Source organism: Sus scrofa, chromosome 1 (assembly GCF_054392235.1).
Source record: "Sus scrofa isolate SSC_HxYL_T2T_F1_AM1 chromosome 1, Sscrofa_HxYL_maternal_Yorkshire_Landrace_v2.0, whole genome shotgun sequence".
NCBI lineage: Eukaryota > Metazoa > Chordata > Mammalia > Artiodactyla > Suidae > Sus > Sus scrofa.
Window position 1 is genome coordinate 30840273 of NC_139383.1, and position 72089 is coordinate 30912361.

The 72089-nt window shown below is 37.7% G+C and overlaps 1 long non-coding RNA gene across 1 annotated transcript; it reads right to left on the minus strand.

Annotated features, from left to right (window-relative positions):
- Positions 1 to 10535: 10535 nt before the first annotated feature.
- On the minus strand, positions 10536 to 24238 carry LOC102166614 (uncharacterized). Its single transcript, XR_014839574.1, has 6 exons — positions 24077 to 24238; positions 20956 to 21110; positions 15530 to 15616; positions 13761 to 13893; positions 12403 to 12514; positions 10536 to 11675 (listed from the first exon to the last, which is right to left on the minus strand). It is a non-coding gene; the product is annotated as an uncharacterized LOC102166614 (long non-coding RNA).
- Between the last annotated feature and the right edge of the window lie 47851 nt (positions 24239 to 72089).

Genomic DNA, 72089 nt, shown 5'->3' on the forward strand with positions numbered 1-72089 from the left:
GCAAGGTTCCCTACCCCATGGCCCTGTCCTGGAGCAGTGGGACACAGGAAGAGAGACAGAAAACACAAGTCACTAGTCCCAAGCCACTAAGGCAAGACCACCTTGACTTTGTAGATCTTGAGAGTCAGAAGGTCTACATAGTTTTTCACTGATGGAAGGAACTATCAAGGCTACCAATAAAATAAATACAATTTCCCTGCTTTCCTTTGCTTATGGCAAAGTAAGAACTTTCAATTACTTGGACCAAAATATTTCTGATTGCCTTTGATGGGCAACATCTTTATTATTCTGTGACTTTTAATTCAGAAGCACAACTTGTTTAAAATGATTTTAAGGCCAAAACAATGCAGCAGTCACAGCCCCTCTGACATACACTGTCTCTAACCAGAAAAATCAGCAAAGCCAGAAGCTTTCTGCTGTGAGCACTTTTGTTTCTCCTCTTTTGTTTTATTAACCTCTCCACAGCTGGTGCAGTTGAAAACACTCTTTCATCACATGCTTAGCAGAAGTTCAAGTATAGCTGAGAATGCAGCCAAGAATCTGTCTGCTGGATTCACTGTCAGAATGTCATGTTTCACTTCTAACCTAACTCCTATCTGATACAGCTGACGGAAACAGGCAAAGAAAATCCGCAGCAGGAAAATCTCTCCCTGGACCCTCTCAAACTGATTACTCCCGAGGAATCGAGGACAAGTTAAGTCTAGCAGAGTAGTAATACTTTCACATTCATATATGAATTCAGGATTCACAGGATTTTTTTTCTCCTTCACCCTTTTATTGATGTTGTAAATAAAAAGTCTACAAATCATGGAGCTGCTGCTTGATTATGAAGTAATAATGCATTCTTATCTGATATTACTTAGAATTTACAAAACAAAATAAAAATTTAAGTGGAATAAAATTTTTTTTCCAGATTTCCTTTTTTAAACTTTTTTTTTGAATTTGAGTTGCCTTTTTTTTTCATTTTTTAAAGTTTTATTGGTTTGCAATGTTGGGATCATTTCTGCTGTACAACAAAGTGATTCAGTTAGTCACATACACACATCCGTTCTCTTTCAGATTCTTCTCCCACAAAGATTATCACAGAATATTGGGTAGAGTTCTCCTGCTTTATTTTAATAACGTACTTGATATTTCTAATCTTTATCCCTCAATATCCCTTTTTTTATAGTCTAGGGAGTATTCATGATGATTGGGTAATATTTAGGTAAATACATTTATTGCTGCAAGGTGATTATATTGGCTGCCAAAATGTTTTTAATAAAGTGAGATGAATATTCCAGTTCCTTTTCTTGGAGAAAGGATACATTTTCAGAAGCATTTCCTAAACTGCATGGCTCAGGTTAAAAAAAAAAAAAAAAAAGGCTTTATTATAAGAAAAGTATTTTACTTTCTCTAATCTATTTATAATTTTTAAACACTTCAGTTTTAGTGAATTGTTGATGGGATCATCTCCCAAATGTAGGTACTTAGACTTCTTCTATTGAGATATTCATAAGTACACTGACGGAAATTAAATATCTCCTAATGCTTAAGAAATGGTGATACCAATGTGAAGTGTTATAACACTCTGGCTTACCTGCTAAAAAATAAAATAAAATAAAATAACACTCTGGCGTACGATGCATATCTGGTTTATTCATTTAGTCAAAAAATAAATATTTATTCTGCAGCTCCAATTCAACCTCTAGCCTGGGAACCTCCATATGCTGTGGGTGTGGCCCTAAAAAAAAGACCAAAAAAAAAAAAAAAAAAGATAAATATTTATTAAGGGCCTACAATGTGCTCAACACGGTTCTAAGTGCTATCTTTGGGATACTATCATTATGAAGGGGAAAAACTGCAGGGCTCTACTTATTTTAAATGGGGAGAGTAACAAAGAAACTAAGACAACAAACAGAGTTGATGGCAAGGAGTTCCAGGCAGAGAATTAAAAGAGAGTGGTGAGGAGTTCCCGTCGTGGCGCAGTGGTTAACGAATCCGACTAGGAACCATGAGGTTGCGGGTTCAGTCCCTGCCTTTGCTCTGTGGGTAAAGGATCCGGCGTTGCCGTGAGCTGTGGTGTAGGTTGCAGACGCGGCTCGGATCCCGCATTGCTGTGGCTCTGGCGTAGGCCGGTGGCTACAGCTCCGATTCAACCCCTAGCCTGGGAACCTCCATATGCCGTAGGAGCGGCCCAAGAAATAGCAACAATAACAACAACAACAACAACAACAACAACAACAAAAAGACAAAAAAAAAAGAGAGTGGTGAGATTGAGAATGACTGGCCAGGTTCCTTAATGTTGGGTGGTCAAAAGAGTTGTCTTCTGAAGGGGTGTGACTAAAGCTCAGCTGTTTCCCAAGATAAGAAAAAGGGCAGCCACGTGAGAATTCAAGGAGAAATATCAAATTCAAAGACTTTGAGTTGAGGAAGCCAAAAAGATCCAAAAGGATGGAAAAGTTTGGGTTTTATTATAAAGGTAATGGGAAGCCATTTGGGGCATTCCAAACAGGGGAATAACATAATTATTGTATTTAAGTCATCACTCTAGAAAGTAGGTGGATAGGAGCTAAGAGAAATTAGGAGCTAAGAGACCCTGGAAGCAATGATGGTGGCTTAGACTAAGTGGGAGCTGATATTTAACTGTCACACATAGATAAAGCCACAACATGAAGTTTGGTTGTTAAGATATGGAACTACTTCCCTGTATGGTGATAAGTAGCCCTTGTCCTAAGTCCTCTGAACGCAGCTACCTTCCTGTACCAGCCTATCCTCTCTTGGAACTTCCAGTCGCTTCATGAAACAGTAGAGGAAGAATGAAGTTTTGGCATAGCAGGACTTCAGTCTTCCTGCCAATGGTCCAGACTCCTGCCCTATATCTCATTAAATATTTTGAATATCGCTGCTTGTGTAGGGATGGAAATACTCATTTACAAGTTTTTTTTGAGCACCTTGACATAACAGATACATTTCTAGGTCCTGGGAATGCTAGCCCTAAATGATATAACCAAAACGCTCGACCTGTAAAGAAGACAACAGATTCCAGTTATGTTTTAGAAGTCAGGTCATCGGGACTTGCCACTGGATTTGATGTGGGGATAAGGAAAAGAGAGAAAGTCTCCCAGGTTTGTGACTTAAGCAACTAGTAGTTTAGATGGGGGAAAGTGCTGCTTGTTTAGATGGGGGAAAGTGAGAAGGAACAGGCTTAAGAAGAAAAACCTTCTCTCATACTTCAGAGCAGACCTAAATTCACAGGAACCTATACGGAGAGGCCAGTGAAAAATCTTGGAAAAGAACATTGAGTCACTTATCCAGCTATGTGCCAATTCCTCATCTCTAAAACTGGAACATGAACATCTACCACACACACTCTCTCTCTCACACACACACACACACACACACACGCACACGCACAGGGCAGAGGGTTGTGATAAAGATCCAATGTGATAAAAGACATAAAGTCTTTTGCTTTCTCTAGCCATCTGTGGATCCCTATCACCAAAATATCTTTAAGAGCTTCACTCAGATTTCTGAGAACCACCACTCTTGGTTTTCCCATTCTCTCCCCCGACCGGAATGTAAAAGGCAGAAGCCTCCAAGAATGGGCATAGAAGAGCTGGAGCGCTGGTAGACAAGACCAGCAATTAAAAGCACCTAAAAGTGAGACTGCATAGAAGTGACCTGTATATCCGCTTTTATCACCTCAGGTATGAATGGTTTCTCAATGAATCATTTTCTTAGCATTGATAAAGATTGTGCCAATTTCGATATCATATTACATTAGATAAATAGTATCCATTGAAATTAAACTATCTTATCTAAATTATGAAAAAGCCAGAGAAGGAGGGAAAAAAAAGTAATTCACATGCCTTATTCGTCCTTTTTATATTTCAGACCAGCATCTATAAGACATGGATCATCTATGCACTTCTTACTGCCCGGGAGTTATGGAAAGAATCAAAAGAAATCGTGCATGTGAACATTCTCTTCAAATGTTTGTTGTTATTAGACCAACAGAACATATAGTATATAGTGGAAAAACTATTTGCAGGCTGCAAAGAGTTGGTTATTTGTTTTATATCTTCTTACCTCACCCCATGGAAACCACAGCATCTTGTATTTATTCCAAAGCATTTACCATCCTTCACTGGATTAAATGAATTATTATTGAAGACAGCAGATGACAAGAGTATCATGTGTCTAATTTACTGTACCTAGAGGCTTAAGTTCAAAGCTTTGGCACAATTCCTACGGTACTTTGCACCCTCCACACCAAACCAAACAACCCTTAAAAATTTCAGTAGTTCAGAGTCTCTGCCAGTATTTCTCAGCTGCTTCTTTTTTCCCCCTCTCTTAAGACATGAATAATTTAACTTTCTGAAGCCTAGTAAATATTAGACAATACGGTATAGCAGTGGTTAAAAAACACAAGAACTGGAGTCAGGCTAGTGGAGGTTGGAAACCTAGTTATTTGACTGATCTTGGATGAATTATTTAAGCAGCTTTGTGCCCATGCAAGTCAGGAAAGTTGATAATACTCAGCTTTAGATTTGTCATGAGGAATACGTAAGTTGTTAGAGGCAAAATGCTTACAACAGTATTGGCCATGGTATGAATTCGACGAATGTTAGATAATATTACATCCTCAGAATATGAAATGGCATCTACAATAGCAAAAGAGGAAAAACAGAAAGAAATTGGAGTACAAATATTCACGTGATGTCTTAATTCTAGTGTGTAGAAAAACACTATAAAGAATCTTTGTCATGAAATCAATCAAGATCTAGAGCATGATTAGAAAGGTGCCATATGCAATTCATTGATGAAACAAACATTTGTGAGATGCATACTGTGTACTAGGGACTGTGATCACACAGGGAATATAAACGCAAATGTAGGCAAACCCTTCCTCGAGTAATTCACACTGCAGTGGGATCTGCGGTGTAATGTTCTCCCAACTTAGGATTTTGGCCACCTTGCAGTGAGAAGATCAGATCAGAACTGAGTGAGGACATCATTTGCTTATACTCGCCTAGTCCCAAACATCTGTATATAGCAACACAATACGAAAGGTGCCAGAGCAGAGGGATGTGCAGAGCACCGTACTGTGGAATAGTGAGCAGGTTACATGCCGTGGGGGGGAGCCTTTTTACGGGGCCCTGAAAAGAGGAGGGTATTGAAACTGACCTGTGACAGCAGACCAAATGGATCAGAGAGCACTTCTACAAAGATATGATGCTAGATCTGAGTCCTTTTTTTAAAATTTAATTTTATTGGAGTATAGTTGATTTACAATATTGTATTAGTTTCAGGTGTAAAACAAAGTGAATCAATCATACCTATAAATGCATGCCTTTTTTTTTTTTTGCCCCATATAGGTTATTACAAACTATTGAGTAGGTTTCCCTGTGCTATACTGTAGGCTCCATTTAGTCATCTGTTTTATACAGTAATGTGGGTTTTATTCCCACCTTCCCAGAGATCTGAGTCTTAAAGGATAAGAACAAGCTAAGTAGGTAGACAGAATTGGGGAGGAAGATACAGGTATCATCAGGTAGATTCATGGAAGCATCAGAGAGACCAGACCTAATCTGAGGATGTGTGTCATTAAAAAAGGTCAAAATGAAGAATGGGACTGGAGGCATCTAAGGAGTTGAGAACGGAGGCTTTGTCAAGGGTTAAACCATAAACCATACAGGGTGGGACATATCAGGCTGGGAAGCCTGATCTTGGTGCTGAAAGTAATGGTATGGCTTTGGGGGTTGAGCAGAGAAACATTGAAGTGTTTTCAAAATCTCTAACTGAAAACATCCCCATCCCACTCGCAGCGTTCCTATTCCTTTTTCCCTAGTCAATTTCCCCCAAGGCATTTATCGCCACCTGACATGTTATTTGATTTGTGGGTTGTCAGTCTCCCTCCACCATAACATAAGCTCCATAAGGACAGATAGAGAAGTACCTTAAATATTCATTAAATAAATGGCAGATGGAACAAATTTCATACAACTTCTCACTTTCAGACTCATGCATTTATTCGGTTCCTTTCTTCTGGGGGCAACCTCTTCTGGTAGAGTAGCCAACATCTAATTAAGTTGAGGATTAAAATTTTAATAAAGATTCTCCTGGAGTTCCCACTGTGGCTCAGCAGAAACAAATCTGACAAGCATCCATGAGGATGCAGCTTTGATCCCTGGCCTCCTTCAGTAGGTTAAGGAGCCATCATTGCCGTGAGCCATGGTGTAGTTCACAGACATGGCTCAGATCTGGCATTGCTGTGGCTGTGGTGCAGGCCAATGGCTACAGCTCCGATTCGAGCCCCAGCCTGGGAACCTAAAAAGAAAAAAAAAAAAAAAAAAAACCTCCTGGTGAGTTCTTTCAATTGGCATTAAGGAAAGCCACTTAAACACCAGGGACCCATTCTGATTTCTTTCTTAAAAAAAGAGGTTTAGCATCTGGAATTATACAAAATAGATGTCAAAGTCCACGTGTCAAATAAATAGCTTTATTTGACATTTATTTACCCCCCAAAATAATATTTATGACAGTTTATTATTTCTTTGCATTTTTTTTTTACTTTAGTAAGTTTGGGAAGAAATGTAACTCAATGAATGCTGCATTAGCACATCTCACAATAAGAGTGTATGAACAGTCTATAGCTTTAGTTCCATAAATTTATATTAATCTTGAAATAGATGACATTTTGCATATTCAAATAATTAATTATACTTGGTAAAGTTTTAACCAAGGCAATTCAGGGGGTTCAACTGAGACCCAACAAGTTTTCCAGAATTAGGCATTCCCTCACTCATTTCATCATGTTTCCTTATCAGTTGGGAAACAATTCAGCTGGGTTTCACTGTTCAGTCTACATCGTGGATCCGAACTGCATTGGGACCTCTATTTACTTCCTGCCTTTGATCACCACACTTCTCCCCTGACTTATTTTGAGGAGGAAAGTTCCATGCTTGATTCTGTCAACCCACATCCTGGCGTCCTGAAAGCACAGGATGTAATTTTCCCTTGCCATCTCCAGAGCATTTTATTCTGCTCATGTCTCGACCCTTTGATGACTTCCAAGACCCCCTCTTTAGTTGCATCATTTGAAAGAAGCCAGCTGGGCCCTCCCTGACCTGCCACGTTGACTGACCTTGGTGTCTGCTGTGACTGTACTTACCAGGTTTCATTTACCAGGTCTAAATTTGGTAAACCACAGTGAACTGCTCTCCATCATCAGTTCAAAGCAGTCCCCTAGTAATTATTGCTGTCATGTACTTAATATTTAGGGAGGTACCTGGGCTTCTACTCCTTGGGAAATATCTGGGCTGAGAGGTGATCTTCAGAATTTAAACTTCAATCTGTTGCTTACTGTGACTCAGAAGCAATTACTATTCCCACCCAAAAGAAAACTCTTCTGAAATAACTATCCTTTAAAAAAAAAAAAATGTAGGGAATGTCATCATATTTAAAAGCCAAACATTTAAATATTATTACTGAAAGACTTTAAAACATATTATGTGTCTTAAGTGTTGAATGAGATAATTAAGTCTTTAAATTCAATCCAGAAAACTAAAAGCCATAAAAGAAAAAAGAAAGACAGAAAAGAAAAAAAAGGAAAAAGAAAAGATTAGGGGCAAAAGTATAATTTCTAAAGATGAATGAATAGTGTTTTGTATTTTAAATGATATTAAATAGTTGTGCTGATGTAGCCTTTTGAAATGTCAGGAATTGTGAAAGTCTGAGATGCTTACTCATAAGTTAACAAGTTAGCTGCCCAAAGTTTCATAAGTTTCAGAAGACACGAGATTCCTGGGTCAGAGACAAAAGACTTTATTACTCAGAGCACAGAAGGTGGCATGGACTTCATGTTCCTGTTATGCCCCAAGTCCCATGGGAGTTATGTGGGTGGGTCTAGCTGAGTGTTGTGTGCACAGTTAGTCCATGTCCTAGCCGAGAAATTCCAAGCTTAGGAAAAACCTCGATCTGATAAGGAGTTGTTAACAAATCTACCCATCCTTTATCAGAGGGAGGTGCCGAGACCAGCTCAGCAGGATGGGGCTGAAGAACGGGTGCTATGGAACTTAAGGAAAAAAAAAAGTTAACATAAAACAAGACACAGAGATGTTTATCTTAAGTAAAGGTGGGAACCAGGGGACTCAAGGTCTCAGGGATGGACCAAGAGCCCTGCCTCAAGAAACCACACTGCTTTTATTGTGCTCTTGAGGATTAGTCAAGCGAAAAGGGGGTTGTAGGTGCAGGATATAGGTTTTTTTTTATTATTTTAAAAGTCACTTAGCTGGTAAATGGTTAAACTTTTTACTCTAAACTATAGGAATTTAAGAATCATTAGCATTTGAGTTAGCTATCTATGCATAGCATTTCAGAGAATCCTCACTGTGCTTCTGCAAATTGTGGCAACCCTGTGTGCCTAGGTTCGCACCTTGGTTCTCTTTTCTAATGCATATGACCGCTCATAAACCACTTGGTCATGAGGTTCCTCTTTCTCTTATTCTTTAGAGGACATATCATGCTTGTGCAAATGGTGTGCCAATCTGCACAGGTCCAGCTTGTGCAAATGGCGTGCCAATCTGCACAGGTCCAGCGTGCCTAGACCATTGTATTATGTCCTCATTCAGCTGACCCTGCGAATAACCCATGCCCTTAGGTCTTTGTTCTTAAGCTTAAGTCATTTACCATCACTGTGACTCTTTCTCAAGCAGGAAGACGGGACAAAGTAAGGAAAGATAAGATGGAGTTTTCAGCAAAGAGGCTAAGAAAATATTATAAAAACATGTCTTGCAACAGGGAGGTATTAGCTTTGTTTTCCTAGTAAGAAAGCAAATCTGCCCTCTATTCCAAAAGGATCTCTCTTTGTTCATGGCAAACAAACTTGAAAAGATAGTATGGAATGAAAGCTGTCATAAGACCTGCAGAAATGCCATGGACAATTGACCTGAACTATTATCTATCCCTTCATGTAGTCTTTAAAAATATGAAAAAAAATTGTTGAAATTTTGTAAGAACTCTCACTCAAACCTACAAAAACATTACTGCACAGTTCAGTAACAAACATAACTACTGTTAATTCAACAAATATTTTGAACCTCAAACCTAGCATATATTCATTATCAGCAATAAAAAGTTTGACATATTAAACACCATTTTACATGTGGCACAATGTAAATTTGTTCCACAAAACAGGATGTTCAAGTGGTCTATATGATCTTACATTAAGGTCAAATACTCCTATGGTCAGATATAAAGTAAATTAATAATAATGACAATAGTTTACAATTATGTAAATCTCTGGGAGTCAGTGCTTTTTAATCTTTATATAGGAAATCAAAGGAAAAAACCATGGCATTACATGTAAAATGTAATGGAATATGTAATAACTATCTTATATTTCTCTTTTCTCCTTATAACTCAAATACCATCTGCTTGCTCCTCATTCTTAGCTAACTGTTCTCTTCTTTCACTGAGAAAATACAACCAATTAGAAGAAAATTACTTCATTTTTGCACCAAATTTACCAGTCTACCTATTCATGACGTTACTTTTGTCTTTCCTCCTGTTAAACTGAATTAACTCCTCCATTTTTCTTCTAAGATTATTTTCACCCCAGATTTTATCCCTTTCTGGCTTCTTTAGAGACTTTATTATTATTATTTTTATATTATATTTACTATATTATAAATATTATATTATTGTTTTGTTGTATTATTATTATTATCCCCCTTTTCTTTCAACTGCCTACATCATCAATACTCTTCTTATTCTGGGTTTCTTTTTTTTTTTTTTTTTTTTTTTTTTTTTTGGTCTTTTTTTGCCATTTCTTGGGCCGCTCCCGCAGCATATGGAGGTTCCCAGGCTAGGGACCGAATCGGAGCTGTAGCCACCAGCCTACGCCAGAGCCACAGCAACGCGGGATCTGAGCCGTGTCTGCAACCTACACCACAGCTCATGGCAACGCTGGATCCTTTACCCACTGAGCAAGGGCAGGGATCGAACCTGCAACCTCATGGTTCCTAGTCGGATTCGTTAACCACTGCGCCACAACGGGAACTCCCCGGGCTTATTCTTATCAGCATGTGAACGTGCTTACAAAAACTCTTAAGAAAAACCTCCCTGGACCTCAAGTCCTCCTTGGGTTGACTTTCTTTTCTCCCACTTCCTCAAAAGAGGTTTCTAAGTAGTCACTGTCTCCACTTCCTCACCTTCCTGTCCCCTCAGCCCTCCTAAACCAATCATACTTTCCTCCTCACCACTCCACTGAGACTGCTATTATCTAGGTCAACATTTGTAGGAACCATGTAGATACAATTTCAATTCATGAAATTAGCATCATGAATATGATGCTAATTAATATTCAGTAGACAAAATTCTACTTAAAAGCACAACAATCACCTAATTTGTGAAATGCAAACAATATCTGACTTCTCTACATCACAGGGTGGCTGTGAACCAAATGACATAAAGCAAGTGAGTATTTCTGTAAGCCACAATGCATCACACAGTGTAAGCATTATGATTTTCTAGGACATGACTCAAAGACATGGATTTTTGTAGTTTTATATAGCCCTGCTGAAACACAAAGAAATAGAACATATTAGATTGCCCACAGTAATTTGTTCAACAAACAAATGCATGAAGAAATGAATGAATGAAATGCTTGGTTGGGTGGAGACTCAGGCTGGAATGAGTGGAAGCACCCAGATTCCTTTTTCTGGTGCTAAAGAACAAGAGCAGGGTCTAGAAAATACAAGCAGAAAAATCAGTTCTTCCACAAGAACATGTAGAACTTCACCCCCTACCAAAATTATCTAACATGTTGAATAACAATGAAGCCTTCATTTTGTTCAAGAAATTATCTGAGCTTTCAAAGAATTCTTCTTATCTACATTTCTATTTAACTGAGGAACTATCTCATATAGCCACACACAAATAAAAACAAATATAGAAGTTTCCTGGTGGCTCAACAGGAAGGATCCGGAGTTGTCACTTTTGTAGCTCAGTCGCTGCTGTGACGTGGGTTCAATCCCTGGCCTGGGAAATTCCAAATGCCTCAGGTGTAGTCAAAAAAGAAAAAGAAAAAAAGAAAGAAAATAAATATACACATGTAAGACATGCCTTTTCTGCTTAGCCAAGACTCAAACATCAAAACTAATCAACACCAACAACTAAATTTGAAAATGTGACAAACAATAAAAACATTTATTTTTTTAGCATCTGGTAGGCCATTGCTTTAGGATACAGTTAAAATAAGCTAATGAAGACATTGAGACCCTGAGCTAGATAAACAGCCAACTTTGCAAAGTAACACAAATTAGGATGGTCTCCCTTCTATAAAATGTTTAAATTTTAGTGACCCAGGTTATGCTGTTCTCCAGACTTTGAAAACTTTTCCACACAGTCTAATGAGGGACTTGGAGGCGTGATTCATCAATATTAGCTCAAAAATAAATGTACTGTTTACAGATATTTCCTTCGGCCAACATCAGTCTACCCTGTAACAGTCTATGGGGGAAAGCAAGAAAGCTTGACTTAACTCACAGCGCTGCTGCCAGAGTAAACAGTGCCCCAAACCAAGGAAATTTAAAGCACATGCCTTATTGTCAGGTTTAACTTGTTTTACAAACCCACATAGCCATCCAGCTTTTAAAAATTCATTTCCAGTGTGGGTAACTCACATTGAACTATAAAGAAAAAAAATAATGCAGGTATGCATGTAAATACATGATAATTATAATTTTGCCAAAGAACTCAGCTCTCCAATGTACTATATGGGAAATCATTAGTGGAAGTATTGATAATGACAGAGAACCATCACAGAGAATTGTTAGCAAAGCAGTATCTGTAATGACCTAAAAAACATTCTACCTTCTAGACTAGAGATACACCCATAAGAACCTGAAATACAAGGTCCTATTGTTTTGTCAATGTATTCTTTCTTTTTACCTATCTTATAAACTTCCCTCCTAAGTTGCTCTAGACAAATCTTTAGCTGAATGCAGGCTTGGAGCCTCAAGGAGACTTGGATGTAAATCTTAAATCTTCCACTTGCTCAGTGGCATGTCCCCTCCCAGGAAAGTTTTAAAGAGGGAATCTGGCATTGTTGGGAACTCCTGCCACCCAGTCACTTGGCTCTGACTTCATCCTATCAGGATGCTATCAAGTTAAATGGCTGCTGCTGGTGTGACAATTTTTGGCCATTAGACTGCAAGCTGTGTGTGGGCAGGAAGCCTGTCTATCTTGTGCAGCACCATATCCTCAACATCTGTACCATCCCTGGCTCTTTCTAGACACTTATTTGTTGAATGCGTTAATGAATGAATGAGTGATGCGCAGCATTGCTTCTCAGCCTTTCCATTCCTTTCAAAGTTTACTTAAAATCATATTTACTTGATTTTTTCCCATACTTACATTTCTATTGTACTTTACTGTCCGAATTACTTGAGGCTCATTATTGGACTATCGACATGGTCCTATTCATGTTAGCCATCCTACTTGAGTAGGAAAATCAGTTTCCTGTTGACTTTGAAAATAAGGGGCAAAGCACTTAAAATAACAGGCCAAAAAAAAAAAAAAATCATTTCACTAGCAAGCCAGGAAAATAAACAAACAAACAAACAAAAGATAGTATTTCGCTCCCAGACATTTTCAGAGGTCTTCTTTTCAAACTAACGTCAATCTCTAATGTTGCTGAGGGTGTGAAGAAATAACACCTTTGTCCATCCTGGAGGGAGTCTATGAGCATGATAATTAGGGTGAACAACTCTTCAATCTCTATTAAAAGCCTTGCAAATGTTCACCCTCTTTATCCAGCGATTTCACAGCTTTGACTTATCCTGAGAAAATAATGCACACACAGCTTTCTGCAAATACATTCCCCACACACACACACACACCACATAAGAGTGTTTGTTAATTGAAAATAAAGTCGGAGTGTAATAACATAGAGGGGTTTGACTTAGGACAATGGAATACCAGGCAGATATCAAAATTCATATGAGAGGGATAATGACACCTGAAAATTATCAAAGAAAAAAATCACAAGCAAACATGTTAAGTGAAAACTACTCCAATTATAAACACATCTATATTTGTATAGAAATGTACATATTGTAAATGATGTATTTATATTTTATTCATTACATATGCATATATAAACATGAAAAGTCTAGCATAAAATATACTGTAAATTAGATTTTCGGCGGTTATGCTGCAGTACAAATAATCCTAAAATGTAGCGGCATAACAATAAAAGTTAAACTCTTGCTCATTTCATGTCAGCTGAGAGGCAGCTGTGGCTCTCCTTTGTGTATCCTCTTTGTCCTACTATTTATTCCTAAATAACAGCCCTTCTTGTGTATTTTGTCTTTCTCATGGCAGAGAGAAAAGAGCCAAGGAGAAACCATGTTTAAAGACTGTAGCACATCATTTTCACTCATATTTCATCAGCGAAAGCAAGTCCTATAGACAAGATGGACTTCACTGGGTCCAGAGGAATAATCTCTTTCAGAGAAGACTAGAACAGTGAACATTAGAAAAATCATATCATTTACTCCAATAACCATTGTCTCCTGGTGGTAGTATTAGGGCTAATTGTTGTTTTCTTCTTCATAACTCGTATATGTGTTGCATTTTTTTTTTTTTTTTTGTAATGGGCATGTGTTACATTTAAAGACAGAAAATAAAGTCACAGACAGAATGAAATCTGTTATCTCTTATGACATGGTTCACCCCCACTTAACTTCCTCCTGGTTGAGTTACATACTTACATACTGTCATCTGAGGTCAAGTGAGTTCTGATGTGCCATGGACTATAGGAGTTGATCTGGTTAGTCTGCTGTTCTTTCTCAATGAGTCATGTGTAGGCTTCCTTTCAAAATGTTATGGCCCTGTAAAATAGATCTACAAAGAATATCACTTACATTACTGAAGAGTGGATATTGGTCTGGTATGTAACCCAGTGGTTCTCAGCTGGGAACCGTTCTGCCCCCCCCAGAGGTTATTTGATAATGTCAGGAGACATTTTGGCTTGGCACATCTTAGTGGGAGAAAGGAAGGCAGGGTGCTTCTGGCATCCAGTGGGTAGAGGCCAGGGATGCTACAAAAGGAAGTCCCCACAACCCTCCCCCCCAAAAATTATCTGGCTCAAATTAATAAGTACCAAGCCTGAGAAACCATGTGGTCTCATGGTAGTAAAATTCATACTTGAAAGAAGTGGAACCTTGCAAGAGCTTTGACATTTAAGTCTTCCAGCTCAGTCTCAGACATGGACAGTGGTTTCTCATGGGTTGACAATCACATCGAAGTAACCCGATTGAAGACAGGGCTGTGAACCAGGTTTGTTGACCAATCGACCTACACATTCCTGTATCTCGCCCTCAGAGTTTATGGTCTAAATTAATATCTAATAATTTAGCAATGATGTCTGGGTGATGTCTGTGAGACTGAGTCTTGGGGGAAGTTCTGGTATTTTGCACAGGAAATTTTTTTTGCATAGGAAATTTTTTTTTTTTTTTTGTCTTTTTGCTATTTCTTGGGCCGCTCCCTCGGCATATGGAGGTTCCCAGACTAGGGGTCCAATGGGAGCCGTAGCCACCAGCCTACTCCAGAGCCACAGCAGTGCGGGATCCAAGCCTACACCATAGCTCGCGGCAACGCCAGATCCTTAACCCACTGAGCAAGGGGAGAGATCGAACCCGCAACCTCATGGTTCCTAGTCGGATTCGTTAACCACTGTGCCACGATGGGAACTCCCTTTTTTTTTTTTTGCACAGGGAATTTTTGCTGACATGAGGAGTATTGGAGAAAAAAAAAACAAACAAGGAATGTTGTGACAGTTTGTCAGTCATGAGTGACTTCAAATCCTCCAGTTATTGCCATCATTGGCGTACATGTCTGTCACTTTCCCTTCATCTGTTACGTATTTGGGAAATGAAGGCGAACAAGAGTGATATCACCACGGTATTCAGAAATCTCTTGTAACATTTGTCTTACACATGCTGTTGTCCAGGGTTATTAATTAACTACAATCTTGATTCCTAAATTTAAAACAAATGTTAGAGGAATGCCTCAATTTAGGAGATTACTTTATAAAAGCTTTCACTTATAAAATTATTTTTATTTTTATTTTCCCCCTATGCATCTGTGGCATATGAAAGTTCCCAGGCTAGGGGGTCAAATGGAAGCTGCAGCTGAGGCCTATACCACAGCCCCAGCAACACCAGTTCCGAGCCACATCTGCAACCTACGTCACAGTTTGCGGCAACACCAGATCCTTAACCCACTGAGCAAGGCCAGGGATCCAATTTGCATCCTCACAGACACTATGTCGGGTTCTTAACCTGATGAGCCACAACAGGAACTCCTAAGATTATTTCTAAATAATTAAGATATGACCTGTGCTAGCTTTACTTCATCTTGCACATCTTTCTCTATGCCTTATCTTGGAAATGTCATCCCACCAAACCCAGAGCCCTCTTATTGCTATCTGCTCCTGGCTGGGCTTCCATATGCTCACCAAATAGTCACTGCTTCTCACCTGGTATGTGAATCAGCGGTGCTGTCCCTCCAACACTTCCATCGCATCACAGTGTTTAAGCCTGTCTTTCAGCTAAACTACGGACTTCTTAAAAAAGAGAGAGAGAGACAATTTATAATTATCCTTGTAACCCTGGGATTTACATAACATCCAGCTCATGGCAGGTGTCAATCAATGATAGCGAGTTAATGAATTCCCTCAGTGACCAGGTTTAATTACAGAGAGGGAAGAATATTTTAGAGATTACTTTTTTGTCTTTTCAGGACCTCACCAGAGGCATATGGAAGTTCCCAGGCTAGGAATCAAATTGGAGCTGGAGCTGCCGGCCACAGCCACAGCCACAGCAACCTGGGATCTGACTTGCATCTGCCACCTACACAGCAGCTCATGGCAATGCCGGATCCCCAACCCACTGAACAAGGCCAAGGATAGAACCCACATCTTCATGCTTACTAATCAGGTTGGTTACTGCTAAGCCACAATGGGAACTCCCAAGATACTTTTTATATTAGGAGGTGAATGGCTGGCTTTTCAAAAGAGCACATACGCTGACTCAAAGGAAGGAATATCTAGTGGTGAGATTTTGCTCGTGAGACAGTAGAGTAGGAAAGCTATGTTGAGACGAGAGAGGCTTCCTAGGTTCCTCTGTTCATCACTCAAAAGCAGGGTCTACTCCAACATGATCCAGGCCCTCCTCTGCTCTAAAGAAGTAAAGCTGTGTCTGGGACACTGTCCTTGACTATGCGAGTTCTTCAAACTGAAAAATATTTTTCTTAAAATTACTGCAGATGAAATTCTAGCACATGTTGCCATCACACATGAAAAAAATATTTGACCACATGTTAACAATACCAGTTTGACTTAAGAAATTATTATTGATATTTTTAACACACACTTGTAGCTATAGAACCTAAATACCAAACATATGGTGAGAATTCTTCTAAATTGCACAGTTTATTAGGTTATGTTTTTTCAAATACTATATAAATTGTCCCTTTTATTTTTTTCAGGGTTCAGCTTTCATTTAATGCTCTAAAAATATATACTCTGGCAAGGATTGCTATCTTTTTTCCCTTGTTGCTCTTAGATCTTTACACGCAGAGTTATACTTTATACTTGGAGGTTTTGGTGGTATTTGATTTAGTATTTTGTTATGTGCTTTCTTCTATTGATCACTAATACTTTCTTATATGTGTCATATCTCCCAATTGAAAATTCCTTGAAAGAGGTGTTAAGTTGCAGACAGATCTTCCTAACTTACAGATGTGTTGTATTTTCAAAGTTATAAATGTTTTCAACATATATTTATTGATCACCTATCCCAACTCTTTGTTAAATGTTGGGAATAAACACAGCCTACTTAATTGGAAGTTGTATTTTTTAAATTTAGAATGCATTATCACTGCATAGAAGTGGAGCTTTTAAAGGTTATGTTTCCAGATGATCCCCACAAATCAACTTATATATCATATAATTCTATTGCATTCGTTCTTTGTTCCCAGTTCTCAACCCTATAAGGTGAAATTGCTAACTTCTCAGTACTAATTTCACTTTCTCCAATTAGAATAGATTTTAAATTGTGGCGCATAAAATGTTTTTCACAAATGGTAGCAAGCAAATAGTATTTCAATACTGCAATGAACAAAAAAGATGCTGAGGCTCAGCCTCATTCCTAGGGTGGGTCTCAACCCCTACGCATCACAGGGCACTCAGCATGTTCCTACGGGGTCAACTGTGGAATCAAACTAAAGGGAAGGCCCCTTATCTGGCTTGAAGAAGAGGATTTTTGTCTCTCTGTCATTGGAGGTGGCCCAGGAAGAAATAGCCCTGCCTGGTCCTGGCTGTTCTCACACTCCCGGAAGAGGAAACTCGTTGGATAGTCCCAGGCAGAGTATGGCAGAGACAAAGACCTCTTTCCCCAGTGCTGTCTCCAAGTTATTAAATGAACCCCACCTGAAGACTTACCTCTAGGATTGCGAGGGTGTAACTGTATAATCCTCCTTTATCTGAAACCAGTTTATGTCAGGCTTGTGTTACTTGCTGCCAGAACAATTCTAAACCACCCACTAGCAAACATTTGGCAGGAGAGAACACTGTCATCTTCCTCTTATTCTAATCCCAGAAATATTGCCCATCTCTAATTTGCTAGATCTAGTTGTTATGAGGTACAATGGAAGGATATCTCTTACTTATAGAGAAACAATTTTTGAATCCTTGGTGCCTCACTTTTCTCCCAAGACAGAAAAAAAGTCTCCAGATACCAAAGTAAGAAAATGGCATGAAGCCCTCAAACAAGCTATTTTTCTTCTTCCACTTCAAATGATGCTCAAATCTCAACCAGTTTCTTTTCAACTGTTCACCACCACATTTAAAAATCTAAGCATGTGCTGCATTGGTAGCTGCCCTGAATTCCAAATTACCCTGAACACCCGTTCCTAATCACGGAGATCTTGATTGGAATGAAATTTGTTCTCTGTGCAGAAATCACTCATGTTCCAAGAGCAGTTTCTCCTCTGGTCAAATTAGCTGTGTAAATATTACAAATAAAAATATATGTAGGGGCAAGTGGATTACAAAAAGGCATTTCCTTATAAATGATCCCTGCGACCCCAAATTAGAATATGTCTTAAAAATAAGGAGAGCCTGGGAAAGATTAGTAGACCAAAACAAACAATACCCATAAACCACCCCAGACTTGTAAACCAAATTCCCAACAGTGTAAAGCTTGAAGAAAAAAAAATCAGAAGAAATATGGGAAAGAAGGGGAGAGGGAGGTTTTAGGTATAATATTTTTAAATCCTAACATACAAGCTGGATTTCAAAAAACAAGGGGGAGGTAGATTGGTAGATTGGGAAGAATTCATAGATTGAGACTTTCTTTGACTGTTTCCAAATTTCTGCCTCTAATGTTGTTTCCATCCTATTGGAAACAATTTAATTCACCCTTTCAGAATTTTTTAAACAAATTGCATACTTACATTTGCACAGTACTTAGAAGAGGAATAAACAAAACACATCCAACATCTTTTATTATTATGGAAAAGCCTAGAAAGTTTCTTTAGTCTTCTCTTATGAAGATAATCAACCACATTATAAAAAGACTTAAAAGGGAGTTCCTGTTCTAGCCCAGTGGAAACAAACCCAACTAGTATCCATGAGGATGTGGGTTCAATCCTTGGCCTCGGTCAGCGGGTTGGGGATCTGGAGTTGCTGTGAGCTGTAGTGTAGGTCACAGACACGGCTCAGATCCTGATTTGCTGCGGCAGTGGTGTAGGCTGGCAGCTGTAGCTCAGATTGGACCCCTAGCCTGGGAACTTCCATATGCTGAGGGCACTGCCTTAAAAAAAGCAAAAGAAAATAAAAAGGCTTAAGGGCATAAAAATATGCATTTGTAAAACCATGACATTCTGCTGCTTTCCTTGGGAAAATCTTATTTATCCTATGCATGAATCAGGACCATGAGACAAACTGTGAAATCTGGGACATCACATCTCAATACATGGGGAAAGGTCAGCAAAGGAATACTGCTGCTCATTTTCCCTCATCTCCTTCTACTGTAACATTCACTTGGACTTTGTTCATTTGATCTTTGACTCAGAAGCAGAAGTAAACAAATCTTGCTAACTGTTCAGTCTGTTTCAAAACCAGCTAACACTCTGCTTATCCAGTGAGGGACTCTCAGGCAACAATGACTATACCTTGATGCCCTAATATTCAGTGAATCCTGTGGGCCAAAGGGAAAAAAAGAAAAAAATATACGTATATATAGTTAGAGAAAGTTTCTTCTTGGAAAATTACACTAATGTATACTTTATTCCATGTATGTATTCTTTTTTGTTTTTTGTTGTGTTTTTGTTTTTGTTTGTATTGTCTTTTCAGGGCCGCATGTGCAGCACATGGAGTTTCCCAGGCTAGGGGGTTGAATTGGAGCTGTAGCCTCCAGCCTACACCAGAGCCATAGCAACATAGGATCCAAGCCACGTCTGCAGCCTACACCGCAGCTCACGGCAATGCCGGATCCTTAACCCACTAAGCAAGGCCAGGGATTGAACCGAAACCTCATGGTTCCTAGTCGGATTCGTTAACCACTGAGCCACGACGGGAACTCCTCATGTATGTATTATTAAAATAAAGCTATTACCATGAACAGTGCTTGCTAATGGGTGACAAGTAGTGAAATGGCTGTGGTTCAGAATGAACCCTCTTATTAGAAAAATCATAGATACAAATTATACTTCAACATATACCCAAAATAGTTTCTAAATGCATACATCTGTTCCTCTGAATTTAACTGTTAGGCGAATCAATACTTGAGTGTGTAGATTATCACAAAAAATCATGCAAGTTCAAATTTAGATATTAATTATTAAAATATCCATCCCACAAAATTAGATATTATTAAAAATAACTCAATGAAACTGTTTGAAAAGGGTGGGGGGTGTGTTTGCTTTTCAAAAAGATGAGGTATCTCTTAGATAAATGTGAAAAGGAAAGATGTTCCTTCATGACTGTATGACATAATGTCTTCAAGTTTATTTTTATTTAAGTATTTTAAGATATTAAGTCTAAATTGATCTGCCTTCATGTCAAATGTACTATCCCTCGCCCACTAATCCAATGGATTTCCCACTAATCCCAAATATCCCCCTTCCCTCCAGACTAGTCTTTTAATTTATGCTTCCAGATGTCTTGCTCAATTCTGCCATTATTATTATTGTGACTTTGTTCCTGCTTGAGAAAAGCTGAAAATTTTAGTGCCACCCCCCCACCAGCAGCACCGCAATGTTTTACTCGTCCCAATTCTTTGCGTTTTAACTGCCTCTTCATGTATAAACAACTTTTTGGCAGCTGAGCCTCACTGATGTCTCTCGCATGTCTTCATTACCAAACCACACATAAAGTCATCCCTGCAATTCAGCTCTTAATTGTTCTGATTTGCTGACATGCGTGTTCTTTTCCTAACTACACTATAGACTTGTGGAAAGCAAGCAATTTGGTCCCACCAGCAATTAGGGCTACCTACCTTGTCCATTGATTTCTTCATATTTATAATTTCTATAAATTCTAGCTGCAGAAACTTGTCCCGCGATATACAGTAATGGGGAAAAAAAGTAGCAAAACAGGAGTGCAAAGTCCATTTTAATTTGTGTTTCAAAATATGGTGTACTTTTATGCTTTCATAAGCTGGAAAACTTCTAGAAAGATGCACCCCAAACTTTTCACAGTAACTACCTCTGAAGAATAAGTTAGTAAGCTAGACTTTGACAAGATGGTGAGAAATGATGCGGGCTCTAAGAGACTTTAATTTTCCTTTGAAAAACTATTATAATGTTTGTTTTTATTTTATAGACTGAGGATTGCTATTTTTCTAATTTCAAAAACTTGCAAAAAAAACAGAATTAATAGGTATTGTGTGATTCACTTACTTTTTTTGAATACTCCATGTTTCTAGAGGTGTTGCTCAGCAACGGAATCAGATCTTCCCCCCCAGGAGACCTCTGGAGTTGATAATTCAGCCAATCCATCTACAGCTAATACATCTGCACTGAAAAGTCCACCAGACCATAGCCAACTGTTCCCTCTTTGAAGAAAAAGTACCATAGGAAGATAAATGTATTGATGATCATAAAACTTAGAAACTTCTCTGTTTATTTATTGGAGTCAATACCTTATAATGCAGGGGAAAATATAAAATTGACCAGTGATACTTCCTTCATCAGGGAATTTATTTTTATTATATTTTATTTCAAGTAATTAATTAATTAATTTTTGTCTTTTTAGGGCCACACCCGTGGCATATGGAGGTTCCCAGGTTAGGAGTTGAATCGGAGCTGCAGCTACTGGCCCATGTCACAGCCACAGCAATGCCAGATTCGAGTGACGTCTGAGATCTACACCACAGCTCACGGCAATGCTGGATCCTTAACCCACTGAGTGAGTCCAGCTATCGAACCTGTGTCTACATGGATGCTAGTCAGATTCGTATCTGCTGAGCCACGATGGGAACTCCATATCAGGGAATGTTTAATCCTGTAGCCTGGAACAATTCCTTCTGAGAGGTTAGGGCTAAGGACAACCAGTCTGGGTGAGAAAATATTTGACTGGGTACTATTACCATAGAATAATTTGAGATGTGTCCTAGGGTAATAGTCCTCCAACATTTTTATCAAGCATCAGAATCACCAGCAGGACTTATTAAAACACAGATTATTGACCCCACCCGCAGAGGGCCTATTGTATAGATGAATTTGCATGTCTAACCAGTTCATTAATGATGGTGATGCTGAAACTGCTGGTCCAGGACCACTGTCCTGTGGGGACTGAGGGTAATTTTTGTCCTTAATTTTTTCAGTCTTTTGTCCTTTGTTTTTCAAGGTCCAATCTCTTTCCATTTAAAGCCTATAACTTTTTTTTTTTTTGTCTTTTTGTCTTTCCTAGGGCTGCTCCCACAGCATATTGAGGTTCCCAGGCTAGGGGTCCAATTGTAGCTGTAGCCGATGGCCTACACCAGAGCCACAGCAACGTGGGATCTGAGCTGCGTCTGCAACCCACACCACAGCCCATGGCAACGCCAGATCGTTAACCCACTAAACAAGGCCAAGGATCGAACCCGAAACCTCATGGTTCCTAGCTAGATTTATTAACCTCTGCGCCACGACGGAGAACTCCTAAAGCCTGTGTCTTTTTGATTCAAATGGAATCGATATAAAGTAAATCAGCCAATCAACATTTCAGTATGCAAAGTAGAGTCTCTGGAGCCCTGTAGTCCTTGGGATTTACTTTCTTCCTTACCTTGCTAAATTTCTGTGCCTTAAGCACAGTCAGAATTTCTAAATTACCATTTGCCTCCTCGATACCTCCAATTTCATATCAAAAATTCTTGAAATCATATGAGTAGGTTTAAAAAGGAAAAAACAAACCCCCAAAACTCCTAAAAACAAATCATCAGCATCCTCATGTACTTGGAAGCATAGATATTTCTCCTGATTGGAAACGCTTAAACCCAAACAACTTTTCCCACAGCATTTAAAGGCTCTGGCAGGTTCCATGATCAGAGATAAAACGGTCTTATTTCAAATGAACTCCAGCTCATTTGTTCAATGAAATCATCAACAGTAACATGAAAAATGCATTTTCTGGCTACAGTCTTAAGAAGATTTTATTTACCTGAGTATTTGTTGAGTTAGCAGTTACCAGATGCCTCCTGTCTATAAGACGGAAACATACCAGTTGCTCGGGAGGACAACTTTTCATGGCCAAGGCTTAACCAAAATGTCTCTTTTGGGGACTCATAATGAAGACACTGATAAACAACACACTTAAGAACATCATTTTAATAAAAATGACAATCGGAATTCCCGTCATGGCGCAGCGGAAGCGAATCTGACTAGGAACCATGAGGTTTCGGGTTTGATCCCTGACCTTGCTCAGTGGGTTAAGGATCCAGCCTTGCTAGGAACTGTGGTGTAGGTCGCACACAGGGCTTAGATCTGGTGTTTCTGTGGCTCTGGCGTAGGCCGGCGGCTATAGCTCCGATTACACCCCTAGACTGGGAACCCCCATATGCTGCAGGTACAGCCCTAAAAAGAACAAAAGACAATAAATAAGTAAATATAAAAATGACAATCATTGCCTATCACTGCTTCTCACCCACCTCAGTGCCAACTGAGGGCATGATGCCAACTGCAGTTCAATAATAGCAATTCCACAGAGGAACAAAGCAATTTGGTCAAAGTATACCACTGTCTGGGGTACCGGCAAATGTTAAAAAAACAGGACATATGGGAGTTCCTGTCGCGGCTCAGAGGAAGGGAATCTAGCTAGTATCCGTGAGGATGCAGGTTCGATCCCCGGGCTTGCTCAGTGGGGTAAGGATCTGGTGTTGCTGTGAGCTGTGGGCCAGAAGCTGTAGCTCTGATTCGACCCTGAGCCTGGGAACCTCCATATGCTTAGAGTGTGGCCCTTTAAAAAAAAAAAAAAAGAAAAAGAAACACTGGGGGCACATATGAAATGCATATCCTTTTGGCACTGCTCTCCAAAAAAAAAAAAAAAAATGTTTTTGGCTGTGCCTGCAGCATGTGGAAGTTCCTAAGCCAGGGAGAGAACTAGAGCCACAGCAGAAACCCAAGCCACTGCAGTGATAACGTGGGGTCTTTAACCCAATGTGCCACAAGAGAACTCCACCAAATATTTTTTCTCAAGACAAAAATCTATGATAAGGGTTGGGCAGCTGAGAAGTTCCTGTTGTGACTCAGCAGGTTAAGGAGACGGCATTGTCTCTGTGAGGATGTGGGTTTGATCCCTGGCTTCTCTTGATGGGTTAAGAATCTGGTGTTGCTGCAAGCTGCAGTGTAGGTCACAGATCTGGTGTTATGGTGGCTGCAGCATAGGCCTCAGCTACAGCTCCAATTCGACCTGGGAACTTCCATATGCTGTGGGTGCAGCTGTGAAAAGGAAAAAAAAAAAAAAAAGAGAGAGAGAGAGTTGAGCAGCTGAAAAGGAAGAGGGGAGGCAGCAATAAATGCAGAGAGAGTGTGTGAGTGGTACCTTACTGCTGGTGCTGCTGTCCTGGTTGTGGGTGTTGATTCCATTTTTGCCAGAGGTGTTACAGAAGGTAGCAGCTTGGAGTGAGAGAAGAAATGACTTATTCCTCTATTCGTCATTATTTTGCAAATGTACAGGCAACTCTGGCCTTGTTTGGAGTCACCCTCTGTCTTTTGGCACCAGCTGGGTGTTTACTCCATGAAGGAACTGTTAAACTTCAACCTGCTTAGTGGGGCTCCAGCTGATTAAATGGCAGATTTTCTGTTGACCTGTAGATTTGACAAGCCCAAGTTCACTCCTTGGGAAGACTTTTTGCCATGTAAACCCCATGAGCTGCAAGGTACCCAAAAAGGCATCTTGCAATGACTGTCCAGGGATGATTCCAAGCCCCATTGTGTTGATGCTTACACAGAGGCCTGAAGACCTGCTCCACACACATTTGAATACTCTCATATAAATTCTGAGAAACATAAAGAAGAAAGAAAGAAATACTATATTCTGCCACTGTTCACATACATTAAAAAAATTCTTTTTTTTTTTTTATGTCTTTTTGCTATTTCTTGGGCCGCTCCCGCGGCACATGGAGGTTCCCAGGCTAGGGGTTGAATCAGAGCTGTAGCCACCCGCCTACGCCAGAGCCACAGCAACACGGGATCCAAGCCGCGTCTGCAACCTACACCACAGCTCACGGCAACGCCAGATCGTTAACCCACTGAGCAAGGGCAGGGACCGAACCTGCAACCTCATGGTTCCTAGTCGGATTCGTTAACCACTGCGCCACGACGGGAACTCTCAAAAAAAAATTCTTAGATATTGTGTGTATTGTGGAGAGGTAGGAGAATGTCCAAAAAAGACTGTGTCTTTGTAAATACAATACAAACGAATCCAAAAATATCTGCGAAGAAGGTCCAAGAACAAGGTACTACCAAATAGCACATCGTAAAAATGAAACTTTTTGCCACCCTGTGAATTCTTCCCTCTCAGACATATGGGCTCCAAAAGGGGAAATGGAGTTTCAATAAATAAGGATCTGTGCTTATCAAGAATGCCATCCTAGGGAGTTCCGGTCATGGCTCAGCGGTTAACAAACCCAACTAGCATCCATGAGGATGTGGGTTCTATCCCTGGCCTCACTCAGTGGGTTAAAGCTCTGGCATTGCTGTGAGCTGTGGTGTAGGTGGGCAGCAGCAGCTCCGATTCAACTCCTAACCTGGGAACCTCCATATACTGCTAGTGCAGCCCTAAAAAGACCAAAAAAAAAAAAAAAAAAAAAAGAATGTCATCCTAGTCTTTTTTTTCCTTTTTTTAAATTTTTTTTGCCATGCCCATGGCATGTGGAAGTTTCTGAGCCAGGGATCAAATCCTTGCCACAGTAGCAACCCAAGTCACATCAGTGACAATACCAGATCCTTAGCAAGCTGAGCCACAGAGAAACTCCAAGAGTCTAATTTTCTTTCTGATTCCTACTTTCTTAGCAGCTAATCCTTTCTTTCTAAAATAATTTAAAAAGGAGAAATTTCTTAATTTGGGGGGAATTTAAAAATCTAATTTGAGTTTAACAACTTTGGACTGGATTAACACGGTAGTCAAGGAAGGAAGAAAAGAAAGAGAAAAAAAGAGAGGAAGAGAGGAAGAGAAAAGAAAGAAAGAAAAAAGAAAAAGAAAAAAGAAAGAAAGAGAACTTACTGCTCTGAAAAGACCAAAGTAAGAATAGATTTTTCTCTTTAAATTGTAGTCCCATGAGTACAATTTTTGGTTGAGATGAAATATACACACTTATTGTCCACACCTATTTAGACATGGAAAGTAGATACAAAATTGAGTTTTTAAATGATATCAGAAAACTCTATGCAGAGAAAATCAAACAAAAGTTAACTTTTGAGTTGATTTAACATGTCAGTACCATTATATATTGTGCAGTAAAAATGTTAAGTAAGATAATAGAATATTTAGTATTAAGTTATCCTTTTTATGGAGATTATTTCTCTCAAATATTTCAAATAAAATATTGATAACTAGAAATTCTTTTTAACAGCATATATTTCTGGAAGTTAGGAAATTTCACCTATTCATATTTACATCTGACACAAGCCTGCTAAAAAACACTAGCTTTAGAGTCAAATTGCCTGTAATTTATTCCTGTCTATGCCATTCCCTTGCTGTTGGGGCAAACAAACTAATTCTTTATGCCTCAATTCCCTCCTCAATAGATAAAGACATTAGTGACTACTTTATAGACCAGTCAGTGCAAGAATTAAATGTGTTAACTCATGGAAAGATATTAGAACAATGTCTAGCACATGCTCAAAAATTCTTCAAGTAGTACTTTTAAATTTCATAATAGTAGTAGTTTATGAAATGTATATTCCTTAGACAATGTATCTTTTTGTAATACACTTTGTATGAATGCTTTTCTTAACCCCACAATCTTCTAATATGGCCACAACTTTTCATTAGGACTAAGACTGCAATAATTTAAATAGATGAAAAAATAACTTATGAATAATCAAGACTCTTAGTTTCCTGATAGCAAATCTGCATTTCCCAGAGATCTTACTTTAGTTCTTGGGTCCTGAAGATAGTCAGAATAAAGCTTTGATCCTTAACCCAGAAGGAACCATATGCATCTGTATAAACAGAGAAGTTGGACATTTCCAAACAGGCAAACTTTTCAATAATCCTGTTCAGAACCAAAAAATGCTCTTAACCCCCCAAAACTATGTTTGCTTGAACAGAAAAGAATGCAAAAAATTAGAATTCCAGTTGAAAAGTGAAAGGAAAAGGGGGGGGGGATTCTTCTGATTTTCACTACTTGTTAGACATCTAACCCAATATTATTGCTGTCCCTTGCCCTCCCCCCTTAAAAGAGGAAAGAAGAAGTTACCGCAGGTGGAAAATTGCCTCTGGCATTAATCCTCTAACTCAGGTCAAGAATATGGATATCAATAATCTCTTCTGGAATTGCCATCGTTATTCATTTCAGTACCGTAATGAAAAGGCAAGGGGAAAAAAGGCTTGTGGACTGCTTTCAAAGACACTCATAGCAGAAATAAAATCAATGAACATCTACGCATACGAAAACCCCAATTTCATCCAACTAGATTAGAAAGCAGAAGCAAGGCCCCTTTTTCTTAGGGTATGTATTCCCTTGAGGGTTTTGCCAGAAGGCAGACTCCTAAGTTATCAAACTCAGAATTTTCCTCAATTCCTTCTTTTTTCCAGTTTGCTTCTTGCGGTTAACTCCATTACGAACTTATAGCGATAAACACCTGGAGTCTATCAAAAACAAAGAGAGGTTTATTCAGTGGGTACAGCCCTACCTGGTGAACACCCTGAGCAGAAACAAACTACATAATATAAGACTTGAGCAGGAATATGTTTTTTATGATGTGCCAGCATAAGGGGGATCAAAGGCTAAAGCCAAATAAATAGCAACTGGGCACCAGCAGAGGAAACATATTTAGACTTTAAAATAATCAAAAACAAACCCAAAGAACACTAACACCCTCCACATTCAGCAGTCATATTTTCCCTCTTTTTATACAGGGCTTAAACCTGTCAAGAGTTTTTGAAGCTAATCACTGTAACTCAAGTAGAATCCTGCCTTTCACTGAGGTTGTGACAATAACCAAAAAGACTGGGCATGAAGAAACAGACCCTTCCCCCAGCCTCTTCAAGCCAACCCCCTCCTCTTTCCCTATTGGTCCATTATTGAATTTACCTTGGCCACATAACGGAATTTGCCAGCTGACATTAATCCATTTATTGAGCTTGACTCCTCCTTATCTAAAACATCTCTAGGCAAACTGAAACAATCTGTCTGCCATCTACTGATTGGCAGGGCAAATTTTTCCAGGTGGTACAACCACCTCCCCTCGCATGAATTGCCCACCTTATTTCAGTCTAGCAGAAGGATTAAAAGAAGACCGGGGCAGCCATTGTTACTACCATGTTTAGTACCCCAAATCTCTTTACAATAAACAATTTTAAAAGATTAGTCCTCTTGAAAAAAGAAGTTGAGGATGGGGGGCCCAGCGCCAAGAGGAGGAGGTAGATAGGAGAGCAGAGAATTGACAGGCTCAACCCTAAGGGCAAAAAGCTACATCTGTACTTGATTTGTCAGGGATTTACATTAGTGAAACTTTAACTCTGCAGATGATACATAAGATTACACTTTACAGAACAAGCTTATGCAAATATAGCTTAAACGCCATGGTATGTGGCCCAGACAGTGAATTTGGCAGATTTCATTGAGTCTGGTGGCTGGATCTAATAAATTCATTTACATGAAGGATTAGAACATCTGGAAAAGTAGCGTGGCGGTTTATTGAAACATAAATAACATTAATTGAAAGGTTAGAGGTATGCAAAACACTTCATGCAGGCGATGCAAAATGTTATAAAGCTGCTTCCCTATTCCACAAAAGAAAAGAGAAAACTATCTTGCTAATATAAACAGAAAAGGTAATTTCCAGGATCTAATTTAAATGTCACTCCAGATAGTAAGAGTGAGAGAGGCAGCCTATTTCCTCATCCTGCTTTGTAGTGAACCTTCTTTTCCAAGCCTACCCTCTGCTGCCCTCTCGATACACATCTCAGGCACTAATTAGCAGCAGCAAGGTAGTGACATAATTAAATTTATTTTCAGTTACAAATCCCCAAACTGTCATGCCATTTTGCAGACAGAAAAGTGTGGTTGAGGTCTCCAGCCATTTCTTCAATGAGTTTATTTTTATTTTAGTGCTGTAATGTATACTCGCTGGTAATGGGGATTGCCGGTTAATGTCTCGTGGAGTTGGTTACTATAAGCATAGTAACAAATTACCCAGAGGAAAATGAGCAAAGATTGATATCATATGATTTAAAAGCTGAGAGGAAAGCTCAGGTGGTTTACAATCAGCTGGGTACCTCAAGATTAATTTATAACTTGGTAACCCATTCAAACTCCCCTTCATCATTTATTCTCAAGTAAAAAGATGACTTAAGCCATTCAGTCACCCAAAATGCCTCCTGCCCGTAGCAACAGCAAGCGATTCCTTCTAAAAGGATCGTTTTCATTATAAGTCATTATCAAAATGCTGACTTTGAGAAGTCATGTAAATGAGGGAGCAGGAAATCTAGTATTCTCTCAGGTATGGAGCCCACTTCAGGACCTCTATGTGGATTTGACATAAAGCAATCAAGAATTGTTTGACCAAAATTGAAAGAGAACCCCTGGCAAGTTTTTTAATGAAAAATAAGATTTAGTGGAGTGATGGATATCCTTTGGAGAATCACAAGATTTTTTTAAAAAGAGAGAGAAAGAGAACTATTCTAGATGCTCATTTCCCGTGGTAACAAGAAAGTAGACAACATGATTTTTGCCTGTAAAGCAGCTAATAGAATCAGAAAATAGAAGAAATCTTTACCGACCATTCACGTTTCAACCCTTGCCATCATGAACACAATTCATAGAATGTATACAACTTTGATACTGCTCTTGTCATAACCAGCTACTGAAATTGATCAAGTGCAATACGTGGTCACGATAAATTCATTTTTCCATGAATGTTATAAAAAAAGACATTAAAAGGCAAAGATTTCACTTAAATAGGTAAATATAATAGACACATTGGAAAAAAAAAAAGGAGTCATGTTTATTACTATGACTCTGCAAAAAGCAGTGAATTTGCTGTTTCCAAATTTTCACACAGAGAAGTCATTTGGCTGCACTGTGACAGAAGATGAAATTTTCTTCAAGGAATGTGTTTCAAACAGATTGTCCTTGTTAAAAACAAGAACATCCAATAGGAGTCTCACTGCTGCCCTTTCTGGAACAGGGGGCCAACACTCCTGCTGGGTCACCAAGGAGCATATCTTCATGTATACTGATATTAACTAGACTGAAAATTTGGGGTGGGGGGGAAGTATTGCTTATACATGAATCCAATGCTTTAAAAAGAGGTTGTGGCCTCCCAACAAAAGGTGTAATCTTCATAAATACTGACAAGGCCTCTATGTTCATAATAACTTATGTGGGAATCAGAAGACCCATAATGGCCTCCCCATCCAACCAATCCTCAGGATAATTCAGAAGGGTATTTTTCTTAGTTTCAGAAAAATTAAAGTCAGATCTCAGACACCAAACATCCCTTGATGCTTCTCAATGTTTTTGCATATTTTTGACCCTGAGAGCAATGTTCTTCAGGAAGCACTCACTGACTTCCATTAAATCACTGAGTGAGGTTCCAATAAGAGTTCCTCAGCCACATGGGGTTTTAGGAGAAAAAGCCACAGGTGATGAGAAGTAATAGATGGAGCTTCCAAAGATTTGTTCTCTATTCATTCAAGTCTTGTTTCCTATGACAAGCCATCCATAGCATTTGTGAGTTTGACCTTAGTAAATGAGACTACCACCTGCATCTATGTGAATTGGGACATGACCTAGATTTTAGAAAAGGTGCCAAGCTCCCTCAGTACTTAAAACAGTGCTGCACATTTGTAAGACACTATGAACAATTTATGGACACCAAAATTATGAAGCCAAAGGCAGTCTTGGTGTACAGGAAGGAATTTGGTTAACGACCATTTACTAGTTTGAAAATGGTATTGGCATTGGCAGCTTATTCAATGTGCCTTACTTTCCTCAGCCATAAAGTGGAGATAACAATAATACCTTCCTAATGGTATTGCAGTAAATATCAAGTGACTTTATATATATATTTATATATATTTTATACATTTGTATATTATATATTTATATTTTAATATATATATTTATATTTATATATAATATAGTTATATATTATAAAAATAAGTAGTTATATTAATGTTAAATATATTAAATATAGTATTCAATATAATATATTAAATATATAACATGTTTATATATATTATACATAATATATATAATATATACTTAATACTACATAATTGTTATATTTAATTATTATATATTATATTATAATTAATATGATTATTATATTATTATATTAATAATAATATAGTATAAATAAATGCATTGTATATTTATATATTATATATTTATAATATAGTATATTATATTAAATATATTATATATAGTATTCTTTATTTATACCTGGCATATACACAAGTTGTTGTTACTGCTGTTATTGCTACTGCAACCTAAGTGCCCAATGGAGCACAGCACATAATGGCTACAACTTTCCTGTAACTTCTACTATAATTTCTAGAAGGAGTTGAAAAAATGGCAATATGTTGCAGAAAATAATTTAAGAAACTCACTACATTCCAAAACAAGTAGTAGTAAACCAGATGCCTATGGGCAGCTCATCAGTATGGAAAAAGGAAAGAAGCATTTCTCAAAGAGAAATCTTAAGATAACTAAAACTGACTGGTTTCTGAGATGAACAACAGAGTAAGGAAAGCCTTAGATGAAAGATAGTCATTCACAAGAGTCAAGAAGACAAAGAGAAAATTGGAAGAAATAAAATGTTTGTCAAGGGGAAGAAGTAAGAGTGGATAAAGAACCATTGAACCATTATGGAGCCGGTTAAGTACCTGGTGTTGTCACTGAAGCAGCTTGGGTCGCTGCTGTGGCATGGGTTCCATCCCTGGCCCCAGAATTTCCGCATGCTGAGGGCACAGCCAAAAGAGAGAGAGAGAGCGAGAGTGTGTGTGTGTGTGTGTGTGTGTGTGTGTGTTTGTGTGTTTGTGTGTGCATATGCATGTGCATGTGAGTGTGCGTGTGAGTGTGCGTGTGTGTGTGTGTGTGTGTGTGTGTGTACAATCATTAAAAGAATGTGAGTCCCCAAATATCTTAAATACAATTGTTGGGAGACAAGTTTCTGAGAAATACTGATGCGTTGTCAAATTAAGCAAACTGTACAAAATCCATTTAAAACTCAATTGTAAGTCCAGAAATATATATAAGGTACACAAGAGTTATCATAAATAGAATGAAGAAGGAGCTAAGTTCAAAATATTTTCGAAAGACGATAATGTTAAAAGATATTTCTTTCCGCGATCTCAACAGCTACTTCCCTCCTTGCACGTAAACCTCATCATGACCTCTTCTGAACATCTGACCCATAACAATACCTCCGCGTACTTCAGACTCCTCAAGTGTCACTAGCCCAGGTGTGAACTCATCTCTTTCACTGCCTGCTCCTCCAAAAAGCTCCTCATTGTTTATCCACCAATGACACCACCACAGTACCAGATGCCCAAATTCATTGCCTCCCTTTCTCTTTCATTCACCTCCTTAGCCAATAAAACAGTAAATCCTGTTGACTTTGCCTCTTCCATTTCTCTCACATCCTTAAAGCCCATCCCCTCCCAGCCACTGCCTTGTCTTAGCCATATAATCATTTCATTCATCTGTCTAAAATCTCCCACTGATGCTCCTTTGTAAGTGGAGGTTCAAATTCCTTGGTTAGCATATGTGGTTCTTTACAGTTCCCAAGATGAGTATGGGGAATACTTACTGGGGCCAGTGTTTTGTTGGTCTGTGATGCAGAGTGCTTTAGTTCTCTGGAATTTTTTCTTCTCAGTCTAGGTCAGGAAAAAAAAAAAGTGGCAAGAGAAAGAACACCTCACCAATCACTTTGCTCCCCACTGAGTCAGTTCATTAAATTTCTCTCTATCACACAACATACCATGAATTTTTCACAGCTCTGGACATTTGAACATGTTATTTCCTCTCTCTCCAACTAGTGGGCTCCCACCCATCCATCAAGATTCAGCTCAAATGTCACCTGCTCTTTGCAGCATTTCCCAACTTCCCAAGGCAACGTTATTCCTCTCCTCTGCTCTGTATTCCCACAGCATTTTTGTACCTTTCTCATGAAATATATTTTTCCTCTAAAATCCCAATAGCCAGGATCTCCAGGGCCAAGTGCAATTCACAGGATGTACTTAATGAATGTCTATTGGACAACTGAATCCAGAGGTGTCTAAAATGACAGTTCCATCAGAAGTAGGTAACAAAGCAAACGTATCAATTAAAATAATTCCGTGAAGACAGATGGATGGAAATCAGTTAGGCAGAAAAAGATTCCCAGAGGATACGGTTGGCACAAAACATAGTTAAAAATGAGCTTTAAAAAAATCTCTAAAGAAAAATTGATATTTCAAATCATTATTTACTTGTGGCTCTAACCTTGAGAACATTTTAGCTGGATAAATGTATTCAGACTTGTGGGGAGAAATCTAAGTTTTTCATTGTCTAGCATAAACCATGAAGAGGACGAATTACCCTTCATCTTACCCAACTTTCCCCGGTCATATTTTTAGTCTTCAATCTTGTCCACAAAATGAGTCCATTACCAACCTTTCTATCTCCTTCCAAATGCCCTGTTTCTACCAATATTCATGGGCAAAACTGGATGGCAGTGACTATGTGGCACTATCACACAAGTAATGTCGAATAAAGGAACGAGGCCCTTTACTCTGATGGCCCTGCCAACTGAGGACATTGCTCTGACCCAGCTGGTATATCAGGAGGGCAGTTACATTCAGGGCTTCAGCAAAAGTTTGCCTTCCTTGACCCCACATTTGATGCCCAATGTGCCAAACGATTCCAGTGATTTGTTTCACCCTGTCTTACCAACCCAAGTGTGGTCTGTGTGAAGCCTATACTCATCTATACTCACAGGCCATAAGGAGAGCTGCTTGTATCTCAAGCCCCAAACATCAGTAATATTTATTCCAGTTATTTTCATAAGGCAGTTTGGTAGTTTGACACCTGTCCTGAGGCGCTGTGATGGACTGCCAAGAAGGTTGGAAGGTCAGCTTCAAAACACAGCCTCAGGAGTTCCTCTTGTGGCTCAGTGAGTTAAGAACCCGACATAGTGTCTGTGAGGATGTATTTTCAATCCCTGGCTTCACCTCATGGGTTAAAGATCTGGCATTGCTACAAAATGAGGTATAGGCTGCAGACGTGGCTCAGATCCTAAGTGGCTGTGGCTGCGGTGTAGGCCAGCAGCTGCAGCTCTGATTGGACCCCTAGCCTGGGAACTTCCATATGCTGCAGGTGTGGCCCTAAAAGACAAAAACAAACAAACAAACAAAAAACACAGCCTCAAAATTCTTGATACTGTCCTATTTAGAGGTGAGTCTACGTTCCTCCCTCTTGAGTCTAGGTTGTGTGACTACTTGACCCACAACCAAAGGAAATGCTTTGTTGGGCAGACCTTAAGAAACTGGAACACAGCCCAATGCCCCCAGGAAGCCCAAGTGGCTCAGGTACTAGGCCTCCAGCTCATAGTCCTAGATGAACTCTGAAGCTGACAGCCAGCACCATCTTGCCAACTGACAAAGATTCTCTGCTTGAACAAATTTCTGTCCGGTTCCTGAACCTTTTCCTAGTCCTGTCTTTGTGCTTTGTAAAATCTAGTTTGAGGAAGAATCCTGCTGAGTCAGTTTAGCCAGAACCTCCCCCCCAATCCTTGATATCTGATCAGCCTTGATATTGGATCATATCTTTCATCTGCCATCATCTCCCAGGTGATGTCTGATCACCCGGGTTTATCTTCAGCAGGAATCCTCGAGGTCAGTTTAGCCAAAATCCCCCTGACAGCCCATGCTGCCTCTTAGTAAAATGCCATCAACTGTCCCCATCCCTGGTTTTTGGGTACAAATTTCTTTGGATACAAATACTTGCCTCTGCTATAGTCAGAGTTAAGCCCAGTCTTTCTTCCCATCATAAAATCCCACTGCGGTGGTACCTATCTTTACGGTCCTGAATAAAGTCTGCTGTACCGTTATTATCAAGTGTCACTGAATTTTTTTTTTAACATAGCCAATATGAATGAGTCATCTTGCAAATAAACCCTCCAGATCCCAGGTAAACTTCCCCATCAGATGTGGCATGGAAGAAAAATGAGCTGTCCCTGGCCACCTCGCCCAAGTTGCACATCGAGGGCCAATATAAATGATGGTTGTCAGTTTAAGCCTCTATGTTTTGAAGTAGTTTGGTAAACCCTAAGTAACTGATAGAGCAAGTAATTGACTAATGAATGACAAGAAAGTGCGCAATTCCAGACCAAGTTTTCATGTTAGAAAACCATTCTGAATTTAGAAGGGATTTTGCTTTAAAAATGTTTTTTAACTTTTCATTTTGGAAAAGTTTAAATTATACAAAAATAGTGAAATAAGTCTACCTATCACACATGTCCCCAAGACTCAACTTAAATAATTATCAACTCATGGTAAATCCACCATGAATTTTAAAGCAAATCCAAGGCATCATATCATTTCATTTTTAAATACATCAGAGTAGGTCTCTAAACAATAGCAATTCTTTTTAAAATGTAACGATACCATTTTCACATCTAAAAAAAAAATTCACTATAGTCCTTAATATTTCCTTAATGTTATAAAATATCCTATCACTATTTGGACTTCCTCAACAATCTCTTAAGTGTTTTGTTTTTTGTTTGTTTTGTTTTGTTAGGATCCACACAGGGCATTTAGTTTGATTCGTCACTTGTGTCACTTAAAAATCTATAGATTCTCTCTCTCATTTTATTTTTCCCTTATATTATCTATTGAAGAGCCCTAGTCACTTGCCCTGACCAGTTCCTCATATTCGGAGTACTGCTGACTGCATTGCTCTGATTTGGTTAAAGTATCTCTCTCCCCTGTGTTCAGGTGGTTGTAGCCAGAAACTGGTTAGAATTTTTTTAAATTTTTTGTTTTACTAAAGATCAATGCTTTGAGGGTTTTCTCTAGTCTCATGTTTGTGACATAAAAGGTATATTAAGTGTTTGTTCTACAGCCATTACTGTGAGAGCAAGGCCCAGCTCAGACTTGGTTATGGAGCCAATGTCTTACAAAGCAGCTTCAGCTATGACAGCAATGAAGGCTCCTTAGACAAAAATCAGACCTTCTTCTAAATAACTTCTCCTTCTTCTGCTCAGGCTTTGGCACAGCAAAGAACATGAACTGATTAATTTTACAAACGGTAAACCATGATAAGTACTATAAAATGTCTATCTTCAAGAAGACCCAACTCTAGTAGGATACAAATGTAAAATATACAGAAAGATGTGGCAATTGTAATAACAGAGATAAACAGTGTTATGTGGATACTTGCCCTGGGTTACATCTCTTTTGAAAGCGAGGGAAGCATTCTCTAGGTCATGGGCAGAGGGGTGTTTAGAGCAGTGGCTGAGAACATAGACTTTAGTACAAGCTACTATATGATTTCAAATCCCAGGAACTCCAGTTCAAATTATCAAACCCCTGCCTGCCATGGCTTCTTTATCCATATAACTGGAATAATAATCTAATAACAATAGATTATTGTAAGTCTGAGAAAAATTAATGCATATAAAACATTTAAAATAGGAGTTCCCATTGTGGCTCAGTGGTTAACAAACCAAATTAGTATTCATGAGGACTCAGTTCGATTCCTGGCCTTGCTCAGTGGGTTAAGGATCTGGCATTGCCATGAGCTGTGGTGAAAGTCACAGACGTGGCTCGGATCTGGTGTTGCTATGGCTGTGGTGTAGGCCAGCAGCTACAGCTCCTATTCAACCCCTAGCCTGGGAACCTCCATATGCCACATATATGGCCCTAAAAAGACACACACAAAAAAATCTAAAAATTAAAAATGAGACATTTAAATCAATACCTAGGATAACCTAGGTATTTACTATTATGCAGGTTACTGTGAAAGCATGTGGATCTAATAACATGTTCTGAGTCTCTATTGGAATGATAGACAACTAGATCCATAACAAAAAGTCTTGCTTGTTGACAAAGCTTAGTCTTATCCGCAAATGTTATAAGTCTTGTGTGTATTTTTCCATAGCATTACAGAATATCTACACACAAGGCCATCCCTATCCAAAGGCAGAGTAAGAAGCTGCTAATTCAGAATTGTTTAGGGACCTTGCCCCTCTGCTCCAACCAAACTCTCTTCCTACTTGGCACTGGAATGGCTCTGGATTTAGAGTTTCAGGATATGGAGACTACAAGGCTGGGGAGGGGTACTTCCCCTGAATCATTACCCTGGCAAGGATTCATTTTTCAGATTAGTCATTTCCCTTTCCTCAAGGCCTTCACTGAGTAATCAGATGCAGAAGTCAATTTGATGTTTGGAGGAGGTCATGAACGTTCTAGGGCTCAAAATGTGCCAGCAAAACAGATCCGTGTAATGTAATGAATTAAAAGGCAGTAGACACCCAAGGAGTAGCTTGATATCCAGTATCTAAGGTAGGTGTGAACATGGGTACTGAAGATTCCCATCATGGTTTATGAAGGCGAAATCTTCCTTCATCTCCTGCCTCCCTTTATGCCATCCCTTTCATATCTGTCCCATCATGGAGCTAATGTCCCTTTGTACAGCTAGTCCCTTTTTCCTTAGTAAAAACTATACTCAGGGAAAGCTTCTGCAAGGATCTGGTGCAAGCTACTTATACCTTGGTTATCAAGCCTTCTTTTGATTTTAAAGTAAAAAACGTTTTACTTCTCATGGAGCTCCCATCATGGCTCAGAGGAAACGAATCTGATTAGCATCCATAAGGACAAAGGTTTGATCCCTGACCTTGATCAGTGGGTTAAAGATCCAGTGTTGCCATGAGCTGTGGTGTAGGTCGCAGATGTGGCTCAGATCCTGCAATGCTGTGGCTGTGGTGTAGGCCAGCAGCTATAGTTCTGATTCGACCCCTAGCCTGGGAACCTCCATAGCCATGGGTGTGGCCCTAAAAAGCAAAAAAAAAAAAAAAAAGAAAGAAAAGAAAATTTGTTTACTTCTCATTAAAGAAGATCCAAGCATTTTGGACGGAGTTAGGTTTGTTTTTACCTGGAAGTCCTCCTCTTGCCTTTGGTGGCACAGGCTGTGTGAGCTAGGATCTTCAAATGTTCAAGAAAAAGCCGTGTGTCCTGATGAGATAGGAAATGTCAGATGTGAATGTAATCCCTTAAGAAATACCTCTAGGCTTAAAAATAGAAACAACAGCATGAGCCTCCTGAAGACAGGTCTGTCTGCCTTAGAAAGCTGGGGACCTTGGCCTTGGGCTCTCACCAGTAGTATCAAGGCTTACCATTAGCTCTCAGCTCTCTCTGTTGCTTTAGGTTCCTCATGTATCACATAGATTCACCAAAGTAAATCATGTGAAAGAATATTCTGGTTTAGAAAGATCAAAAAAAAAAAAAAAGATTTAATCTAGGTTAATCTAGTCCCTGATTGGGGGAGCAGTTAGGAAATGGGGAATTGAAAATAAGGAAGTAAATCATGTTTAGACAGAAAAGTTTCCTAATCTCTTTTGGTTTCTAGGGCATAAAATCTGCTAAAGGAAATGATGTATTATTAGTGTCTGCTTTGGACTTTTTAATTTGGGTTAAACACATATTTTTAAACACAATTTAAAATGATACTTTTAAAATTCCCAATGCCGATGGGCAATGGAGTCCTGCTGTATAGCAAAGGGAACTGTGTCCAATTTCTTGGGATAGAAAATGATGGGGGAAGAGATGAGAAAAATAATATCTATATATGTATGACTGGGTCACTTTGTTTTACAGAAGAAATTGGCACAACATTGTAAATCTGCTAGAATTTAAAAAAAAATTTTTTTTAAAATTTCCCTAGCCAATCATTTTACTGGCATCTCCTAAGTATGGGGGAAGAAATTTTGTGGCACCTATTAGACTACCTAACAATTCTTGGAATTATTTTAATGACAGCCATTCAAATGTTGGTAATTATCTCCATGTGGGACTCTGCTTAGCACTGCCTTGTCTTTCAACAAGGAAATAATTTTTTTAAATAATGATGTCTACTTTTGACTGTCTATGCATTTTGTTTAACCTTTCCTAGAGTAGGGCTCCTGGGAGCTCCCTCATGGCTCAGCAGGTTAAGGCACTATCACTTCTGTGGCTCTGGTTACAGCTGTGGTGCAGGTTTGATCCCTGACCCAGGAACTTCCACATGCCGAAAGTGTGGCAAAAAAAAAAAAAAAGAGTAAAGCTTCTTTCCCTGGCATCCTCTGGAGTGATGTTGAAAAAAAAAATTTTTTTTTAATTGCTTTTAGGTATCTACGCCGCTAATGAAGAGACAGTGATATGCTTGGAGCGAAACATGTTTCACTCCCCTCCATCAATAAAATTATCTCCAGTTGTAATCATGCAATAAAATAAATAATAATATAGCCAGAGAAAAAATGTAAATAGTGGTTTTTTCTTTTATTGAATTATATATATATATTCATTTCAGTTAAAATTTTTTTAATAAAATAAATATTACATTTCAAAATGTGAATCATTTTATATACTAAGTGTATGATTATGTATATTTATACTTTAATGTATTTCTTGAAAAAGAGAAAAAAGTTTCCACTAGCATATTAGTCAATTACAGTAGTGAATAATAAACATCACATTTTCTGTTTTGGAAGCTTACCTTCTGTAAATGTGCAAATAATTTTATCAAAATTAACCTTTGCTTAATCATAAGCAATGTAGTTAGATTTTTAATCTGTCTTTGCTTGCAGTTGATTAAAGGATATTTTTATTCATTTTAACTTTGAAAGTGTCTTTCACATAAAGAAGCAAATATACAAATAGAAAAATTCTTAACCCATAAGCATTTGGGGTAAGTGTGACAAAGAATCATTAAAATCCCATTTCATGATAAATTCCAGAGACAGCAATTCTGGTTTTGTTTCTTTGGAATCAGATCTAGGGGTTTTCAAATGTTTCCACAGGTTGAAAAGTTTTAAATATAAATAATAAATTCACTCTAAGTGAATACACGGTATAACAGAATTAAAGTAATTCAAGTTCTGTTTCTTCCTCTTGGCGATCACAATCCTCTCATGGTTTATGTCTAACCCAGTACTTTAAAAACAAGACGATATAGTATCAGGAATCATGAATACTAACTGTGTCCACAGTGAGCCAGAAGGATTTGGAACCCTTCAGAACTTGCTCTAAAAATGAATATGTGTAGTTGAGTCTCTACCTTGGGGTCAAACTATAAAACTGGAAGTTTTCCAAATGAGCTTTTACAGAGAAAATGATATTTATTAAAGGATAAGTAATTAAAATGTGCTAATTTGAAGCTTACACACAGTATGTAATTACAACTGAATAGTGACCTTATCAATTGTTTAAACTTAGCCAAATGAAAGATTTTTTTTTTTTGAGGAATACTTTATAGCTAACTTTATTTAGGATTGCTAGCACATGGTGATAATAAAAAGCAGACTGACTAAAAATTGACTGTATTATTACATTTTCTAAGGACATCCCGTCGCTTACTGACTACCCTCAAGGCAGACTTCTTCTATCACCCTGGCTTTGATTAGCCACTAAGGACCGAATAATAAGTAGAGATTAATTCAGATTTTTTTTTCCCTTAGGATTGCTATCAAAGAGAATAATGATAATATTTGTTTAAAGCTATAAAATGTTCAATAATACTACTCTTGTCTCTAATCCTTTTTTCATAGCTGCGCTCAGTGAATTTAATGGTAATAGATTAATATTAGATCAGACAGTAATAAGTCAGAATTTTGACACTTCTTTGAAAATAACTGAATGTAATCACAGGACATTTAGGAAAAAGTCTCAATGATGTAGAGAAGGCCAATACATATGTTTGAATAAATGGATGAATTGTGTGAACACACTGCTGCCAACAGCGATGGAAAAAGTTTAGAAAGATCGATAAAGGACATCTCATGCAGAGTAAGATTTATAAACTCATCCAAACTTGCTGCCTCTTGTTTTTCCTTTTATCCAGTGCTCACAGATGACCCCCGTCTTGGTTCTGCATCACAGGGTCAGATCAAAAATGTATGTATAAAATGATGAATCAGTGTGTATGATAATTTAATTTTCAGTAACTATTATATCACAGCATATCCAGACTCAGTCAAGAAATACCTTGTTTTCAAAGATGGAAGGGACACTGTACCTGAATACTTTAGAGTGAGTTCAGTTTTCCCAGGAGATTTATGAAAGCAGGCATTCTTATCAGCACAGGCTTTACGGATAAGCACGAGGAGCCTCCGAGATAGTATCTGGCTTAAGGTTAATGGTTTGTAGGTGGCGGAAGTAAGCTTGAATCGCTGGTCATTAAATTCCAGAGGAGAGAAGGAAGTTTAGTATTATCTACCAAAGACTAAATCTGGATAATCTTGGACTTAGAATTCTATACTTTCAGAAAATCAGTTTGATTTTTAAAAATGAAAAACAGAGGAGCTTGTAAAGAAAAAGGAAAATGCTGCCACACTCTTTCTGCCATAAAATGAAGGATGGCTATGGCTTGGAAGTCAGAACAGAGATAAGAACAAGGCATTTCCAACCTCGAACTGGCTGGAATAGACCCTTCAAAGACTATTTCACAGGTGTTGGCTGAGCATGCATGAGAGATGTATTTTTAACTGCTATATGAGATGAAACATTTTTGTGGGAAACACTGAAATTAGTGGTTGATCTCAAAAACTCAAACTGGAGATAAGAGTTAAGCAAAATCTAGTTCAGTGTATCTGTTCTTCCTAGTCCCCCAGAGAACTGATGAAGAAGGTGAAATAGGTTTAAGTCTATTTTAATTTATGGCTTTCCCCTTCTCAAGCAAATGAATAGGCACAGTGCTGTCAGATAGCTTTAGGCTGACATAATTTCTTAAAAAATAGTTCTTTGTGAAAACCTTACTTATGTCAAGCACTAGGGTTGTGAAAATCAGTTCAAAGTCTTTTCTTGAGCTAAATTGTAATTACCCTTTCTGATAAAATAAATTGTCTTTATAGAAAAAGCCATATTAATTAAATAATTTTTCTGCCTTAAATTCTATCTCTTTTGTTTTATATCATGTAATCTCAAAGGAATATGTGAATCCCTACGATTTAAGTTTCCAATTCTTTTGTTTAGCAATTTAAGGTCTGTGAAACCTGACAATAGCATATATTTGGTATTATTGATAGAGAACGATTTAAGCCATTTTGATTCTTTAGATCATGGTACTTCGTTTCAATTCCATCTATTATTCACTGGCTTAATGGTTTCTATTGCTCAGTAGGCTGATGCATTTTTAAGTTTCCTGTTTGGAATTTAAAATCTGGAAAGAAAGACCATTTTCAAAAAGCAATTCAAGGAATTCCCATCGTGGCTCAATGGAAACAAATCTGACTAGTATCCATGAGGATGCAAGTTCAATCCCTGGCCTTGCCCAGTGGGTTAGGGAGCTGGTGTTGCCGTGAGCCATGGTGTAGGTCAAAGATACAGCTTGGCTTTGGCATTAGTGTGGCTGTGGTGTAAGTCCACAGCCACAGCTCTGATGGACCCCTAGCCTGGGAACCTCCATATGCCACAAGTGTGGCCCTAAACAGATCTAAAAAAAAAAAAAGAAGCAATTCAAGAAAATTCCATGATTACATGTATAAGGTAGAGACAATCGTATGTAGAGTTTCAGTATAAGCTAGGGTCGTTCAGAAATATACTCAAAGGAGGAGGGAGAAATTGAAACGTATTCAAAGGTGGGTTGATGTGGGATAATAGAGTGGTAATAAAAAGACTCAAAATATACTAGTTGGAAAGAGGCAGACTGTGTGTGAACAAACGAGAACAGGGTAGCTGCATGGGAATTCTGAGAGCGGTGAGAAGATTGCTTAAGTGGGGAAGATAATATAGGATGGTAAAATGAGCCAGATTTTGGAAATTTTGAAGATCAGAACCAGAAGTGTGAGTCCAAAAGGAATCATTTTAGATACTCAAAGGAAATCCAGGCTAAGGAATCAATATGAATGACAGAGAGAAGCAAGAAAAGACTAAAAGCAGACAAATCAGAGTAATCCAGGAACGACGCAGTCTATGTATAGGCTGATTGTGACTGTGAGAAAAGGGAGGAAAATAGATATTAATGATACATAAAAAGACTGATGACAGAAAGGATATTAAAAATAAGAAGAGAGAGAAAATAAAGATGACTAAGTTTTCAAGTCTGGATAACCATGAAAATGATGAAAATGCAGCCGAAATAAATACTAGCCTTAAATATTCTAAAAATATTATACATTGAGTGGATTTATTGGCAAGAATTTAGTTATTGAACATGAGACTAGCCCTATACTGCTGGAATTAAATTTTATGGTTCCATTTTTTTCTTTATTAAATATTCAAGTAAATGCAGAAAATCTTTGAGTTTATTATGAATTCTAGTGATATGGAGACTATTGATTAGGCATAAATTATTCTTGTTTTTAGAAATAGACAGTGGCAGAATGCTATGAATGTGAAACAAGCATAATGCTTTACCAAATCAAAACTGGATCAGAGTAACTGTATCAGAAAGCAATACATATTCATTGTGCCAAAACTTTCGATGAACTTATAGAACATAACTTTTGGGGGTGAAACACTGAAATAAATGGTTTTATCTTCATAAGTTATCATTAAACTGGCATTAAGTAGAAAGTTAAATCTCAATAAGTGAATAATAATTAATCAAATTGAATATAAAATATAATTTATGCTCATTTTGGATCTACTATATTGTATCTGAGTGCAATCTGAATCTATGTTTACAAAAATAAACATTCTCATCAGAATTTTACCTTTAGTGATCAGTTTTCTTTGTGGCTGGACACCCACATCATGTAGAAGTTCCCAGGCCAGGGACTGAAACTGCACCACAACAGCAACCTGAGCCACTGAAGTGACAATGCTGGATCCTTAACCCATTGAGCTACAAGAGAACTCCAAATCAATTTTTATACACACAGATTTTTTACAAAATTTATTGTCAGCTTTAATAATTTTCAAAGTGGCAGAGTTAAACATTTCCATTTCTACTATTTTTTTCAAGTTTATTGAACTTATTTTCAAAATAATTTTAAAATACAAATCATAAATGAAGATTTAGTGAACTCTTAGTATCTTACCCATACCAATTTTTATCCATATTAATTTTTACCTAAGTCATTGTAGTTTTTTGTTTTTTTTTTAATTTATGTGTGTGGCTATTACTTGTCCAAGAAAAAATGTCCTTTGATTGCACTTTGTACACCTAAATTTGAGTTAGGAAAAGAATTGTGCGCATATTTGGTCTTCATTTTATTTTGTATTAATTACTTAACAAGACTACTTTTCTGAGTCAAAATGGCAGAGTGGAACTATGTTAAAATGTTGAGATCAACACTTTCTGTTTCACGTAATGAGATATCCAGAGCAGGACTAGCACGAGTGGGAAATGTGAGTTTTCTTGAACATGACTGGTAGAGCAGCCTTCTTCCACTCAGCTAACATTGAGCCATTTCTTCAGCAGCAAAACTCACCTCATTTGTCTGATTTTTAATTTTCAAATGTTTTCACATTGTTTAAGAACACCCAAATATTCTGCCAACAATATGAGAGCAATGAGCTCCTCTTAAAACATTTACATCAGACTATAATTTCTATCAGAAACTTCGTCCTCATTGTCTACGATTGTGTTACATATTCTCCATAGAGATGTGTTTTCCCTGCCTAAAAGCATGGTGACTTCTGGGGCTGTTTCCACCAATAAATGTTGATTGAGTTCCTAATTCTGCAGGACCAGCAAAAATACAAAACTAAGTCCACAGATTTCACAGCTTAAGGATCAACCGGGCATGGTTCATACTATAGTAAAATGCTTTGGAAATCTCTTTGCTTTCCCTCCTGTACACCTCCGAGCAAGCACAATGCTGTCTATGACTTTCATTCTCTCAATTATTCATTTGTCACTGGCAAAACTTATTGAATGTATTTCTTGTCTTTGAGACATAACAAGAGAATATAATGTTTCCCCAGTATGAAGAAATTGGTAGCATGATGGATGAAACTTCAGGAGCATTACACTAGCTAGTTGTTTAAGCTTTAATAAAAAACACACTTGGGTCTTCCTTGCTAGATTGAAGTTTAACATGAATTGGCCTGCAAGGAAATCTAAGGACCATTTTTTGTTAGATTTGAATTTTTACCTGTATCAATTGCTCAGAAAAAATTGCTATTTCCCAATTCTCTTCTATTGAAGATTTTTTTCTAGAATTTAAAAGAAAATGATTTTGTTTCTGAGGCTTTAATGTAGTACTTTTCAAATCTGAACCATATTTAAATAATTTTTCATATATTTTTAAAGTTGTTCATTGCATCAAATACTGGTTTCTCATAAGCTATTTAATATATGTTACAAGCATCACATTTTAATCCATCTGAAACATCCCTTTGTAACTCTATTTGGAATAATTTCTTGAGCTAGTTAAAGGTCTGGAGTTGAAGCATCCAAAATTAAATGCACTAAAAAAAAAAGAAGTATTAGGTCTACATATAAGAAACTAAAGATTTTTTTTTAGTAAACAGAAAAAAAGAAAAAGGCCTTTTACGTCTATTCTCCAGATCAAGCCTTTTGACCTGTGATGTAACTCTTGCTATTTAAATGACTAGACCTGTAATTTGGTCAAAAATTATGGTATTGTTATGGAACCCCTGAAATGTCCTATAAAATATGATCCTAGAGAGCAGGTAGGATAAACATTAGGTACAAAATCAGGGATGGGAACCAAATGTGGGCCTTAAAAACTCAGTTTTCCATTTTCACTCCAAGAGATATTTGAATAGTGATGCTTCTTTGTCTGGTAGATTTACACATTAATTAACCCTTATTTGGGTTTCATATGACTCCTTTTATTTAATGACATTTCATAGAGAGATAATAGGCAATTTAAATAAATAAAAGATCAAACAAAATATATTCATTTTAAATTATTCATATCAGGTTCAAAGTTATTAAAGATAATTTAGGAGATCATTTATTTTATGCAGAAAAACATACCTCTTCCTTAAAAACACTTTAATACGTAAGGATAAAAGCGATTACATTCATGTCATTAGATGATAATGAATGAATTGTGCACCAACTAGTCAGCTCACTTCTGAGACTCTTGTGAATTCTTTCCCCATCAGCACGTCATATCAAAGAGGGATTATCGTGGCAGCAATTTGTTTCAGATTTACTCTGTCAGATCAGCTATTGATGACCTGAGACCACCCTTATCTGAGGTGGAAAATGGAGCTTTTTGTTGAGAGAAAAAAAGTGTTTATTATTTTTTAAGCTATCTCATTTTTCTATTTGACACAAATAAGAGCTGTGGCTATGACGCTAATGAATTTGAGTACCTTTTAAAGTACTGTTCATGTACACTCGTTTTATGCATTTTGGGTCCAAAGGAGGTTTGATTTCAATGATTATATTGAAAAACCAGGTCCAAGTAAAATTTTAAATACTTTTGTTTTCCCATCACACATTAAAGAGAGAAATGAGTGGTAAGAACGAGAAAGAAATGATGAAATAAAGGTTGTGATTTTTTTCCAAATTATATACAGTAGCAGACTAGATCTGCTACTCAAACATTTTGGAACTGTCCCTCCTCTTAATTTAGATGTCATTTTACTTCTGAAAGTTTTATACATGAGCATTATTTAAGTGTCACTATGTAATATGTTCTTCAAGGAGATTTTCACTTTCTTTCATCTGGTCAATAATGACTCTCAATGAGAAAAGGAATATGTATATATGACTGGGTCACTATGCTGTATGGCAGAAGTTGGCACAACACTGTAAATCAACTATATTTTAATAAAAAACAAAAAATAAAATAATGACTCTCAATAGTTTAATCTGGTTTAGTCCAAGTTATTGCATGTGAGCCATTTGTTAACTAGGTAAAATGGTTCAGCTTTGACTGTATCTTCCCCCATCTACGGGTCATTATTTAAATGTCTGAGTGGGGTTTTCAGATTAGCCAATTCTATGCTCTGCATTTATATTCAGCCCCAAAGCCAATGCACGGTGGCTAAATGCTCAGGCTCTGAGGTCACATATTAACTGTGTGACCGTGAACATGAAAGTTAACCTTCCTAAGCCCCACATTCCTTAGTTTCTAGGGGCCACTTATCATAATGCCCCCCTCATAGGGCAGCATGAGGATTATGGAGTGCCAGGGATATGATAAACTCTCAGTGAATGCAAATTGTTGTTATTTTTGTTTCGTATTAGTTTTATATCTTTATGATTCTAAAATTTCTCTCAAGCTCCTTTGACACAGAGTAGGAAGTGGCAATTATTTCCAAAGGGGATTCTTGTTTTAATTAGAGTTCTTTTGCTTGCAAACCAAACGGACCAACTTAACTTGGTCATGAAAAAGAGGGGGCAAGGAGGGAAAAGTGTATTACAAAAGTGCAGGAGTATTGCAGTGCTCCTTATTCTAGAAAGCATGGTCTCTCCAAAACTTCAGGCCATTTTACCACGTCCAGTTACTTTTCTTTCTTGCTCAACAAATATTTTTGGGAGACAGCTTTACTTCTTTTCCCACCCATTCTTCAACCAACTTCACTCTAGCTTCTGTCCCCCGTATTACTGGGTCTGTATTGACTTTTCAATTGCTCCCATAATCTTGACTCTGCATTTGCCACATACAATAGAGTTTTCTTTTTCTTTTCTGTGGCATATGGGAGTTCCCAGGCTTGGGGTCAAATTGGAGCTTCAGCTGCTGGCCTACTCCACAGACACAGCAACACCAGATCTGAGCCACATCTGCAACCTATGTGGCAGTTTTCAGCAGCTTGTGGCAATGCCAGATCCTCAACCCACTCAGCAAGGCCAGGGATAGAATGCACATCCTCAGAAATACTATATCTGATTCTTAACCTGCTGAACTACCATGGGAACTCTGCGTTTTCTTATTTAACTTGTCATCTGACTGGCTCTTTCTGCTGCACATAGACGCTGACAATGACAGTCTCCTTTTTTGAACCCTCCACCCCCTTTACTACCCTTATGCCACACATTCCTTCATATTGTGATGCCTGTGACATCTTTCCTTCTTTTGTTCTTGGTTTTTTTTTTTTTTTCCTTTCTTTCTGTCATTTTAGGGCCACACCCGTGGCATATGAAAGTTCCCAGGCTAGGGACTGAATTGGAGCTGCAGCTGCCAGCCTACACCACAGCCAAAGTTACTCGGGATCTGAGCTCATGGCAGAGCCAGATCCTTAACCCACTGAGCGAGGCCAGGGATCAAACCCACGTCCTCATGGATACGAGTCAAGTTCATTACCACTGAGCCACAATGGGAACTCCCTCTTTCCTTCCTTTGTAAGATCCCGATCCTATGCTTGCCCCATCAGTGACTGTGTTCTCAGGATTATGCTTTCTGCCTGGTGCTTCACATGGGTGATCTCATTTTCTACTTATGTGCTACTGATTTCCAAATGTACATCACCAGTTCAGACCTTGCCTCAGCTCTTTTCTTTGGAACGTTCTTCAATGTGAATCTTCAGGACCTCAGATTCAACAACACCCCAAACAACTCACCATATTCAATGGTGCCCAAGGAAATTGCCGATACAATTGAAATAGGATAATTTAAGGAGCTGTGACTATAAAGATGTGGTTTACAAATATGTTTCCATAGGGGAACCAACAAAGAGCTTATCAAGCTCGGGCCAAAGGAATGAGGGGAGGAGATGTTAATAAAATAATGAAATCTGAAAGTAAAAAAAAAGAAAAAACCTGTACAATGACGAGATGTACATCATTGATGTCTATTTAGGTCCATATAGGTTAGTCCTATAGAGAGAAAGAAGGGTAAGGAATAGATTCGGAGGAGCAAACAGAAGACAGCCAGCACAATCATCCCTTTTGCTTCTTAGGATCCATTCTTCGCCTTTGTTGGATGAAAAGTGTGAAATACCAACACAGAGAATTCAAGAAGTCCCATCAGTTACTGTATAATTGAATGTTAAATCGATTTGCTTACAACTCCATGTAAGGCCTAGAATATTAGCTGCAACTGATGTTCTTCATATACAGTAGTGAGTAAAGAAAGGATAAAATAAACAGATAACAACAAAATAGAGTGTGTAGGAGTAACTCTCAGAATCCAATGGTAGAAATAGAGCTAAGCCTCCAGAAAGAATCAAAGGGGAAACTGGGTGGCTCTTGGGAGTCAGGGAACTTCTCTTTCCACCTCTTCTCACCATTTCTCTCAGTACACCTGCTTTTTTCTATTTTCTTCTTCTCTTTTTGTTGCAATTCTATCCACATGACAAAAAACCACTGCACCACGCCAGATTCTACACCTCCTATATTCAAGAGGCTCACCCAGATGGAGACCTAATTCTTAGTCTCAATTGATATTTCCTCAAAAAGACAATATGATGACCCCAGTTTAGGTCCATATAGCCACCCCTGAACAAATCAGCTATGGCCAGGAACACAGACCACACTGCAAAAGTAGGCCTGCTTTGAGACCATGTGCCCAAGAAGAGAAACAGGGGAAGAAACACAAGAATTACTTCTAATTATTTTTAGATTTAAGTAATTATTCTAATTATTTCTATTACAGCATTAATTCTAAAAACAGAAACGATGTCTCATATATTTTTTTTTGTCTTTTTGCCATTTCTTGGTCCGCTCCCACGGCATATGGAGATTCCCAAGCTAGGGGTCCAATCAGAGCTGTAGCTGCTGACCTACGCCAGGGCCACAGCAACACGAGATCCGAGCTGCGTCTGTGACCTACACCACAGCAGCGGCAACGCCGGATCGTTAACCCACTGAGCAAGGGCAGGGATCGAACCTGCAACTTCATGGTTCCTAGTAGGACTCGTTAACCACTGATCCACGACGGGAACTCTGATGTCTCATATATTCTTGTCTCACTTAGAAGACAGAGCTCTGTTGGGGCTTATAAAAAGACTCAAAAATGGTTGGTTGGTTGGTTGTTATTTTCATCAGCTTCCTATCCTTAATGGAAAAAAATATATTTTATACTTGAGGGTATACTCAATTATTGCCCCAATATTTGCTTCTCCGTGTTAAGTAACCCTAGTTTTTTGTTGTTGTTGTTGTTGTTTCAGTGTCCCTCCCACTTGCATTTTCCTAGTCTCTAAAAATTTTTTTTTTTTAATTTTTGCTAATAGTTTCCCTTGTCTCATTAGAAAAGAACAAGGGCGTGTGCATGGAGTTCTGGTTATGGTCTTACAACTGATCAAGGCAAAATGTAAAGGAATTGTTTTTCATTATCTACTCAATTCCTCACCTTGCACTTAACTTTGTAAGCGTATACACTTCTGAGGCTCTCTAGAAAGTGTTCTCCTATGCTTGAACATTTCCTAATTTTATTTATGTAATAGTATATTGTCATCTCCAGGTAACTGAAGAGGAATTGAATTGATTAGTTTATACCCCAAAGATAAAAAGAATTGCACACTGACACACACACACACACACACACACACACACACCAGTTAAACAATTCCCTGCCATAATGTTGTCAGGGATATCGTTGGTATTGTTATTCAGAGGCTGTTATGCGGGTAATATGCAAAAGCAAATTAACAATTAGCACACTAGGTCATATTCTCATTCTAAAAAACTCTTGAAAACCAGGATTTTCAGCCTGAGAGTAAAGAGAAACACATTTACCAGAGAGACTAAAATCCTGTAATTCTGTGGAACCATCAGTATAAACTTAAAACTTCATCTTTCGTGTATGTGTGCAGGTGTATGCTGTGCATAGCATCTAAGCTTACTTCAAATAGTATGGGAGACAGAAAGTAAATTGGGGCATAGATGGGAAAAAAAACTGGCCATGAGTTGATAGTTATTTAATTTGGATGTTGAGTATAGGAGAATTTCTATACCATTCTGTAACTTGGGATATATTTGGAATTAGTTCACTTTTTTAAAGTGAACATTAATTAATTAATTAAAATGCAATGTGACTGAATGAGGGCAACCCTAAACAGGATGATAGGACTGCATCCTAGTCCCCCATTTACAATATACAAACAAGATGCAAGGCCAAAAGCAAGTCACTTAAATCCTCAAATCTTTTGTTGACTCATTTGTTGTATCAGCCTCAGCAGCTCTTGTTGTGGCCTGGTGGATTAGAACCCAAATAGTATCCATGAGGATGTGGGTTTGATCCTTGGCTTTTAATCAGTGGGTTAAGGATTTGGTGTTGCTGTGAGCTGTGGTATAGGTCAAAGATGCAGCTGGGATCCCGAGTTGCTGTGGCTGTGGTGTAGGCCAGCAGCTGTAGCTCCAATTCAACCCCTAGCCTAGGAACTTCCATATGCTGCAGGTGTGGCCCTAAAAAAAAAAAGTATCAGCCTCAGAGTAGGGAAACCAAACTACATCTTCTGTTGTGTTTTCTTGGTTCTTTTGCCACACCCATGGCATTCAGAAGTTCCCAGGCCAAGGATCAAACCCACACCACAGCAGTGGCCCAAATGCTGCAGTGACGACAGCAGATCCTTAATCTGCTGCACCACAAGAGAACTCTGTAAACCAAATTTTCCATGGAATTTATTTGAAGGTCTCGAGATCATTATTTGATGAACATGTCCAAACTCACACAACCCTCATGATTTAAATTCGATCACAACAGCACAATGAAGTTTAATAAGCCATTATCCATTGAATTTAGACCCACAATTGGTAAAGCTCATACCCTTAACTAAAAAAAATGGTTAATAATAGTTGACTTTTTTAATTTAATCATAAAATTAGGATTCCATTGATATGTGCAATTACAACCAATTTTGTCTCAAAAAATCTCTACTTAAATAAGGAATATCAAGAAAAATTCCACAAGATCTGAGATCTTCATTCTAACCTTAGGGTACTTTAATAATTATAACCAAATCCAAATATAATAGAAAATACAAGAAAAATTCAAAGTATTCTTTCAGAATGGCATTTTCAGGATCAACTTTACAAGCAGCCTTCTAAAAAAAAAAAAAAACTCCATTCTGTAAAATGAATATTAAAATAATTCTTTCAAATAAAACCTAAATCCACCCATACAATGTAGTAAAGAGTTCATCTTTCAAATCTCTCAGTTAAATATTTCTGCATCTGCTTGGACGGATATACAGAATATGCTTTAAGTTGTAGGATTTTCTCTCACTTAGTACATTATACTTACAAAATAATCAGAAAAATTTGTACTTTTCCAGCCAACTAAATAATAAAAGAAATCTCATTTTAGGATTTACCCTTACTCATAGACATACTCATTCAGCAAGCACACACACATGTGTGAACACACACATTTTAGTTGTACTAAACTTAATGTGAAATTTTAGATTAGAGTCTCATTTATTGGCAATTCTGGGAAGGGGGTTTAGCTTAATCCCCAGTTAATGAAACCCTTGCTAGTGAATTTCCTTTGTCAACACTGCATTTAATGTATATAGTGCTTCATACCTGCTAGATCATCAAAACCTGCAAAGTGATTAGGCTCAATTGGAATGTGAACATTGGAAGGACGGGTTTTTGTAATATTTTCTGAAAATATTATGCTCAGAAGTACATGGGCTGGCTCTATTTTAAAAAAATATTTTCCAGCTCCTGTGTTTTGCTATTAAAAGTAATGAATAGTTACACTTCAATCATAATAAAGCACTCCTTAGAAATCAAGCCAGATTGATAGATAATTCCTTGAGAGAAAGCAATCAGGTCAAATGCTGGCTTGGAAAAATCTGGTACAGCCACTCATCCTTCTTTTGCTTTGTCAAGACTGGACACCTACTTGGAAATGACTTACAGCAAATCCCTACCCAGAAGATTTGGGGAAAACATTTAGGTTAAAGACAGCACTACTTTCACATGACCTGTTTTCAAAAATATGGGCTATAAGAACATTCAGTAGTACAAAAGGCACATCACATTTTTTGGAGGCATAAGACACATGTCCAGATTTTGGCTTTGTCATTCAATAAGGTGTCGGCTAAAGGAGAATTCCCACTGACAATGGTAACAGTCACAAGGCAGAAACAGGCATTACAGAGATCATGAAAAGCAGCAACACTTGGCTGTTAGTGTGAAAAATCTATGATGAAGTTAGAGATTATTTTTATTGAGTAGTATAAAATACAGCCCTTTGATCATAAAGGAAAACAAAAATTCCACCTTGATTCCTTCACCTTTGGTGTTTCTTCAAGGAAATGAATCTATAATTTCTACATAGTATCACCTTAAACAATAAATATAGATTCTTATTCAGAATAAAGCAAGGAACTAGCTATGGAACCCCACATTGACAGCAAAATAGTAAAATACTATCTATATTGAAAGTTGGTCTGCCAAAGATACCTCCCGTATGTCTCTATGAATGCTTTCCTTACTTAAAATTTGCAAATAGTATGAGGCTCTGTCAAGCACTTTTCAGAAATTCTTGGGTCTTGTCTGTTTCATTGTTACATTTTTATTAGAAGAAAAGCTCAGTAACTGAATAATTATACCCTCAATCCAAAACACTCTATAATTTCAGAGATATAATTACTTTGGGTGAACTTCCTCAAAGCTTGGCTACACACACACAAAAATCTACAGCATCCTAAGAGCTAAAAATCCAGATGGAAGCCTAACACCTGGATATAAAACAAAAATGTCTACCAGCTCTTCAATGGCATGAGTTTTGATAACCCTATTCTGCCCTTTAAGGAATAAAAAGAACCAAACATCTGTCTCCAAGACCACTGGTCCTGAATTCATCCACCTATTACTTCAGTTTGTGAAAAGGTAATCTTTTTATTTCCCCTAGCAATACTCCTTAGTATGAGAAAAAAAAAGTCCAGATTCTTTGTTCTACATGAAGGGATGTCATGATAAATACAACTTTTGACTTATTATATAGTACCGAGAGAAAGCAGAGATGCATGTACATATATGTTCACATACATATATTTATCGCACCTTATATTACCACGAGGCTATTGGCTTTAAAAAAAACCATCGCAAAAGAAAGTTGCAGGAGAGGGAAAGAGTATGCAGCCCTTTCCCCTGATTCATGTGTGTAAATAGTCCGTCATCACCTTGTTCTGTCTGAAGGCAGAATGGTCTGGGATATGTCAGGAGACTTTGCCCAGTGTGATTAGAATATCCATTCCTTTCATGCAGCTGTTTAAATATGGAATCAGAACCCTTTCCCTCCCTCAAACTGGGGAAGAGGGATTGTGGTACACTCCTTCTTTATAAGAACATTTTGGAAAATATAATAATGCACAGATTTAAGTCTTTGCAATAGGTACTGTAACATTAAGAGCCCCTGAAGAGTCTTGAGGTTTTGTGGAAGTAAAATCTCTGTAACTATTAATGAGGTCAATTCTCTCATATTTTGGAGGGTATGAGTGAAGGTTTATAGAATGAATGGGGCAAAGGCAGCATAGGCCTGGATGTAGTGATTTTCACGTGTTTACAACACTTCTGCTCCAGCAACAGAGCAAAGCTAAAACTTACAGTCTCTTTAAAACATGAGACTCAAGCTCATTATTACTATAGTGGGTATTCTCTCCATTCTTTTACTGCTCCCTGAAACCGTTCCTTCTGTTTATAGGTAAGTTTGCAATATTTTTAAAAGAAAGGCAAAAAAAAATCACAAATAAACCAATTAAAGCAGCAATTTAACCAGGTAGCAAAAACACCCTTTGGATCCAAGTATGCACTCATAGACGAAAGTGGAGAAATTAGAAAATTTTCAAAATCACTCAGTAATAGTTGGAGACCTTTAGAATTCACAAATTTAGTTCTATGATTTCAAACAACAAAAGAACAAATTCAGACATAGTAAGTGATAAGTTTCGGTTCCCTTCGGATTAAAACCTAACATCTATTTGGGAAAAGCATTCCTTACAGGGAGGCAAGAGAGAAAAGATTCCCATCAGTTCTCAGAAGCAAGATCCTATGTCATGTAACAAACTGCATTTTTGGGGGCTGCCCTAAGGCATATGGCGTTCCGGGCCAGGGATCAAATCAGGGATCAGATCAGAGCCACAGTTGCAACCTACACCACAACTGCAGCAACGCTAGATCCTTTAACCCACTGTGCCAGGCCAACCCAACCTGTGTCCTAGTGCTGCAGAGAAGCCCTTGATCCCACTGTGCCACAGCGGAAACTCCAAAAATGTGTCCTTAATGTTGACATGGCAACATATTTAATAGGGGCATTTTTTAATAATCAAAGCTAATGGCCTCATGCTAAAGTACAATTTCATAAGTGCAATGAGGGTAGATCTGGCCAAAAGAGAGAGATGGTAATACACATGGTACAGAATTGTGGTGCTCTGTGGCTTGATTTTGGTATAAAATTTAGAACATCTATGACTGAGTAAGCAACACATCTTTCAAGCAAAAGTCCATACATATTCGACTAAGCTTTTGAAAGCTATTGAGTGATGTGAATATTTAGATTAAAATTCCTATCAAGTACCAAGAGTTTTCAAGCAAAAGAAATATGTAATTTTAATAAAAGATAATTCTAGAGACTTACGAAATTATCAATGTGCTGTTCTTTAAACAACAGATGAAATGAAAACTATCCTAACATCTATTTAAGCAACAACTCATGTAATAAATTTAAAGAAATGGAAAATGAGAATAATAATGATTAGACTCACCATATATTAAAATCCATTACAAATCTACAGACATTAAATTCATCTGGTCTGGTAGAAGACCAATGGAACAAAAGAATAACCTGAAACAGACCCTATGTATTTGTATATATACTATGTATATGAACTTAATAAATGCTGAATAAGTTCTTAGAAATAAGATTTTAGAAATAAGTGTGAAATTCAAGAAATATTTATAATTTTTTCTGGAAGAAAATAAGCTATTTAGAAAGGAAAATAATCAGAGATATTTAGCAGTCCCCATAATCCAAATAAATTCCAAGTGGATATAAACATTTGCTGTAAGAAAAAAAATTAAAAACTAATATGAATTATAGGTGAAAACTGTTTAACTTCATGTTAACAAAAGACTTCCTTAAACAAAAGTTTTAAAACTAATAATTTAAAGATACATAAATAACATTTACTTGGGGGGAAATTCAAACATGAGCTGAATATTAAATATTATGGGAAATGTTGTGGGGTTTTTTGCTTTTTAGGGCCACACTGGCAGCACATGGAAGCTCACAGGGCAGGGACTGAACAAGAGCTGTAGCTGCTGACCTACACCACAGCCACAACAACACCAGATCCCATCTGTGTCTGCAACCTACACCACATCTCATGGCAATGCTGGATCCTTAACCCACTGAGCAAGGCCAGGGATTGAACCTGCATCCTCATGGATACTAGAGGGATTCACTTCTGCTGCGCCACCAAGGGAACTCCCAAGAAATGTTAACTGTCTTAATTGTATTAACAGTATTGCAGTTATGTTGGAGACTACCCTTATTTTTCAGGGATATACAATGAAGAATTTAGCAGTCAAGTGTCTGAAGCTTACTTTTAAATAACTAATAATAAATCTCTCTTATTGTGTGTGTATACACAGAAATATATATGCACACAAATACATATATATGTACATAGCATCTATATAACAGAGAAAGAGAAGATAAAATAACATAATATTATCAGCTAGAGAATCTAACTGAAAGTGTGCAGAGCTCACTGGATCATTCTTTCAATTTTTTTCTATAAGTTTGAAATTTTTAAAATAAAAAGTCAGAAGGAAAATTTTCTAGTAAGCTTAATAAATTGAATGAGCTAAAAATGTAAAGCATCTATGTGTAGAACAACCTACTTCTAGATTATATGGCAAATGGTTATACACATAATAAATAGAAAGTTCATAAAAAGTCCTTAAAAACATTAGGACCCCCTCAAAGCAAAAATGAGCAAAATATGCAAATAGATGCTCCACAGTAGAAATCTAAGTGACCAGTATATAAGAAAAAAACTTCAACCTCACTAGAAAGGAAAAACAGAATACTATTTTTCCCTATAAAATTAGCAGAGGAATTTTTTTTGGTTTTTTATTTGTTCTGTTTTTTAATGGTGATACTCAAAACTACAAGGTTGCAAGGCAAGAATCTTTTCATTGTTGATGGATTTGTAAAATGGTACACGTATTCTTGGGAAATTGTTTCATGAGCATGAAAAGAGTGCACAAGCCTTGACCAAGTAATTATTTTTCTGGCAATTTACCTTATAGGAATAACAAACATTGGGACATTGTATATTAAAAATTTTACATTGCCACATGTGGCAGTTATAATAAAGTAAAATAGAAAACAACTCTACGTCCACTGTTAGGGTAAAGGTAAACAAAAACTTTTTACTACATAGCACATCCGTTTGGCAGAACAGTATGACACTGTTAAAGATGTTTATGAAGAGTTTAATGACACAGAAACATCATATAATAAAATACTAAGTGGAAAAAACAGGGCACCAAGCCACATATGCAGTATAAAAAAATTTCATAGAAATTTTTTCATAGAAAAAATACTGAAATATGGCAAAATATGAACATTTAGTGCCTGTAGGTAGTGTGATAATCCATGGCCTTTTTCTATGTTTTTATGCAATTCCATACGCCCCAAACTTTTCTCTCTAGCCATCTCTGCTGTGATATACGAGTAAAGTTCACTAAGAAATGTGAAAGGACATTAATGAAGAGAAAGAAGAGACTCTCCAGAGTACTCAGGTAACCAAAAACACACCGGGGTCCAGTCAATATTAATTTGGTAATATAAATATATATATATATATACACACATAAAAAATAGATGTATAAACATAAAATAAAAACAAATCACTTAAGGTAGATCATATACCTTAGAGAGCTCTGAAAATTTTCCAAGCAAGTTCTTTCTCTGTGTTTTTATAAGGATCCCCGGAGTTTTGTTTGCTAGTTTGTTCTGTTTCATTTTCTGTTTAATTTCAGATAAAAGAAGTTCAAAGTAAAGTGAGTGGGCATCACTGAGGTCTGGAGAGAAGGAAGTTGTGGGGTTTAAACCTCAGATGAAGCTCTCTGAACACACACTTCCCCACGGCATAACCCCATACCTGTAAATCAGTTACCTCTTCTCTGAATAAATTAACATTTTCAAGTCATAGCTAATCAAGTCCATTATCTTAACAATAGAAATATTTTACATCAAAAATGAGTATGCTGGGAAAAACACAGAGATCATCGATTTAAATTTTCATGTGTTTAAAACCCCAATTAAGTTTAAAAACATGAACCAGAGAAGTCAATCATTTTGTTTGCACATGGACACTCTTTTAAAGGGTCTGCCCATACTTCATCTCAAAGAGAACGCTCCCTCAGAACCCACTGGATGCGCAGCAAGAAATGTAACCTGAACCTGTGACCCAGGGCCGAGTGGACCAGAGAAACACTTAACCCACATGAGATCGCTGAGATTCTCTCTTCTGGAAATTTGCTGTTAGAACACAGAGACTAAATTGGTTTTTTAAGAACACTCTACCTGTCAAGTTGATTTGTGGCTAAGACTCCCAGTTGAAGACTCGGTGTGTTAATCAGACAAACAACAGAGCGTGTATTTGGGGAAAACCAAGAAAACAAAGTAGGAATAAAAGCACCATAAAGAATGTAACTGGTGTAAAGAAGAGGCAGTTGATTAAGGAGCTGGGGTTTCCAAGGATTTTGTAGGTTTCTGTTCCAAATCCTTACTCATGCCTAGTGACACATATCATCTTTGGTTTCATGAAATATTCCTGCCATCCTGTGAAAACTCTCTCTTTACAGTGGTATGTATATGCTACTCCCATTCTACTGTATGGCACAAGGAAATCTACTCAATAGTTAGAAATAACTTATATGGGGAAAAGAATGAATATAGAAAATAAAAAAAAAACAAAAATGAAAACATGGGAGCTTCTGTCATGATGCAGCAGAAATGAATCCGACTCAGAACCCTGAGGTTGTGGGTTCCATTCCTGCCCTCATTTAGTGGGTTAAGGATCTGGCGTTGCTGTGAGCTGTGGTGTAGGTCACAGATGCAGTTGGGAATCCCAAGTTGCTGTGACTGGTGTAGGCCAGCAGCTAAAGCTCCAATTCGACCCCTAGCCTGGGAACCTCCATATGCTACAGGGGCAGCCCTTAAAAAAAAAAAAGAAGAAGATGAATAAGGCACACATTTTTTATCCACACTTAGTAGGTCAGGAACTGATCAAATAATTTAACATTATATGACTACTTACTGAAGCCTTGTCTAGAACTTAGATCTTTCAATCCCCATTCCTCTGCTGTTAACTTTTCTGTGTTTAAAGGTATATACGGCCAGTGCTACTATGCTGGTAGCAATTGAACACATCAGCAGAGATTTGTCCACAAGCTGGTGAAACTGGATAATTGCTACATCTGGGTTCTGCTGCGTTAGCACCAGCTCAGTTAAAAAAATTAGGAACATTAACTTGTAGTTCTACCATCAAATTTGTAAAAAAAAAAAAAAAAAAAAAAACCCAAGGAAATTGTATTTTACATTACTGTTACCAGAATGTATTGTAGTGTCTATTTTAACAACAGCTATAGTTTCAATGTTGAACGGTTCTTGTCATCAAGAGAAAAGCGAGAACAAAATAATGCCATTTGCAGTAACATGGATGGAACTAGAGACTCTCATACTAAGTGAAGGAAATCAGGAAGAGAAGACAAATACCATATGATATCACTTATATCTGGAATCTAATATACAGCACAAATGAACCTTTCCACAGAAAAGAAAATCATGGACATGGAGAACAGACTTGTGGTTGCCAAAGGGGAGGGGAGGCAGTGGGGCGGATTGGGAATTTGGGGTCAATAGATGCAAACTATTGCCTTTGGAATGGATTAGCAATGAGATCCTGCTGTACAGCACTGGGAACTATATCTAGTCACTTATGATGGAGCACAATAATGTGAGAAAAAAGAATGTATGCATGTATGTGTGACTGGTTCACCTTGCTATACAGTAGAAAATTGACAGAACACTGTAAACCAGCTATAATGGAAAAAATAAAAATCATTATAAAATAGAAAAAAAAGGGAAAAGCAAATAAAAACACTCTCCAATCTGAGTATTTAAAATTCTGATCTGAAAGCTCAACCAAACATCTTCAACTGTATCTAATGAGGAACAAATGGTTGATATGCTCTTAAATCTCTACGTGTTTTATAAAACTAAAGATATGCTGTTAATTTGCTAATAACTTTTATAATAGATAAGTACCTACATTGTGCCATGCACTGGCCTAGATACTTTGCACATGTTATTCATTCATTCATTCAAAAAATATTTATTTTATTGAATATACTGTGTGACACTCTTCACATGTAATACTTACTGAAAATACAACAATGAACAAAAGTCCCGGATCTCAAATAATTTTTTAGATTTCACTTAATCATCTCAATTAACCTACTATTGTTACCACCATTTTTTTAGACCCAAAGATGTTAAGTAACTTACCCAAGGTCACACAACAGATGAGGGGTAGCCTAGGTTTCTTAAAATCTCAGCTTTTTTCCATTTTACTACAGTGTCTCTCATTAAATCATTGACTATGGAAAGTGCACCATATTTATGGCCAGGGAAACACTGTTGAGAAGCTAATAATCACTGATAATCCACTCCAGGACCTTCTCACATATATTAGTTCCTTGATGCATTTAATACAAATGTAGATTACTTCCCGTAAAGTAAAACTCCCATTACAACCAGTATTTCCTAAAATACTTAAACAACTTTTGAAATTTATCATTGGATTATCCCTGGATTGGAATCTAAAATAATCTACCGTCAATATGAACAAGGTTCCAGATGTTCAACATAAAATAAATTCAAGTAATTTTATTAAACCAAATTAGGCTGAATTTATTTTTAATTCAATCTATCTATCTATCTATCTATATATATATATACACCCACATATTTCTAGGTTCTGGGATACAACTACAATAACAGAAAAAAATCCCTACTCTGATGGCATTCAAAAAATATATATTTTGTCATATGGTAGCAAGTTCAATAAAAAAAAAAAAATAGGAGTTCTCATTGTGTCTCAGTGGATTAGGAACCCAACATAATGTCCATGAAGATGCAGGTTCAGTCCCTGGCCTTGCTCAGTAGGTTAAGAATCCAGCTTTGCTGCAAATTGTGGCATAGTTCACAGAGGCAGCTTGGATCTGATGTTGCTGTGGCCGTGGTATAGGCCTGCAGCTGCAGCTCCAATTCAGGCCCTAGCCTGGGAACTTCCATATGCCACAGGTACAGCCCTAAAAAGAAAATTAAAATTAAACGAAAAATAAAGCATAGAAGAGAGCTCTGGGTGTAAAGGGCTACGACTTATGATTTCAAATAGGCAGGTCAAGGAAGGTTTCATTGAAAAGATGAAATTTGAACAGATTTCTAATGAAATTGAGTGAGCCACAATGAGATCCAAGCAAAGGACACATCAAGTTCAAAATCCCCAACACAGATATATCAAAACTATCCAGGGTGTCAGGGTCAGAGAAGCAGCAGCACTAAATTATATAGAACCTATAGACCATGATGAGAAGATTGGCTTTTACCCTGAGTGACATGGGAAGTCATTGAGAATTTTGAACAAAGAAATGATATTATATATATATATATAAAACTTCTTGAAAGTATCCCTGGCTGTTGTATGGAGAATGGACCTTAGGAAAGGACGGGGTGGAAAGAGGGAGCCAAGTTGGGAGGCTTGTAATAACCAAGGTGAGAGATGATGGTGTCTTCCATCAAGGGTAGAAGAGGCCAAATTCCTGCAAGTATTTGGATAGTAGAGCCAATGCCAACAGACTGGTTATGGTTTAAGAGAAAAACGAAGTGAAGGATGACACCAAGGTTTTAACCCAAGTTATGAGAAAGGTGGAGTTGCCATTTACTATGGAAAGAGTGTGTTTGAAAGATCAAGAGTCCAGTTTGGAGCATGTTAAGTTTGATTTGGGGCACAGAGAAAGTATTTCATAGGAGTGATCATGTGCACCAAATGTTACCGAGAGGCTGAATGACATAAAGACTGAGAATTGACTATTGGATTTAACGATGTAGTGGTCATTGGTGACCTTGACAGAGCTGTTTCAGTACAGCAAAAGGATGAGAGTGAAAGGTTGATTAGTGTGGATTCAAGAGCCAATAGACAAAGAGGAAGCAAAGACAACAGGTAGACTCTCCTGAGAAATTATTCCATAAGCAGAGAAAATAAGCAAAATCTGACAGAGAAAGTGGAGACGAGGAAGATTTTCTTCATAGCAGATTAAAAGTGAAGAAGTAACATGTTTGGGGGTGTTCCTGTCATGGCGCAGCAGAAAGGAATTCGACTAGGAACCATAAGGTTGCGGGTTCGACACGTGGCCTCGCTCAGTGGGTTAAGGATCTGGTGTTGCCATGAGCTGTGGTGTAGGTTGCAGACATGGCTCAGATCTGGCATTGCTGTGGCTTTGGCATAGGCTGGTAGCTGTAGCTCTGGTTAGATCCCTAGCCTGGGAACCTCCATATGCCACAGGTGTGGCCGTAAAAAGCAAAAAAAAAAAAGTTTGTGCATTGATAGGAATGACCAATTAGAAAGCAGAGAATTGATGGAATTTGTTCTTGCAAAAGGAAAGGACATGAGATACAGTGAAGAAGGTAGTCTTAGAGGAGTGGACACTTCACCCACATCTGTATACATGCTTTATGATTATAGTCACTCAATATATTATGATTTTTATAATTATTCCTACACTGCTATTACTGAAATTTAAGTTTTTTATTTGCTGAAAATGCTGTGCCCATTTTTTCCCGGTATAAATTTAATTCATCAAGAATGAGTAATCTTGCATAATATTCATCACTATTTCTAAATATGTATTCAATAATAAATATTTTCATGTTTACACTATGTTTGCATGAGCTTGGAGTGCATGCACAAATGGTAAGAGGCCAGTTTTGAACTGAAGAAGACATGGTTTACTCCTAGAATATGTCCCTGGCCCTGCACCTATCTGCTGCCTAATGCATCTTCAAACACCCTAGATTCCTGGCCCAAAAAGAAGTTTCACAATTACTTTAAAAGACTTTGTATGTATTAATTATGCCAATAAGAATTTGATATTTCACACTTACTGAAAGTAAACTTGATAAGTACAAAGGTCACAGATTTATTTTTGTTTTGAATTTTTAACTAGAACCTGTCAAATTTAAAACTATGAATATTTACTTTGAAAACACAATAATTCTATTTGGGGATTTGCAAATATACATAATAATTTAAAGTTTTTTAATTAGAACATAAATCTTACAGCTTTAGAAAGCAAAGACTCCAGGATCATATACTATGGCCCTCGAAGGTATGTAATTGTCAACTAATCATTGAGAGGCACTTAGCCAATTCTCAGTGAATATTTGTTAAATTTTTAAAAAATCAAACTAGAACCCAATTTTTGCATAGGAAAAGACATTCTCACGCTACTCCAAAAGGACAGGATGAGTTTTTTTAATGGGTTATATGTAATGGCTATGACATGGAAATAGGCTTATTGGGGCTGATTATTTGCTAGCTTAAGTAATAAATAAGGAAAGGCCATCCTAAAAAGGAATTTATACCTAAGGATACCATCAACCATTGTAGCTTCTCAATATTTGTAAAATATCATGTTTCAGTATTTGTAAAGAACAAGAAATTACTTTTTTTTTTTTTTTTTTTTTTAAGGCAGGAGCTAGAGTTCCTGTTGTGACTCAGTGGTAATGAACCCAACTAGTATCCATGAGGATGCAAGTTCTATCCTTGGCCTTACTCGGTGGGTTAAGGATCAGGCATTGCCATGAGCTATAGTGTAGGTCACAGTCACGACTCAGATCCCACGTTGCTGTTGCTGTGGTGTAGACCAGCAGCTGTAGCTCGGATTGGATCCATAGCTTGGGAACTTCCATGTGCCTCGGGTGTGGCTCTAAAAATTAAAAAAAAAAAAAAAAAAAAAAAAAAAAAAGGCAGGAGCTAGAGTCAGTCTCTGTAAAATAGTGTAGAAGGTGAATCATGAGCCAGATGGTCTACAGGGACTTGGAATCACCATTCAAAAATTATAGTCCTTAGTTACCAAACTGTTGGTAAAGTCAAAAAATCCATCCGGGGGGCTTTGATGTTTACATCACGGCTGGTGGTTCAGCTTCACATCCCAGACCTCTACTCTGTGTCCTGAGAGAGGCATTTTGAGTCTGCAAAACTACCAGATAAAACAGGAAGGGAGGGCCCAAGTTGGGAGGAGAAATGTGCATTCTAAACGAAAAACAGACACACAGCCACTGATGCTAACAAAGTTTCCTCAAAGAGCGAGACCTGGGTAAGCAGGCGTAACTTTGAAGTGACCCACAAACACCTCCCCGTAAAGAACATTCTCCATCTCACCCAGATTGTATTTCCCATAACTGGAAATAAAAGCCTTTGGGTTCTGTTCAAGTGAATGATTTGCCACAGTTGCAAGACCAAGACGCTAAATATTCCTAGCAAACTTCTGTACTTATTGAATCTTGCTTTTAGGGATTTTTTTTTCAAACCTTGGCCTTGGAAGGATGAGAGAAATATAACCTGGGAGCAAAAAATCTGGTCTTCTTGGGCTCAGAAAAGGATTTGACAGAAATTGCTCTATTAACAAAATGCCCTTTGTTTCAGCCCAAAGAAAGGGGAAAAAAAAAGTCATCATGTGCAAAAGCGGTTTCTATAGATTGTCCCACGGACCCTGTTGGTTTCTCACTAAATCTCGGGGACAGCCTGGGATTGTAACCCCTTTCCCATTTGTTTAACCTTCTGTTATATTATTTTCCAATGTTGCTTCAATGCTACTAATAATTGAACAATATTATTTTTAGTCTCAAATTTCAAATTTAGCATTTCTTTAGTATTTCTCTATGTTACATCAAACTTCATACACTATTTAGGTAAGCATTGTATGAACACAAACACAGACATTTACACAAAATCTTTTAAATGATGATGAGAACTGGCTTTGGGTTTTCAGATATATCTATTATCACTGCAGTATTCATATAAGACAAATACCAAGTGGTGAGAAAAAAATCCAAAGGAAGCTCAATAAAATATGCATAAAGAACATGACAGATACTTAACCTCTTAAAACTTTTTTTTCAGCTGTCAAGTGGAGATAATATTAGAATTTACAACAATAGAGTGCCATAAGGATTAAAAGAGGGTATATTTATACTCAGACAAAACTATAATTCAAAAAGATAGATGCACCCCTTATGTTCATTGCAGCACTATTCACAGCAGACAAGACATGGAAACAACCTAAATGTCCATCAACAGATGAATGCATTAAGAAGATATGGTGCATATATACAGTGGAATACTACTCAGCCATTAAAAAAGAATGAAATAATGGCCTTTGCAGCAACATAAATGCAACTAGAGAGTCGCATACTAAGTGAAATAAATCAGAAAGAGAAAGACAAATACCATATGATGTCACTTATATATGGAATCTAAATTATGGCACAAATGAATCTATCTACAAAACAGAAACAGATTCACATAAATAGAGAGCAGACTTGCAGATACCAAGTTGGGGGAGGGGGAGTGAGTAGAATGGACAAGGAGTTTGGGGTTCATAAGTGCAAACTATTACATTTAGAATAGATAAGCAATGAGGTCCTACTCTACGGTGTGGAACTATAACCAGTCTCTTGGGATAAAACGTGATGGAAGACAATATGAGAAAAAGATTGTGTGTATATATATGTATGACTGGGTCACTATGCTGTACAGCAGAAATTGTCCAACACTTTAAATCAATATACTTTAATTTTTAAAAGGAAGATATGTTTAAAACACTAGCCTTGTAAATAAATAGCTACTATTATTGATGTTGCTGTTGTTGTTCTTACTTTCATTGTTATTTTAAAGTTCTTAAAATTATTTTAGTGAATCCTGAAGATTGTTATGCAATAGAATTTTATTTATGGAGAAGCAAATGAGTACAGCTAACATCACAGTCTAAATTACAACTAGAAACAACATTTCCTATTCTGAGTTCCATGCTAATCTCTTTTTAGAATTTAACCAACACTGAAAAGTCAGCACTTTCGAAAGGAGAATATAAAGAAACACACCAACAAGTAGGTTATGCAAGTTTCCTGGTGTAACCCAATGCTGTGAGTCACTGTGCATATATGCCTTGGATTCATCCAAACCATTTCATTTGAACTTGAGTACTTTCATTAAAACTCATGTCAAATACAAAATTATTAAACATATTGCAAATTTATATTCACCATACATTATAATGACTCATAAGCAGGAAAAAGACAAAACTAAAAGAAAAAAAGGTAAAATTTTAAATTAAAAAATTAAATTAAAATATCAGCCATATCAACAAAATTAATATGTTAAGTTTCTCATTTTGTTTTCTTGTTCAGTATCTATGGTTTCTGGAATATAGGAAACTTTCACAAAATTATTTTGGTAAAATAAACACAAAGAACTTTCTGAGAGCCTTTAACTTCATATTTTATATTTGATGGAATTTTTCCCAAGATTTTAGATCAACTATCAAGGCTTCCATACAGTATACAAACCTGGCACATAATAAGTTCTCAAGATATATACTTGCTAAAGAATGTTAATTTACTGTGAAAGTGCCCATCAGAATACCTGTACACAATAGGCCCTTAATAATAAATGAGTGTTGAATCTGAATGTCATCACTTCTTTACCAAAATGACAGCATAGAATTATAATTAAAAGATTATAGGAGTTCCCGTCATGGCTCAGTGGTTAACGAATCTGACTAGGAACCATGAGGATGCGGGTTCGATCCCTGGCCTTGCTCAGTGGGTTAAGGATCTGGCTTTGCCATGAGCTGTGATGTAGGTCGCAGATGTGGCTTGGATCTGGCGTTTCTGTGGCTCTGGCATAGGCCTGCAGCTACAGCTCCAATTAGACCCCTAGCCTGGGAACCTCCATATGCCACGTGTGCAGCCCTAGAAAAAACAAACAAAAGACAAAAATTGTATAAAATGGTTGACCATCCCTCAAGTGGAAAACCTAGAAGGACAGACAAACTGAATGAAGCAGGCTCTGGTATTTCTTCAGCATGGAAAAATCCACAGTGATCTTCCTGAAATATACTGCGCCACCATCCTTGTAATAACCTTGCATTTATCAGGCTTTCAGTTTTCAGTGTAAAGAGTGAAGAGTTTCTTACCCCATATTACACATGACTTAAATTATTTTGGCTAGAGACAAAAGTGATACCAGGTGTCTTGAAGGCAAATGTATGCATTGAGAGTGATAATATATAACAATTGATAATATCATGCCCAACACATTTATTAGATATCCTTATATATCTCTTGAAAGTGATAATGTTGGGGATGGGGGTAAATTGCCTAAAGATTGAACACTAGTGTGAAAATTGAGCAGTGCTGGATAAAGCTGGAGGGCAGGGAGTTTTGCAAGAGGAGATGAAAAACACAAAAACGCAATGGATTTTTCTGAAAAAAAAAAAAAATACTAAGAAAAATATAAAACCAGGAAAAGAGGATGATCAAGTCAGAGTTCTGCCTAAGGAGAATCTAAACGCTTCAGGCATTCTGCTCTTGGGAGTTAAGCTTGATCCCTACAAGCTATGCCTGTCCGAATTTAGAAAAATCACATGGTGGACACTATCCTAAGTCAACTGGCATAGTGGATCTTGATTACAGCAAAACTCTTGATCGAGTCTTTCAGGATAAATTTGTAGATGAAATAAAGATCACAGACACCATTTTATCTGTTTTTACCTATCATATTGCCTGACACATAGTAAGCACTTAATAAATTGAAAGAATCAGGAATATATCCTAGAAAATACCACCTTAAACAAATTCATAGCTGTCTGGAATATATTGATCAGTCGGTGCATTTTTATCATCTCTATTGAACTCTCAATAGAACAGAGACTGTGCAATATTCTTTGTCTTTGCATCCCAAGGCTGAGTAAAGGATTCACAATAATTATTTTCAGATCAGCCGGACTTGGAGAGAGCTATCCAGTGGCTCATCACAGAACTCAGATGTTCACCATTTTTATCTGCAATATGAATAAATACCTTAGAGGTTTAAGCTAGCCAAATGTGTGAATGATATAATATGCAGATGGTTATTTTTTCATATAATGCTATGAACACTTTGCTGATCTCTCAATAGAACACCTTAATGCACATTAAATACAGCAATCAATGGGGGTAGTAGCAGCCATAGTAATTGAGTGAGATCAGAACCATTAGAAACAACTAGATTCAAAGGTAAATTTTAGGGAAAACTGTGTTGCAGTCTCTCAAACAAGATTATTTTCCCCTTCTGGATGTCATCTAAATAAGCAGTAAAATTTTGAAAGAGAGTCTAAGCAAATATGTAATATATTTAATTGTGTTTGATTTAAAATTTTAGGTGAATTTGAAAACTTGATCTTAAAGCACATAAAGGAGTTATTTTATGACAGTGCCCAAAAAATAATTCAGCACAAACAACACTTGTTGAGTGGTCACCAAACAAAATGTGCCAAACGACCTCCTAATTTTTAAAAAATTGATTGTTCTCCAATATTCTGAAAAATATAGCCTAAAATAGGTTTTGAGTAGGCTTTAGCTGGGAGTGTACTAAATTAGAACCCAGGGTCCTTCCGGCAATCGCTGAATCTGAGAGGGGGCTATGAAAACCAGTGGACTCCACCTTACATTTGGCAGCTGTTGTACTTTCTAAGCAAGAGGATCTCAGGAGACCTCTGAACTTGCAGGATAGTAGGAACCAAGATGTGGGGCTGGGTTCCTGGACCATGATGCAGAGAGGAGTGCCATTTCACGTTACAGGAAGATCGCAAGAGTAAATAAAGATAATGGACTTATCTTCCGCATTTTTTTTTTTTTTTTTTTTGGTTTAAGCTTTTTTTTCCCCTGCCATTTCCCACAAAATAAAAGACTTATTCAGAGGTAAATTTCCATACTAGAAATTTCTGACCTATGCAGAAATGCACACAGGGTTAGATTTCTGACTAGGTAATTTTATCCTCTGTCTTCAGCAAGAAATTTAGAATTTTCTCCAAAGTCATACTTTTTTAGAACATTATCATCTCAACATGACAGCCACTTGAAGGAGTAAAAAATATTTGAGGGAAAGAAAATTAAAACATCATTTTGAAAGACTGAGGATTGCTATGGAGCAGTCTGAGGAGTTTAGAAAAATGGTCCAATGACTAGTATTTTGCCAGATCATTTGCCAAAATGTTGACATGAGAGTTCCCTGAAAACATTGTCTTAAGTTTCCAGAAATTTCTCTGAGGAAATTGCTAAAAGAATAAACAGTTCAATCGCATACAGTGAAGAATAAGGTCCTCGGCCAATGTGCATATTCTGTGTTTATAGCTGGGAAGAATTTAAATTACTTGCCTAGCATTCCTTTTTTCTTTGCAAGTATAAACTAACTCAAAAAATTAAGTAAAAATTGATGATCTAGCCATGTTTCTCTGGCTGCCATACAGTACGGGCAACAAGTTCTAGACTCCAATTTATTGGTTTGTCAGAAAGTTTGGTTATTTTCATCAATTTAGCTTTACATTTAACATTCCTCTGCTTAATTGAAACCATGCGGACACATTTGGTTAGCATCCACATTCCTACAAAAGTAAAAAGGGCACTTTGTTTCAAATTCCACACAGTTTACCAGTAAGTTATATTTGTCTTACAGTAACAATTAAGCACACAATTGGCACTTAATAGCAAACCCTTCCGAATCCCTATTGTCACTGCGTATAACTCAGCTTTAGCAAACACCCAGCCAGGTGGAGGAAAAAGCATTTATCTGTTAACTTTGTTTTAATAATTGAATAAATGATTTTCCAGAAACTAATCCCAGGGCTTTAAAACAAGGTCCTTGGAAAATTATGCCCACTTTCAAAGTTTATTTAACCCCTATTCCCTACTTCTTGCCCTCCTGGGATCCTGCATGAAAGAGCTGACTGAAAGACGTGAACTGATGGGTAAGCTAGGAAGTGCTACACTTGATTACTGCCTTTCTTCTTTCTTTTTCAACCCCATTGTGTAAAATGACCCTGGTGGTGCAGTGGGTTAAGGATCAGAATTGCCATTGTGGTGGCTCAGGTCACTGCTGTGGTGTGGGTTCGATCCCTAGCCCAGGAACTTTGGCATGCCGCAGGTGTGGATAAGAAAAGAAAAGAAAAGAAAAGAAGAGAAGAGAAGAGAAGAGAAAAGGAAAGGAAAGAAAAGAAAAGAAAAGAAAAGAAAAGAAAAGAAAAGAAAAGAAAAAAGAAAAGAAAAGAAAACATAGGCCACATGCTGTAAATAATAACAACAGCAGCAGCAGCAGGATAATATGCATCACTAAAATACAATATCTTGAGGTTGACTAATGAAAATATTCAATCACGTTTCTCTGTTAGGAAATAATGCAAAGAATAAGGAGGGGGAAAAAAGAAAGTAGGGTCAAAAAGATGAATTAAAATGACTCCTAACTGAAAATAACAAGATTGTATCCATTAGTATTTATAGGTATTTATGGATGGGTACCTGGTATTTATTGGATATGCATGGATGGGTCCACTGTTGGAGGCAGAGCTCTCATTCTTTTGGTAAATATTTACTGAGCACTTACTATAGACTACTCCCCTAGACCCTATTGCCACACTTGTCACCACTTCTGTAACCACAAAGAGATGAATGTGACTTGCACGGCTCACATAAGAGTCACCTCTGCCCTATTCCTCCTCTTCCTCAGGTGCTCATGTGGTCAAGCACTAAGATCAGAGCACAGTCACTAGTTCTGTCTTGCCAGAAGCTGGAAAAGGGAGGCCACACCTTATGTGAAGGAAGCCAATGAGGCCTGAGAGGATGAGAAAGTCAAGAGAGGTCCAAAGGTCAAGGGAGAGGAGGAGTGAGGGTGAGAGCCCAGGGCGTGACTGAGGACACACAGGGCAGCAGATCTCAGCAGAGAACCCACAGCTGGCCTCCTGCCTCTGACTTGCTGATCTTCCCTTTGCACAAAACCAGAGCTCTTCTGGTGTGTAGATCCCATCCACTCACCCTTCCTTAAAATATTTGACTTCCCATTCATCTTCTCAAAGATAAAAGAAAAATCCAGGGCTTACAATGCCTTTATGATTAGAGCCTTTCTGGCAGCTTCCATCCTTGTACTCAATATTTCAGCCATTCAGATGCATAGATAGATAGATAGATAGATAGACAGACAGACAGTTAGAATTTTTTGCTTTTTAGGGCCGCACCCAAGGCATATGGAGGTTGCCAGGCTAGGATACAATCAGAGCTACAGCTGCTGGCGCACAACACACATACAGCAGCACCAGATCTGAGCCGCATCTGCAACCTACACCACAGCTCATGGCAGTGCCGGATTCTTAACCCACTGAGCAAGAGCAGAGATTGAATCTGCATCCTCATGGATACCAGTTGGATTTGTTTCCAATGTGCCACAACAAGAACTCCTCGTTCTAACCTTTTCTGCCTTAACTTCTGTGCATTCGCCTATGTGGTTCCCTTTGAGAAGAATAACCTCTTACTCTGTCCTGCTCTCCCCACCTCCTCGCTTACAGGTACTAGACCATCAGGTTTTGGTTTAAGTGTCACTTCTTCGGAGTGACCCTCCCTACCCTCCGAATCAGTTTCTCAGAGGGCAGACCCGCAGCACTTGTATAAAATATTTCTGGGTCCACGCCATCAAACTTTCTAAGCTGGGGCCCAAGAAACTACATTTGTAGCAAGCATTTCACATATTCTACTGTATATTCATGTTTTAGGACCAATGACTTAGACTCTGGGGTGATATAAATAATAATAACCCAGACAGCACAATTTCTCATCTAATGAAAACAGACAAAGTGACCAGTCAGGACAGATGCCATGAACAGTCAAAGTGGACTCTGGCCATCCAGCTCTCATATATCCTAATCTGTGCCAACAATAATCCACTGCCCCCTGCTATGTTTCATTGCACCCACTTTTCCTCTGGGCTGGAATATACTTGCTGATATTTACTGAGCACTCCCTTCCTGCCAGGTATTCTTCTAAAGACTTTTCTCAAATCAATTAACTTTCAAAATAGTCCTATATGTTGGGAACTATTATTATTTTCATTCACAGATGGCAAAATTGAGACACAGAGATGTTGAGTTATTTGGCCAATGTCACACAGCCAGTAAGTAGCCAAGATAGAGCTCAAATGCATTCTGGCTCCAGAGCCTTGT